General features: G+C 41.5%; 1 protein-coding gene across 1 annotated transcript; it reads right to left on the bottom strand.

The window, feature by feature from the left end:
- Positions 1-8,411: 8,411 nt before the first annotated feature.
- Positions 8,412-57,034, bottom strand: LOC138818344 (guanylate cyclase soluble subunit beta-2-like). Its single transcript, XM_070009344.1, has 14 exons — positions 56,949-57,034; positions 45,953-46,047; positions 35,302-35,462; positions 31,921-32,020; positions 30,688-30,884; positions 30,416-30,527; positions 28,824-28,927; positions 26,267-26,483; positions 23,258-23,578; positions 21,356-21,504; positions 20,075-20,221; positions 16,080-16,234; positions 14,442-14,593; positions 8,412-8,557 (listed from the first exon to the last, which is right to left on the bottom strand). The coding sequence occupies exons 2-14, from the start codon at positions 46,017-46,019 to the stop codon at positions 8,412-8,414; spliced, it is 2,028 nt and encodes a 675-aa protein (XP_069865445.1). The 5' UTR covers positions 46,020-46,047; positions 56,949-57,034.
- Between the last annotated feature and the right edge of the window lie 4,840 nt (positions 57,035-61,874).

Below are 61,874 nucleotides of genomic sequence, written 5' to 3'. Positions count from 1 at the left end.
GTAAGAATAAAACTTTTTTTTCTTGTTGGTTGTGAGGTTTGAACTTAGGACCTGGGCACTGTCCCTGAGCTTTTTAACTCAAGGCTAGTGATCCACCACTTTGAGCCACAGCTCCACTTCCAGTTTTCTAGTGGTTAATTGGAGAGAAAAGACTCACTGACTTTCCTGCTCAGGCTGGCTTTGAAGTTCGATCCTCAGATCTCAGCCTCCTGAGTAGCTAGGATTACAGGCGTGAGCCACCACTGCCACCCAGCTAAAACTTCTTAATGTATCTATTTTTTTTTCAAATTTTGAAATGAAACTACTTGTATTTTAAGAAAGCTAAAAGATGTTCAAACCTCCTTTCTCATTTCCTCAAGGTGATGAACTTATTTGGGAGAAATAATAATAGGTCCTATCTTTATAGTTCCACTGCTTCCCTTGCTACCAAAAGCTACCAACGCAATATAATCAGCCTAGAAAATAGTCCCTTTGGTCATCTAGCTTATAGCTAATTGTTCCACTGGTTATACTGCTGACAAATTAATCATCCTATTTGCGTTCAGCTGAGGGTAAGGAATCTATTTTCCTTCCTTGTCAAACCCAAAGCTTCCATATGCAATTTAAATATTTGAAACTGATGCCTTCCTTTCAACCATGGCAGTGTGGAAGGTCCAATAATAGAAAATGGTTTGCAGAAGCCAATGAGCTACAAAGCCTAAACCTTGTGGCTCAAATTCAGTGTCATACACTTCTTTTTTTTTATTATTTTTTATTTTATTTGTGAACATACTGTACAGAGGAGTTACAATTACATGGGCAAGATAATGCATACATTTCTTACCAAGCATTGCAGCCTCCTCCTTTGTTTACCCTTCACATCCCTTCCCAGCCTCCCCCCTCCCCCCCACCCAATCCTTCTCTCCCCCCCCCCCCGCTCCCCCCCACCAACACTGTAAAGCTCCTTTTTGACAAGTGTCATACACTTCTACCCCATGCCAATACTATCATTTAAAGAAGCATAAAAAGAAAAAGGAAATTACCCATAATCCCACGTTTTAGGTTCTTATCTACATCAGCAGTTTTCCACTATTTCTCCACCCCAATTCATCGAACCCCTGTGACACTTCCATGAATAACCATGATTCATTTGGAGTTGAGTTTCTGGGTACAAAGAATGCAGTCTGAAAAACCCTATGTGTGTGTTTTCTGTGGTCTATTTGCTCATAATCAGGGGTAAACAAAGTTGATATGTCAACTAGCTGATATGGGTTGACCAGTAGACAGTATCTTGATAATCCTATTGATATCTGTGGGCCCGCTCTGCCAGGCATCTGCTTTACTTTTCCTAAGATGCTAGAGTTTTATGTTAGTATGAAGACAACAGTAGTCACCTGTGTGGTCACAATATACATTGAGAGGCTGACTGCTATTCACATACATTTACATACAATTTACATACAATTACATACACACACATATAAATATTGAAATAGCTATATCAAAAACAAATTTTGATGCTGCCAATCATAATCTCTCAGTCACTATAAGATTACTTTTTAAAATACTTTAAAGTAAATGTGATAGCAAAAAGAAAAACAAACTTTATTTTTAATTAGAGGATTTTAAAGACACATCACAAATAGCCAGAAACTTTTGAATTGTTTTCTAAATGATTTTCTATATTCTAGAAGTAAAAGTGACTAATGATAGTGTATGGATAGGTATGTTTATCAACCACAACAAAATAGTTGACACCTCTGGTTTTGTATCTTTCTGCCATAATGTAGAAAATGCTACTTGTTGACTCTGGAAAAGTGTTAGAAGTTGCTCCATTAAATTATTTTTTAAATCAAATGCTTAATCAGAAATGCTTTTTGAGAAGGTGCTAATAGCAAACACCTAATCCTAGCTACTCAGAAGGTAGCAATCGGGAGGATTGAGGCCATTTTGAGGCCAGCTGAGGCAAAAGGTTCATGAGACCTCCCCTACCCCCCAACCACCTCAACCAAAAACTGTATTGTGGTTCATGCCTATCACCCAAGCTACACAAGAGTCTAAGAGAAAGAAAGTCAGGGAACTAGGCCAGACTAGGCAAAAAATTTTCATGACACTCCCTGAAGGACTTGCCTCTCCTCTCTTGGCCCAATCATTTTGTGTATCTAAAGATGGAATATGAAGGACTGACCCCCACCCTATTGTTCCAGGCCCATACAGATGCCAGGCAAAATCCCAGGTATGTGTCAACTTGTTTGAACCCACCTAAGCCCAGCTATAAACATTCCATTGTGTACCCAACTGAAAGGCCCCCACCTTCGTTGACCTAGTGGCTTTTTTTATTAACCTCTGCCTCCTTGCTCAGACCTCCTATAAAAACCCAGCTCCCGTCCCAACTCTTCGGCGCAACCTCCAAACCCAGGGGAATTTCTGTAACCCTCCTGTTCCTCAATAAACAGTCCATGCCTGTTGATGATCTGATCGCGACTGGCCTATTCCTTTTCCCTTTTCCATTCCCCTCCATTTTCCTAACACTCCCCACTCCCCTCCCCACCCCCACACACATCAAGAAAAAAGGCTAGCTGTTATGGCATATGCCTATCATCTCAGCTACAATGGAGAACATAAAAGGGAAATAAACATCCAGGGCAACCTGGGTAAAAAAGTAAGACACACAAAAAAATAACAGAGGAAGAAGAACTAGAGGCATAATTCAAGTTGTAAAATGCCTGTCTAGCAAGTAGGAGGCTCTAAATTCAAACCTCAGTTCTTTTGAGAGAGAGAGACAGACAGACAAACAGAGAGGAAAACTGGTTAAAAAAATTTGTGATGAAGATATGAAATAAGTTATTTGTAAAAAATTGTTCTTTAGTTGATAACATTGTGGACATTAAGCAGTTGAATGACATGAGTTATGACACAATCTGAGGGTGATTAACTGCAATTGTGGTTCTCCCTGATCCTAAATTGTTATGCTGTATTTTTCAAAACTTGGTTTCTTGTGCTCTACGACTTCTTTCTTCTTCATTCTTTAAACCTACTTTAGAACTCATTAACTGACAAAATGTTCTGCATGTTTTTGGCTCCAACTTAATGAGCTATTTAAACAGCTTTGTATTCTAAGGGGAAAATAAGGTTTAACTTAATTATAATTTAATAACATTAAGTCTTATTTAAGACTCTCCTGTTCAGTTGACTCCAATACATGTTATATGTATGTGAGTGAGTAGATGTTTTTTTTCTCTCTCTCTGGCTATTAAAAGTATTAGTGAGGGCTTACACAGTGGCTGAAAGCAAAGGTCCGACAAAGATGGGCAGGACTAGAGCTGTGCCTCAGTTTCCTCTCTGTGAAATTTATTTAGTGCTCTTAGTCTCTATCACTTTGAGAGCACCTTTACTCTGTTAGAGTAGGTCCCCTGTTTGCTTGTCTGTCTCTTTGTTGGCTCATCTGCTTGCCTGCTGGCTTACTTACTCAATAAAGCTCTGCCAAGTTTTCTTACCATTATGACTTGTCCAGAAATTCGTATCCTGATATTGAAGTCAAGGAACCTAAATGAAGACTCCTGCTTTTAGAGGGAAACTTTACAAACCTTCACCTGCATGGGTGACATAACTGCTTCATATTCACAAAATTATAAACCAGGGCCAACACTTAGCTGGGTACTTGGCATGTGATGGGTGTCATTTCTAGCATAACGTGATGATGTTGTCTAGTTTTGTTGATGTCTGAGTGGGTGTTATGGTCTTAGACACCATTAAGAGTCTACAGAGACACTGATTAGACACCACTGAATACAGCTATAAAGCTGGCCCATCAGGTAGACTTCGGATTGCTACCATTCCTTCCTCTTCTCACAGGAAATGGAGCCCCCTGTGAGAGGGGAAACAAAACCCCTTGAAAACCCTCTGCTTACAAAACCCACAGAGCAGTTTCACAGAGCCCATCTCTACCCTCTATTCTAAGGCACATTGTAACCAGTGTTCTAATGCCCCCTTTTGTAAGGATGAGTTAAGCAAGAGGTTGGTTGACATATCATTATCACATTTTTGAAGTTAAACAGCCAGGGAATCTATGAACTCTCATCACAGTTAATTATTCCTGAATATCTCTGCTCTGTTGAAACATATTCTATTTATTTAGCAGCCCCTTGGGAACCCTGGGCGCCTTTGTCCCTGAGACACGGCCAGTGGTGTAAAACCTCTGCATCTGTCAGATTTCTCCATGTGGAGCATAATTGCCTGATTTCCATTTGAAAGTACAACCCTGACATTAACGCCACATAAACCCACCAAGGATAACAATGGCTTCCTGACACCTACAAGGGGACAGGAGGGAGGGGGGAGGCATAATGTGGGAATAAACACGTATGCCAAATGAACAGCTTTCCTGGGACCAGGTCTGAACTTACAGCTGCAGATGAAGTGCTCCTCAGAAACAAAAAAGAATAAAGAAAAAAGAAAACCATAGATTAGCATCAGTGTGAGTCTGTTGGAGCCAGATGGCAAGAGGAGGAAGGAGAGAGAAAGAGAGAGAAAGAGGAGAGAGAGAGAGAGAGAGAGGAGAGAGAGAAAGAGAGAGAGAGAGAGAGAGAGAGAGAGAGAGAGAGAGAGAGAGAGAGAGAGAGAGAGAGAGAGAGAGAGAGAGAGTTCTCTGCTTTCTTCAGGCACCCATCTAGCAGATGGCAATGACAAGAGATAGCAGTGAGCTAACTTCTTAACCAGGCAATGAGCGTACCCTCTTTCTTTTTTCAGAAAAGAGAAAAATAAAGATGAAAAAGAGAGGTACAGAGGCTGGATGATTGCTCGTAAAGATTGAGCAAGTTGTGACGCAGGGAAGGGCAGGGACTCCAGGCAGCTGCCAGCCTTGGGCAACTGCCGTCAGCCGTCCACAAAGGGTGGTTGTGGAGAGAGAAAAGACAGCAGACAAGGTTTCCAGTGTACTGTTATTTCCTCCATTGATGTCCAAAGTGACCTGGAAGGCTGGAGGTAGAGGAAGTTAGGAGGAGGGACAGACACTGGCAGTAGAAGCTGTGGGTCCAGTTCTGTGGAGGAGGGACAGTGGCTAGTGTCTGCAACTTCTTACTAATAAAAGTGCTGCCATCTCCATGGCCTAATGGCCAATGAATCTGCCAATCCATGGCGTGAGGACCAGCCATTGGTATGGATCTGGACCTGCCATGCTTGGGACAGGTACCCTAAGGTAAAAGGAGCTGGGGGAGGCTGAAATCAGGCAACATTCTGGGGTCAAAATGAACATTTCAAACTATAGAGATGGAGGGTTCCTCTTCTCCAACTTTCTGAGACTGAGAAGGCTGGGAGTCACAATGCAAAGCAAAACCTTCACAGCTCCTCAGCTAGTCTCTTACCTTCAGTGACAGCCTGACCCCCACTGGTGGGCATCAGATAGACTAGCCAATGCTGGAGTGAAAGCCTAGCATATGCATATGTGCACAGAGGTGTAGGCTTCCTACAAGCCAGGGTGCCTGGGAGTATGTGTTCACACCACCTCACCCAGGGATCACCACCCCGCCAATTATGAATAGAGGAACATATGGGATGCTGGGAACCCAGAGGGTACTCCTCCAGTCTAGTTGGCCAGGCCAAGCCCCTGAAGGTTGTCTCCAGCAGTGCTGACTGAAAAGAACACACCAAAGACTCCAAGGTGATGCCTAGTGCTGGGAGAGCTAGTCTTTCATTAACAGCTGGATATGATTATTTGAATCACTTTAAACACGGAGCCAGATCCTCTCCATTTTCAGCCAGGGTTAGGGCCCCTGCTTCCCCAATTCTGGTAGTCATAGGTATAACTGAATGGTGCATTGGCATATTCTACTTTAGCCAAGAAGGTGAAGCAAGCTGCCAGCTGGGAGCTGAGACCGTAGGCTCCAGCTCTTCTTCCAAAACTAAAACTGAAAGGCACCAGCCTACCAAATAACTGCTTTGCTCTCGATCTCCAAGGCAATGCTCTCTAACAGTGCTCTTTATTCTAGTCAGGGTTCTCACCCACAGCTAGGGATTTTGAAAGGAAAAGACAAACATGTAGGAAAGACAAAGGCCTTTCACCTCACTGAACAGGGAGAACCATTACTTTATAGGAGACTTTATATATATATATATATATATATATATATATATATATATATATATATATATATATACATATATACATATATATACGATGTTGTCAGCTGCTGAGGGCTCACTCCTATAATTTTAGCTTATTCAGGAGGCTGAGATCTGAGGGTTGCCATTCAAAGCCAGCCTAGGCAGGAAAGTCCATGAGAATCTTATCTTCAATTAAACACCATAAAAGCCAGAAATGGAGCTAGGACTTAAGTGATAGCATACTAGTCCCGAGCATTAAAGCCCAGGAACAGTGCCCAGATCCCTGAGTTCAAACCCTAGGATCAGCACCAAACAATAACAACAACCAAAAGAAAAAAAATGTTGGCATTTCAATTACTTTGTCAATTTTTCATGTAACCCTCAGGACAACCCTTGGAGTCAGATCTTCTGATTATACTCAGGTGGGCTGGCAAGGCACAGAGATGTACTCATGTCACATAGCTGATAAATGGCAGAGTCAGGATTCAAACGTGGCTCTCTGGTTCCTGGCTCGATCTGGTTCCAGACTGTCCTCCACACCAGCCTCTTGATGCTCTGCCTCTGATCACAAGGTGTTCTGCTCTGGTCCTTCCCTAAGCAGTGCCATTTCAGGTGACTGAATCTTCCTGCATCCATCAAGGTAGGACCAGACAAAATAAAATGGAGTGGTTGCCAGGAACAGAAGTAACATATAATACCTGTGCAGACTCCTAGCCAGCATCCAGTTCGGCATGCCAAACCTGCCAACTAAAGAATTAAGAGTAGTGAAGTGTACAACAGCAAGTTTATTCAAAGAGGAAGTATACACTCTTCGGACAGGAATGCCAAGGCTGAGAAGTAGCTGGGGGTCTTTTTGGACCCATATCTCCTCCCCTGGGATTTGCACTTGTTGCTTGAGGGCTTGTGCATGTGCTGTTCTAGCTCTTTTTATTGGTTGAGTGGGACACCAGAGCATTTTGGAAAGACGAAGTTCCATGATGAACCATATGTTGTGCACTAAATGTTTTGTCAGCCATTTTTCTTTATCCTTATCTACCTAACAATTCCCCCTCCCTTTTGTCCCCTAGCAGTTGATGCTCCTTAAATCTGACTAGTCACTACTAGTGTGAGTACTGCCATCATCTTTGTGCTCTTTCCACCGAATTCTCATGAAATGCCTGTGAGGTAGACCCCTTTGACAGCTGGTGAATTGAAACACAAGACAGGAAAAGCAAGAGCTGTGACCAGAACCCCCATCTCTTGACCTTATCTTACCTGGGCTTGCCCCGCCCTGCTGGAGCACACTTCTCTGCTTCTATCCTTGTCAACACATGGTTGCTGTCCATGATTAGGCAAGATTACAATTCTTGTCACCTTGCCTTCCTCTCCCTCTGCTAGGACTGACTGGGACCGACTCAGGACCCACCCATGCCCTCCTGGGAGGTGCCAAGAATGGATAACAAGCTTATTGTGCCCTTAGGATTGTCTTTATCATCTATATCCAAAACTGTGTTTGTTCTCATCATCACTAACTCAGATGTGTGGCCCCAGGACAGCTCTGTCCTCCCACCACACCTCCAATCCCCTCATTGGAGGAGGTTCTGAGGACATTCGCCATGCTTTTCTTTGCAGGAGGAAGCTCTCTATCCACAGCTAGAAGCTGAAGGGGAGCTGCTGCCCAAAGGACTTGGGTGTCTGGCCTTGTTCCACTGCTTTCCTAACTTTACCCTTCCGGTGATTTTCACAGTTTCCTCCCATTTTACTCTCAGAGAATCTCTGGGGAAGGCAGCTTTTGTTCTGTTGCTTCACATAATTCCCAGAGCTAAGAAAGGAAAATGATTTCCTTTCACGGACCTCTGGCTGAGTGTCTTTCACATCTCCGCTGTGTTAGGGAGTGATTTATAAACTGCAGAGTCTGGATCTCTTTCCTTCAACTTCTCCTCCTCTTTCCCCTTCCTCCACCCAACACTTAAAGCAAACTTGAGCCCCAAGATCAGAGTGTCCTGTGTGAAGTCGGCCCCCAGGGGAAATTTTTAGAGGCCGAGGTCAATAATGAGAGCATGAAGCCATCCATTCCTGTCTGAAGCAAACAGAAACTGGCACACTCACCATCTCTAAGAACAAACATGTTCTAGTCCTCAAGGTTGAGGGCTGGATTTGAACCATGAATGTCAAAGCATATTTTCCAAACTTGTCAGGCCTGGGTTTTATTTCTAGACTTTTATTCTCAAAGGGGTGATATGGAAGAGATGAGACTTAAGAAGTTTTGAGCTGGGAAATGAAGTTTCCCTTCCCCACTGCCATGGCACTTAACAGAGGGAAATGAATGCCAGGCACTGGTTTTCTCTCTGCTACAACAAAATGCAGAAAGCAGATGGCCTGGGGTCATTAGGAAAAGGACTTATCTTGATCTGATCTGTGGATGGTTGGTGATCAGCTGATTCCATGGAGTCCCCTCCTGCATTTGGGTTCCTGGAGAGTGGAGCTTCATCAGAAGCTAGAAAAAGACAAACATAAATGAATCAAGCCTGACCAGCATTCATACTGGGGAATGCTGAGTCAGGCCCTTGAGAACATACTATGGATACTGGAGTGCTGTCTTTCTTTCCTAACATGATCCTTGGCGGGACAATGTCTTCATGGCCACGAAGACCCATACACAGCACCCCTTTTGGCTCTATCATTCTTTTCATGCCACCATGGGCCATCTTGTTGTTACCCCCCTTTTAGTACCTTTTGTGTAACTCACATAATAGGATAAGTCGCCATGCTATCGGACTTCTGAGCTGCAATGTCAAAGGGGCTGAGATATGAGCTTGGCACCATGAGTGCTAGTGACAAGCTACTGCTGGCTTTGGGCCGGCCACTTAACCTCTCTGGGCCTCATCTTTCCTGATCTGTAAAATGGGGAAGTGGTTATTACATTGGCGGATTTATATCGAGTGATTCACACAATGTCTCCTCTCCACCACCACCACCACCGCACAGAATACAAGCTCCATGATGCCAGTTAGTCATTCTAATTATGAGAGGGAGCCTTGGTAAAGAGTGATATGAACCAAGGCAGGAGGGAGTGAATAGGAGAAGGCTGGAGAAGGTAGGAGACAAGCAACTGGCTGCAAGATGCTGTCTCTATCTCCTCTGCTCTCCATGTGGTTTCATTTGGAAAGCTCAGAGTCTGAGATTTTTTAAGCCATTTATCATCTCCATTTCCTCCTTTACACTAAGCATTGTTCCAGAGACACTCAAGTTCAGAGGTGCCTGTGTTAAATGAGAGCTCATGTACATGGGGTGTTCCAGAAAGCAAGCAATTAAGAGGGACTTCCATCACCATGCGAAGCTGTTGGCACCACAGTTTCTTCCTGACTTGGATCAATGATCAGTTTTACTTTAAGATCCGAAGAGCAATAGGCAGATTTCAGCTCAATTAGATGGAGACAAGCTCCATATGCTAATGCTCTGGTCCCTAATGAATGTAAGTGATGACATACACATAGAACATTTGGAGCTACTAGACCCATCTCCAGACACAACTCAGTCTCAGGCTCCAAAGAGGCGAAAACTGAGAAGAGATCTTTAGAGCCCAGAAGAAGAAAGGGGAGGACCTGGGTCAAGTAGAGCCATGTCCCTGGGGCAACTCTGGCAGATGAGGGATCTGGAGAGTTCAGCATTGGCACTAAACTATAAGAACCAGCCCTCATTAATCTCTCCATTGTAGCTTTTCTATAGCCTATGACCAAAGTGGAGTTGGCTTAGTGTAGTTACCATATAGGTTCATTTGATGGCTGAGCATATTCTCTCTTTTGTGTCTCTTTGTCTCCATCTCTGTGTCTCTCTGTTTCTGTCTGTCTGTCTGTCTGTCTCTCTATCTCTCTGAAACTGAATCATATTCAGCACTATTTTATGCTCTTAGGAAACTGTTAGGAAGTGTCCCAGTTTTGCTTTTTTTTTTTTTTTTTTGCTAATTCCCTACCAATTTTATTATTATTCCTAATGTTTTTATTCCTTTCATTTCTAACTAAAGAATTTATTGCAGTGTTACTTTTCTTTGACATATTTGGTAAGTGTGAAGATACAAGATCATTGAAATTTCCATTTGATAGCATTTTATTATTTTAAAAGGCATTATATATTTTGAAAATGAAAATATGCAGATTAAACAAAAGGCTTGGGTTCCATTGTGTTTTGGTATCATAGGAAATACAGGACATAGACTTGATTCTAGACAGAAATGTGGTTTATTTTTCCCATGGAAAAAAAGTGACTGTCTCTTTCCCAATCCATCACCACCTATCAGACCAACTGAACTCTCCCAACCCAACAGCCCTCTGTGCCTCAATTTCTCTAGATACAATAGGATACTCAATAGTGCTGTCTTCCATTCATAGGCAGATTGTAAGAACCTGTGACAGAAAAATCTCCACAGAACAGAACTGTCATTGCAGAATTTGTTTGGTGCCTTTGTGACAGTTCTAAAAGTGAGGATTACCCTAATAAAAAGGAAAGTGGAACCAGAAAGGATTTTGACTTGCTAAAATGAAAGGGAATTAAGCAAAGGAAGCTATTTCTTTCATTAATGCAGTCAGGCTCCATTTGAGATGTTCCTTGCTTCCAGAAAACACATGAGTTCTTTGTAACCGAGTCATCAGTTTTCTGGCTTTACCTCTCAAAAAGGATATTAGAAGTACATTCAGTCTAGGAAACAACATTTCATAGAAGATCTCTCTCTCTCTCTCTCTCTCTCTCTCTCTCTCTCTCTCTCTCTCTCTCTCTCTCTCTCTCTCTCTCTCTCTCTCTCTCTCTCTCTCTCCCTCTCTCCCCCTCTCCCTCTCCCTCCCCCCCCTCTTTCTCTCTCTCTCTCTCTCTCTCTTTGAGTCTGAGCCCTATCCCTGATATTCTTTTCCTCAAGGCTAACACTCTACCACTTGAGCCACAGCACCACTTTCAGCTACTTTCGAGTAATTTATTGGAGATAAGAGTCTCATGGACCTTTCCTGCCTGGATGGCTTTGAACTGAGATCCTCAGAACTCAGCCTCCTGAGTAGCTAGGATTATAGGTGTGAGACACCAGCACCTGGCTTAGTCTTCCTTTTATTCAACACCTTTTTGTGGATTTTTTTCTTTATGATTTCTCTTCATCCCTCCTTCCTCTAAGTCTCATCTCTTCTGTCTTCTAACCTGTCAATTTCCATTTTCTTTGTACCTTCACTGTGGTGTTTGACATCTATTCCTATCCCCCTTTCTCTTTACTTTCCTCTTTCTCACTTTTGTCCCTGAAAAAAATTCCTGATCAGCATTGTCCTATCTATGCCTATTTATGCCATCACTCAATGACCTCTAAGAGCTTTTCTAATTCCTTAGTATATACCCAGAATCCCTCATGCTCACTGTCAGTATCGGATGCCTTAAGACAAACTGAGATCCTAAGGCTCAGGTGGTAAAGCACCTGCTTAGCAAGCTCAAAACCTTGAGTTCAAACTTCAGCACTTCCAAAATAAAATAAAATAAAAGTGAAGTGTAAGCTGATGTCAACTAGTGGATCTTTCTGAGCTCTTTATCCAAAGCTTCATGCATACAGCAGGCTCTTTAAGTCTCTGTAAGACCAGGTTGAACAAACCTTTAGTTGGAAAAACCACACAGTTTTGTGCTAAGGCCATATATTTATGACCTTTTCCTTTCTTTTGCTTCCTATTTTTCTGTCCTTCTCTTTCCTTCCTTCCTTCTTTCTTTCTGTACTGGAGTTGGAACTCAGGGTCTAATGCTTACTAGGCCAATGTAGCTGGGAACACAGGCACATGGCACCGCATCCAGCTTACCTGCATGGAGATAGTCTCATGAACTTTTCTCATGGCCTGGCACCTCATCAGATGACACTATATGCACTGAGCTATCAGCTGAGAAGGGTCTCACAAACTTTTTTTTTGCCCCAGCTGGCCTTTAACCATGTTCTACTTGTTCTCAGATTGCCCCCCCCCCAACCCAAATAGTTTTGATCACTGGTACCTGGCTATTTCAGAATGAACTCCTAGCAATAGGGTCCTAAGTGACTACATAGTTACCATGTCTGATTGTCTTCTGCACTTTGTGATTTAAAGAAATACCTTCTACCTCATCTGTTCCTTGGAGCAACACTGTGAAGCAATCCTCCTTTCATGCTTTCCTCTGGGGCAATAAAAATGAACTAGGACTTGCTCTTCTTGGACTCAGCCCTAGATTACTAACTTCAGATTCAAGCTCTTTCTGTCATGATGGTGGTTTCCAAGCCTAGAAGCTCATCAAAATCACCTGTAAAGAGCTTAACAAACAAGTCATAGCCCCAGTATGGACCTTCTATGTCATCTCAGGTGAGATTTGTCATATGTTGTCCCACAGATGTATGTGGCCCCCACACCCACTGCCTTCCATCCCACCAGCTCTGATGGCCATTCTAGTCTATGTCACCCAGAATGACAACTGTGATTTTAGAGGCTAGCTGTACCATTGAAAACCTATTTGCTTACACTGGTTACTCCCTTGATTGGGAAAAGTCCATTTATATATTCAAGCTCTTCCTTCTCTAGAACCTACCTGGATTAAAAGCCTAACTTCTATAAAAACCAAGGTTAAAATTACTGCTATACCCAGGCACTGGGGTCTCACACCTGTAATCCTAGCTACTTAGGAGGCTGAGGATTGTGGTTTGAAGCCAGCCCAGGCAGAAAAGTCCATGAAGCTCTTATCTCCAATTACACACACACACACACACACACACACACACACACACACATCAGAAGTGGAGCTGTGGCTCAAGTGGTAGAGTGCTAACCTTGAGCACAAAAACTCAAGGACAGCTCCTAGGCATTGAGATCAAGCCCAGGACTGGAAAAAGAAAAGAAAGGAAAAGGAAAGAGAAGAAAATATGGCTATAGCTTTCACGAACCTCAGGTAGAAAAGATCAGAAAGTGTGATGGCCATACTTGGGAAGGCCTCAGAAAGGCTATTGAGAGGCTTCTGAACTGAGAATAGGGATCTTCTTGAGCAGCTGCCTCCAAACAACTGGACCCAAGCTAGTTGGACATGTCTGGAAGGATGCTTGTATTGGTGGGACTTTGTAAAGATAGGGGCAAGGACACTGGCAATTAAGTGACTATAAACCCATCCAATGATCATTGCATTGGTTTTGTAGAAGGAGGATTGTAACTGGTAGGAAAGCTCTTTTTGTCTGAAAAAGTCCAGTTTGGACACTCACAGAAACTTCCATCAGGCAAACCACTAAACCCTAAATTAGGTCAGGAGAGTCCCTTACCTCTGAGGTTCTCTGGAGGAACAATTAGGAGTTGGTATAAGAAGTCTCCCAAAATGGCTTAACCTGCCACAAATCCAGCAAGTGGACACCTCTGAATGGATCACCCCCCAAGAGGGGTGTAGGGGCACAGGGGAGTAGGCTCCTAGCCCAAGCTCTGAGTGTAGGTCAGCCTGGTAAACAATTATAATGGTCTGGAGAGCTGGTTAAATAGTTGAAGCAAGTTGAAATTTGCAAAACACATTATTAACAAGGGCCTGATGAAGTGCCAGAAGAGCCTGCCAACAGGGACAGCTGGAAGGCCAATTTTTCAGTCAATACTGAAAGGTACCCACTTAAGTATCTGAGTCCACACACCCACTGATTCTCCCTCCCCCTCCCCACCCCGCCTCAACTCCCCTGGCTCAATACTCCTGTTTAATCAGTTAATTGCATGGAGGAGTTTCTCTGCTGACATATCTTACATTCAAATCTATACTGGAGTGAAAGAAAAGCGGTTTACCGCAGTGCAAATGGGGTTCTGGGTGCTGCTTATGGGCTTGGGTCTTGCCCAGTGCTTCCTACTGCTATGGCAGTAGGTGGCTGGACCTTGCAGAAACTCAATGAAGATCCTTTAAAGAGCACCAGGTCTCATCTGGTCCCCAAAGAGATATCTGCATGGTGAACCAGATGCTGCCAAGCCTCTGAGCATTGGTCTCCAGAGGGACCGGGAGGAGCAGGGGATTGCCTGGGTCCTACACCTAGGAGCCAGGTCAGATAGACAGGCATGCCACCATATGTGAGTGGCAGATGTGATGAATGAGGTAAGCAGTGAATGTTCTGAAGAAGAGTGCATGGAAGAAGATGCTGAGGCTGCACCCAGCAGCCCGGCTCAAGGAATAGCACACTCCCCAGCACACAAGAGAAAAGCATTCAGAATGAGATCCAGCAATCAGCAAACATCCTCTGGAGCTTGTGCCACCTGGAAGGTAGCAACATGGTGATAGGCATGATGCAACCTAAGTCAAACTTGCAAACCAAAACACCAGCTGGACACATGTGAAGTGATTCATGGGGAAACAGTCCGTGTTAATGAGGAGTCTTCTTCTTCTCTGCTTACCTTTGTCATCAAGTGGAGTTTTGTGCCTTCCCATAATCTCATCCTCTGTAGCATTCAAGTTCCGAATCAGAAAGTATGTGGTCATTTTCCCTTTTCCTTTCACCTCAATTTCACCCCTCTCTATGATTTCAAATCCTTGATTTTCCAAGGCTCTGCACAGAGAAAAAAAATATACCAGATATAAGAGATCACAGAGAGGGTGATACAAGAAGCCCAGAAGAGGAGGGAGGACCTGAGATATCAGCCAGAGCCCACAGGGATGACAGGGAAAGCAGTGGAGGAAGGAGAGAGATCAGAAGGTCAGATATTCTGAGCAGGGGGCCAAAGATCTGAGCAGAGGGGACCCACCCAATCCCTGTTGCATTTACCACAATGCTCCTCTCTCTAATCTATCCCTCACACATGCAGCCTCCTTATTTCCCCTCTACTGCTTGTTTGTTGTTGTTGTTTTTTACCCCACCCCACCCCCAGTGCTCCAGTTTTGTCTAAATTCTTCTTTGAAGCTCCTTATTCAATATTAAGCTCAGGCATCTCCACAAATCCTTCCTTTCCAGGGTCAGACCCCTGACTCCACATTCCATGCCATGCTCTAATTTCTTCAGGCAACAAAGTAGAATAGTTAGAGAGAATCTGATGCTCAGCTTTCATCTACGTTCTTTTTCCTGGCCTACTTTGACAAAAGGCAAGTTATTAACCTTTTCACCTTATTTTTTTCACATATATAAGTTAGAATAATGGTAATAGATCTTTGTGAAGTTATTCACCCACAAATGAATTAACATGAGGGCAAAATTTTATAGAATTAAATATAGCCTACTGCAAGTGCTTAAGAAACTGTAAGCTTGCTTCATATACATAATTGTATTTAGCTCACTTCAAAAATAATTTGCTAGGAGAGTGGGCACAGTGGTTCACGCTTGTAATCTCAGCCACTTGGGGAATAAATAGGTATTTGAAGCCAGCCAGGGCCAAAAGTTGGTAAGACTGTTTCAAAGAATAAGGAAGGCATGGTAGCATGTATGTGTAATGCCTACTACATATGAGTCAGAGGTAGGAGGATCACTGTAAAAGGCCAGTTTGGAAAATATCACAAGACCCTATCTGAAAAATAAACTAAAGCAAGAAGAGCATGGCTCAAGTGGTAGAGTGGCAGGTATAAACCCTGAGTTCAAAACCCCAGCACTGCAGGAAAAAAAAAATTACCAGTTTTCTTTCTTACTCCTCTAAAGTAAGAGTAAGCAAACCTTTTCAGTAAAAGACAAGATAGTATATATTTCAGGCCTTATAGGCCATATAATATGTCACAACTACTCAACTCTGCTATAGTATTAAGTCACAAGCTATAGAAAATACATAAAGAGCATGATTATGTATCAATAAAAACAAGCATCCAATTGTATATAGCCCGTGAGTTATAACTTGTTGTTCTTTCACTAAACTATCTGTTTCTTGAGAGTGAAAATTACGTTATGGTAGAAGTTGAACCATATTTATTATCTGGCACAATGCATCTATGTGACGTACAGGAAATAAAGCATGCATTCCCTCCACAATTCCCCCTTCCATGGATGCTAGGCATTTGGTAAATTCTGGAAGAAGAAAGGGACAAAGGAAGGCATGAGTCCATGCACTGGATACCTGTAGGCTGTAGGGCTGAGGTGCACTTTGTTGGGAAGCCCATGACTTTCCATCCTAGAGGCTGTGTTCACAGTGTCACCAAACAAGCAGTACCGTGGCATCTTGTCTCCCACAACACCTGCTAAGACTGGTCCAGTGTGGATCCCCACTCTGATCTGTACAGAGAAAACTGCACTGAAAAAAACATCCTTTTGCTTTTATGGCATCATTTACAAAACATGAAACCCACAGATATTAAAGTGTTTAGCTCCCTGAATACAGAAAAATAGATACATCACTGTAATAGCCGTCACCCTAACAGAAAGAACCAATTTCTTATTTCTTTTACCAAAGATTAATTTGAATGTTCCAGAACACCCCATAAATGAAATCACAGTGTTTCCTAGCTGGCTTCATTGACTTAACCTAGTGTTTTTGAGATTCAGTCCTATTGTTGGGTGTATCAGCAGTTCATTATTTTTATTGGTGAATAGCAAAGCTCCACTGTGATTCATTTATCCATTTTCTTCTTCCTGAGCATTTATTTGCAGTCTGGAATGTTATATCATTAAAGGCTGCTATAAACATTTCTGAACTGGGAGAAAATGAGGGAAGAGGTAGCCTGTTCAAAAAGAAATTCGCTGAATACCTGACATATATAATGGTAACTCCTCTGTATTTCACCTTTACAATAAAAATTAAAATAAAAACATTTCTGTACAAACATTTTAGTGGACATACACTTTCACTCTTATGCAGCTACCTACAAGTGGAACTTCCACTTCTTGGTCACAAGTAGATATATATTTAATTTTCCCATCGAAATGAAACTCTTGAACAATTCTCCAGAGTTTATTCTCAGTTCTCCATTGTCTACTGCCACCAGGAAAAGGACCCTTCCAGATGTCTAAATATTTCCACCATTTTGTCCTTCCAGTGCATAGGAAAAGATATTTCATTGTGATTTTAATTTACACGTTCCTGGTAGCTAATGATGCATATTTTCAACACACATATTGTCTATTGCTATATATCTCTTTTTGTGAAAAGTTTGGCCACGTTTTTTTTCTCAGTTAAGAAATTGGACTGTACATTGTTTATTTTTAATGAATATGCACTGTATATCTATTTGGACACGAGAAATGTGTAAGTAAACATAGTATTTTCCTTAGTCTGTATATTCATTTTCTTTAATAATAAGAAATTTTGAATATTGTTAAATACACTTATTTGCTTAGACATTCATACAAAATCGCAGAGTGGGCAGTTTGAACAATAGCCCTCTATTTTCTCATGTTTCTAGAGGCTAGAATACTGAATCCAAGTGTGGGCAGATTTAGTTTCTCCTGAGGCTCTTCTCCATGACTGTCACCATGTCCTCACATGGCCTTTCCCCTGTGTAGGGGGCCACTCTAGCATCTCTGTCCTATTTCCTCTTCTTATAAGGACATCAGTCAAGGTGAAGTAGCCTCTCCCTCAAGGTCTCATTTTACCTTACTTACTTGGATTGAGTCTCTGTCTCCAAATGCAATCACAGGTCCTGAAGTCTAAGACCTCAACATATAAATTTTGAGGGATCCAAGTTTTCCTATCACACTAGATATACTTTCTTTTCCGTTTACTGCCTTTTAAACTCTTCATTGCCTTTTTGCACTGAGAAATTACTGTTTACACCAGAGTCAGGAACCTCTTTCCTGTGGACTTCCATCAAGAATTCTAACTTTTATGGTTAGAATGCTCCTTGCCCCATACTTTGGAGGACTGTCATCTGTGGCAAAAACTAAGGGTACCTGACAGGAGTTTTTCTTAGTTCTCTTAGTGGGACACTGCCTTGCATTTGACGGGAATTCTACACATCTCAAGGAGTTCTCAACTGTCCTCCCCTGGCCCTCGCCTTTGGCTAAAAGAATCTCATGTGTTTGGTGAAGGCCTTCAGGAAAGAACTGGTAGATAGATGCCAACTATGTGGCTGGGCTTTGGGGGATTCTAACTTCAAGAACTAAGATCAGGGGACACCAAGTTATGATTTTAGCCTCCTATGATCATGAAAAGCTCACTAAACTTTAGCTTGCTCTCTTCTTTTTCTAAATTTAATTTCATTGTTAAGGTGGTGCACAGAGGGGTTACAGTTCCACCGTTCCATCCGTGAGGCAGTGCGTACATTTCGTGTTGAGTGTTGTTACCCTTCCCTCATTTTTCTCCTACTTCCCCTCTTCTAAAGTTCGCCTCTGCAGTCATACTTTTCCTGCTGCTCTATCTTGGATGAGTACAATCCTGTTATCTCCTCCTTGAAAATAAGAGTCACTTTCTGTAATTTATTCCAGGTTGGGGTTTTTGCTCACTGTTGGGACTGAAAAATCTGCTAGGATAGGAACTTTTTTTTCTTTTTTTACATTCTAACTAGACCTTTTTGTCTTTTCGTATTAGATTTCCTTCTCCTTGAAATAAGATTGTAAATTCTAGGAAAAGGGACTCTTAATATATCTCTGAATCCTTTAAAGCAACTCATAATACTACTTCTCTCATGCATGCTATGTCTTCCTCAAATGTGTATTAAAGAATGCAGGAACAAAAGAAGAAAACGTCTCAATGCATGCTAGTTGAGAAATGGTGGCACAATTTTCAAAAGAGGTAAAATGCCTTCCCCCTTCTCCCTACATCCTTGAATAAATCACACAATATATTGTTCCTGATGGCTGGATAATGATGTGCCTATATCTCTAGTCTTAGATCAGAATTGCTAACATCCTTTCCTGGTTGTTTGTTTGGGGTTTTGTTTTTAATACATCCTGAAATTCAGTTTGAATTTCATTCTTCTTGGTACAGCATATTTTCATCTAATACTCTCTTCCATTCCTTTTCCTATTGACAGCATATATTTCAATTATTTTTTCTTCAGTGGCTTACATTACAGTCCTTCGATAGAAAGGCTTGTCTTTTATCTGATCATCTTATCCCTACTTCCTCATCATCTTCTCATTCTGATTTTTACTTATTACGTGGAAGGTTTTATTCAACAGATGTACACTATGAGTTTCCAGTAAGTCAAGGGACTGTGGTTGTTTTGTTCTTGTGATGGCCTAAAGCCAGTTTTACTTAGAAGACTACAGTGAACATTCTAACCAGGACCCACACTATTCTCAGCCTCCAAAGATCTTTCAGAATCTCCTGTAAAAGGTTATAACTTGGAGAAATCATTTTCCACCTTAAAGATGGTTTTATTTTCAGTTGGCTATTAAGTTTAGTTTGAGCTCTGGCATGGGCAGGGCAGGGTTGTAGATGTAAAAAGGCAGAGAGAACAGGCCCTGAGCCATCTCAGGGGGGATCAGGATCTGCTGTTGGTTAAAGATAATTTCTAATTCTCATCTCTCAGACTGGCCAGCTTCTATCATGTGCATAAATGTCCATGCATGGAAGAGTGGCTTCCTGAGAGAAAAGCGAGCAGATGTCGTGCTAACAGTACGTGGTAGAAGGAAAGCCATCCTGAATATCTTAGGGTATTGCCATGCCTGGGTTGTAGACGGAAGACAGCTTTGCACCTCTGCCTGAGCTCTAAACTGTCAGACGACATGTTGGATATGCAATTTTCCCAAGCAGGGGGTTGAGTTGGCTGTGCTATAAACCTGAGCCACCTGTTGAAATGCTTGAACAAAAAAGCAGGAATAGTAAATGAGCTGGCTTTCAAAATAAATGGAGCCCTACAAGGTAAATAGAGAGATGTGCCTACCATCCTGAATTATAGACAAAGGAGGGCTACAGTGAATCACAGGAAAATCCACAGCCTTTTCTGAAATTTGAGAGAAGTTGAGACCTTAGTACCAATAGATAGATAGACAGACAGACAGACAGATAGATAGATATGTTTTTCTTAGACATACATGCAAGGGAAGAAAAGGCTTTGGAGAAATTCTCCATCTTAAATACTGTAATACATCCCATTATCACCTGAGAAGAGGAGAATTCTACTTTTGTGTGAGACGTGTTTGTATTAAGCAAGACGTTGGCTTGCCCGCTACCTGGATGGGTTCTCCAGTAACAGGATTCATCACTTCCTTTGCAGAAATTCTCATCCCCAAGGCAAAATTCGCCACCCTTTGAGCATGGCTTTCAATAGGAACTGGCACACCTCCTACCACCATATAAGCATCACCTATTGTTTCCACCTGCCAGGGGAAAAAAGTACTCAGAGTGATTCTTCCACATCCTAAATATGTCACTAAATATGCTTTTAATTCCTCATATATTGAGACAAGAACAATGTTAGAGCTGTGACTCTCTGCTAAGGGTTTGAGGAGCATGAAGAAGGTGGGGAGAAAGAATATGACTCTAAAAACCATGGAAGAGCCAACGACGACTTGCTTTTTTCTTTTTTTTTTTTTTTTTTAACAGTACTGAGGTTTGAACTCAGGACCTCATACTTGCTGGGCATGTACTCTACCACTAAGCCATACATCCAGCCCAGTCTTTTACTTGTTATTTTTTAGGATAGGTCTTGCATCCTTCCTGGGTATAAGCCTGAGACATGATCCTCCTACTGTGGACTTCCCATAGAAGCTGGAATCACAGACATATGCCACTTTATACAGTTTTCCTTCTGTGAAAACGGAATTTCATAGATTTTTCTCCCATGTAGCTTCAAATGACAGACATACACTACTGAGCTCAGCTATGAGTTAGGAAGGGGTTCTCAAGAAGTTTTCTGCCTAGGCTGTCCCCTATACCACATTCCTCCTATTTTCAGCCTCCCAAGTAGCTAAGATTACAGATACCTTGCTCCTTTTTCTTTTCTTTTCTTCTGAAGATAGAACTGGCATCTCATGAATGCCAGGCAAGTGCCCTATCCCTAAGCTATATCCCATCTCCATGTCTACTTTTAGTGGAAACATATCCCAGAGAAGATGAACCTTCTGGGGTAGTAGTGTGATGCTGTTAGATAATACTTATCTGAATGAGAGTTTTTGTTGAATTCAGGAGCAGAAAACTTCTCAAGGGTACTAAAGTATCATCTTAACGCCAGATATTATGAAAAGGTTCCTAAAAAACAAGTTCATTGTCTGGAAATAAATGGTATAGGTGGTAGAGTGCTTCCTAGCATCTATGAGCCTCTGAGTTCAATCCCCAGTCCTGAGGGGAAAGAAAACTAAAATTCCTAAAATTCTTTCAATAATTTCAATCTACTCTTCTCTTTATCCTACTCACAAGCACACCAAGACTAATGCAGATAAAGATGAAGAAAGACTTAGAATCAAGTGTCTGCCCAGTTATATTACCTACTCCCAGCTCCTTCCCACACTCACTTTGTAGACTTCATGGACACTGGTTAGTCTGTCAAACTTGGAGTACATTGAATTCAGCATGTTCACTATCTGGATAGGTTCACAGGCAGCACAGATGTTAGTAAATGTTACCACATCACTGAAAAGGATTGTGCAGGTTTCAAATTCTCCTGCAACAGAAATGGTTGTCAATGATAGCCAAGGATATAGAATAATAAATCTGTGGATTTTGGATGCAAATATTCTTCTCACCCTCTTGACCTTGTTTTATATCCTTCACTGGCTTCTCATCCTCCTTCAATATTAGATAATCCTGACTTTCATCTCATCTCACATTTTTCAGATGTTTATAACAATCGTTCATAAGATCCATGATTAGCCATCACCCACAGAGCAGAAACTCCTGTATCCTATAACTCCACGCTAGAATTTTTCTCTCGAGCTCTCCCACATCTCCTTCACTACATGGAGGACATCACAGACATCTCAAAATCAACATTCTTCTCTGACCTGGTTTCCTCATCAGGACTCTACTTTTTTCTGTTCCATCTTAGGACAAAGCATCATATGTTTTCTGTTGGCAATCTCAGACTCCTCACTGAGTCCCATTTCTGACATTCCCCACAGATCAGGCTGTGACTCTGCTGTCTTTCCGTGAACTACCTTAGCACTGGCCTTGATCTTCTCTCAAACTACCTTGCTCTGCTGTATTACCTATACCAAACAGCCCAAACTACACTTAACAAAACTAGGTACTTCCGTCATAAGAGAAACAAACTTCAGTGCATCACCATTGCTTACAAAATAAAAGCCAGTTTCATTTACCATAGTCATCCAGATCTATCACTGTATCTCTTGAACCGCATCCTTCCCCTTCTAATCCTTAAATACCACCTGTGAATGTACCCACATTCTAGGAACAAGGACTGCCACTGCCTGAAAATTTATTTTCAAATTGTTTTATCTTTGCTCTTGCTAAGCCATCCTTCCAATGCTCTTCCTTTCTTTGCCTGCTGGAGTTCACACTCAAAGCCTACCTCCATTGCCACACACTTTCACAAAGTGTGTTCACAGCCTTATTCTACCCCATCTCCTTTCATTATTAATCTCTCTGTGATCTGTGATTCCACATTTCTTGGAAAGAGTATGGGGGGAGATAGCATGAATTGGGGAGTTAGAGGACTTAGCATGATTTGTTTCCACCTCACAAGTAGGAACAAATGTCAATATGAATGTATAGAATGGGAAGCACCCTCTTATAGAAAAGTTAAAACAATAAGTAAAACAGCATATGTAAACTATATAATGCAGTTCCCAGCATACTATTTGCTCTTTAATGCACATTAGTCTCCTTCCTTTGGTCAGTCCCATTGCTAGGATTCTCTCTCTGCCAAAACCAAAAAGCTGTGTGTTCCTTTGCATCCTTTGATATAGCTTCTGACACTATTCATAGGGCATGTCTATGGATGAATGGGTCTGAAGTAATTAGGAAGTGAGCTCAGCATAAACACAACATCCTCCCTTCAGAAAATAGCACTTCCAGAATGTTCCTCAGAGGCTCCTCATGATTTAGTTAAGATGTATATTAATTCCAATGATAAAGACCTGGCTCTTAGTCACTGAATCATAATGCTAGTCCTAGAACATAGCCCATATTCTTAGAGAATCTAATATATTCATGTGTCATCGATAAGCATTTTAATCTAATGTACATTTCACTCCTATATTACCATTGTTATTCTTCATGTAAAGAAGAGGAACTATGGAGATGCAGGTTTGGCAATTAGCCCGAGATGGTACCACTTACAAGTGATGGAGTCAAAATTCAACTTCAGATCTTCCTGGTTCAAAGTTCATTTCCCTACCCATGAGGATACAGTGCCCCTTACTCAGAAGTCCCCCCAGAAAGAAGGGACATCTCACCTGCGGCGACCTTTTTGCCCTCCTTTAGCTGATTGGCTACATGTTCCGGCAGCATAGCGTACAGCAAGGTCTCTGTCTTCTTCTTTTCGATGGCCAAGTGCTTGGAGAGAATGCGAAGCTCCTCCTTTTTCATCTCCAACTGGTTGGACAGCTCCATCTCTGCCAGACGCTGCTGGTTGAGGAGGATGAGGTCCCTGGTGGTGTCGTGGGGGGCAATATCTGAGAGGTGCATCTTGTGCTCCTCCAGCTCTTGCAGGCTGCGGAGCTTTGGTGAGCACATGAATATCATGCATCGCAGTGACTCCATCCAGATCATCTGGCCTTCACATCACCAAGAGAAATGCAAAAGAGAGTCTGTCATTAAGATGGGAGCTCATGAGCCCACCACGGAGTCAGGCGTCCTCTGTGTGTGTGTGTGTGAGTGTGTGTGTGTGTGTGTGTGTGTTCTAGTCACTGCATAGTCTGCTCTCTCCTTTCAGTCAAGTGTCTTGTGAATTACCTTTGCTTTCTATCTCCCCCTGTTGCCCCTCCCTCATTAGATGTCCTCCTGGCTGCTATTCTCACTTTAAGGTGGCTCCCACATGTGTCCAGACTGTCAACCCCAACACTGGTTTCTCAGTTTTATCTTTTGTTGTTGGTAGTGGTGGTCATGGGGCTTGAACTCAAGGCTTGGGCACTGTCCCTGAGCTTTTGTGCTCAAGGCTAATGCTCTACTACTTGGACCCATGACTCTACTTCTGGGTTTTTTTTTGCCAGGAGGGTGGGGTAATTAACTGGGGATAAGAGTCTCATGGACTTTTCTGCCCAGGCTGGCTTTGAATTGCCATCCTTAGATCTCAGCCTCCTGAGTAGCTAGGATTACAAGTGTGAGCTACCAGTGCCCCACTTAAGTTTTATCTTTATTTGGCCTTTCTGCTTTTGATAATATTAACCCAAACATCCTTCCTGAATACTCACTCCCTGGGGCTTTCTCTCTGAAAAAAATACACATACACACACATACACACACACACACACACACACACATTGGGGAGTAGGTAATCCTAGCTACTCAGGAGTCTGAGATCTGAGGATTATAGTTCAAAACCAGCCCAGGCAGAAAACTTCACAAGACTCTTATCTACAATAACCACCAAAAAGCCAGAAGTAGGGACATGGCTCAAGTGGTAAAGGGGTAGCCTTGAGCAAAAAAGCTCAGGGGCAGTGCCTGGGCCCTGAGTTCAAGCCCCAGTACCAACACATGCGCACAAACGTGCACGTACACACACACACACACACACACACACACACACACACACACATCATTCTTTAAATTTTTGCATTTCACTTAGCATCATCTTATATGGTCATATGACATAGCTTTAATAGGGACACCGAGGGTTTATCTTTGTCACTGTTGTTTTTAAGGTACTATGTGATTTTTTTTGTTTCTTTTGTACGTTCTTCCCCTCATGGTATAACCCCTGTTTTCACTGTATTTGATTCCGGTGCCCTGCATCTTGTATATACATTTTTCTAATTTGGAGAAGGAAAGGGAAATAACAAAATTCTGAAATAAGGATACAAGTTGACCCATTGTAACAATGAGATACATCTTTGTTGAAAATGAGCTGTGTTGAAAATGGACTTTACAAATTCAGGGGGAGGGGAGAGAAGTTGGGGAGGTGGGGAGGGAAGAGATGGTAAGGAAAAATCAAAGGAGGGGTAACAATGCTCTAAAGGAAATGTTCTCATTACCTTCCTCATGTAACTGTAACCCCTATGTACAGTATCATTACAATAAAAAATATATACTAAAAAAATTGTGCCGGGTGCTGGTGATTCATGCCTGTAATCCTAGCTACTCAGGAGGCTGAGATCTGAGGATCACTGTTCAAAGCCACTCCAGGCAGGAAACTCCATGAGACTCTTATCTCCAATAAACCACTAGAAAACTGGAAATGATGCTGTGGCTCAAGCAGTAGAGCGCTCGACTTAAGCTGAAGAGCGCAGGGACAGCGCCCAAGCCCAGAGTTCAAGCCCCATGACTGACAAAAAAATTACAAAAAAATTACATTTGCTCCAAATTTGTCTTGATTGTTCTGTTTAAATATTACAAGATTACTATCTGACAGTGTGCTAACAGTGAGTCTGAATATCCAGAGAAACCATGCTTCCCAGCATGTATTTTCTTATTTACTTCCGAAAAGATAAAAATGACTAGAAAATAGAGAAAATTGCCTGAAATTACATCAAACATACATATTTGTATTACCAGAAAAAGACAACCAGGTATCTTTTTGCAATCTGAAAATTTTGTTTTAAAATATGGCTAGGCTCTGGTGGCTCACGCCTATAAGCCTAACTACTCAGGACACTGAGATCTTAGAATTGCTATTCAAAGCCAACCTGGGAAGAAAAATCTGTGAGATTCTTACCTACATTCAGTCATGTGCAAAAGCCAGAAGAAGAGCTATGGCTCAAGTGGTAGAGTGATAGCTGTGAACAAAAAGCTAGGACTGGCACACATACACATACACTAGATAGGTAGAAAAAGAGAGAGAGCAGAAAGAGAGCTTCTTCTTAAAGTCAAGGTAGATATATAATGTATATATTTAAATTTTGCCAGATGAATAGTTATAGTGCATTTTATTTCAATAATAAGTTGCTATAAAATGGCACTTTTGTTAAAGGTACTTAGACAAAAATACTCATATATATGTATGTGTGAATATATATATATATATATATGTGTGTGTGTGTCATATATGTATGCATATCCAAATTACCCTCTAAGATAATCATGATCATTTATGCTTCCATTAAAATTATTTTTTCATTACTACCTTTCAGGTACTTTCTATTTCCTCATAGCATTTTCTCTTCCTTTATTAATTTTTAGCACATGGGTACTTTGCCACTACTGCTACCCACACACATCATTTTACAGAGAAGGGATTAGGCAATGACTAACGGTGACAAAAATCTTTCCCTCCCAGGTGCAGGAAGGGAAGAGAAAGGAGGTATTACCTCGAAGTTTGAGTGTGGGCTGATGTTGCCATGTTTCTGGCATCATTTCTCTCCGTGTCTTCAGGACAAATTGGCTGTTGATAAACTTGCAAATGCTGAAAATGTTGAAGGTAACTTGAGGATGAACGATGGAGAAATACTCATCTAGTCGGATCTTTTGGGTCTGGAGTCCTGGGACATACTTCTGAATATTCACACCAGCTTGTTTGATCCTCAGCTACCACAGAGCATATGTCAGACTGAAGAATAGCAAGCACTCTCCCCCACGATCCTCCCCTTAGAAATATGATGGGTCAGGCTTTGTGACTTACTAAGGAGAAAGGAGGCTGGGTTATGGAATAAATATCATGATTTTTATATGGAAATAAATCTGAAGTTAACATCTGAAAAGGAATACGATAGTGTAAGAGTTCTCAGAAGCATACTCTTGACTAGGAAGAAAGATCTGTCAAAGCTATTTTACTAGCTTTGGAAAACATTTCTCTGTCTCTGTCTCTGTCTCTCTCTGGGGGAATGCCTTTCTGTCTGTCTCTGTCTCTGTCTCATGAAGAAATCAGCATATCCCATAGCTTTGGATCTGACACCTAGACTGGATAAAGGAGTCTATTAAGGACATAGGAAGAGGTTCCACTGCTATCTTCTGGGAAGAAAAAGTAGATGTCTTTTGCATTAAAATGTCTAATAGTGCTGGGTGTCAGTGGCTCAAGCCTGTAATCCTAGCTACTCAGAAAGCTGAGAACTGAGAATCACAGTTCAAAGCAGCCCAGCAGAAAAGTCCATGAGACTATTATCTCCAATTAACTACTAAAAAGCTGGAAATGGTGCCATGTCTCAAAGTAGTAGTGCACTAGCCTCCAATACAAGGACAGTGCCCAGGCCCTGAGTTCAAGCCCCAGAACAGTGCCCAGGCCAATCAAGCCCCAGAACCCGCACACAATTTTTTTTAAAAAAGTTCAATTCACACAGTAAGACCAAAAGAGGATATTTTTAGGAGAGGATCACAAGGGTTCAATGGCTATGTACTTATGATCATATAAAATGATACTTACCAAAGTAAGCTCCAAGAAGTGGAAACAAGAGGTTTTTTATTTTACTTATTGCAGGTCCTTTACTTTTGTTTTTTGTTTTTCTGTTTTGTTTTCTCTTTTGCTGCTGTTTTTTATTTCTGTACCTTTTGTCTTGTGTGTAAATTTATCTGATTTGGGGAGGGGAAGACTGTAAAAATTCAACTTTCTTTTTGGGCATATATGTTATTAAATTTTCTGTTATTCTATGTCCAAAACTTAAAAAAGAAAGACAAATTTTAAAAGTAGAATTTAAGGCTGGGAAGGTGGCTCAGTGGTAGAGTGTTTGGCTTGCATGCATGAGGCCCTGGGTTGGATTCCTCAGCACCACATAAGCAGGAAAAGTAGGAAGTGGCGCTGTGGCTCAAGTGGTAGTGTGCTAGCCTTGAGCTGAAAAGCTAAGGGACAGTACCCAGGCCCAGAGTTCAGTCCCTGTGACCAACAACAAAAAAAAAAAAGAAAGAAAGAAAAGAAAAAGAAAAAGAAAAGAAAGTAGAATTGAAATGACTAGAAGTGGCAGGAATAATAATGATGATAATGATGCTTGTGGCATTGGGCAACGTTGCCATACACTCATTTAAGATCCTCTCATTATTTTACATGGGGGATTTTTTTTTTTAGCATAGTGGGAGTTTCTCTGTGAGCAGAAACAACCTAAGATGTATAAATTTCATAGAATCTGTATCTAGCAGTCAACTGGGTGATTTAATATGCCTATAGATTACAATAAATACAAGAGAAAATTATAATGGCTTAAATCATTTTAACTGAATTGTTAACCAAATCCATTTTGTTTATTTGCCCTTGAAATGATTTCATAATCAACTCAGCTGATGGGTAGTTTATCCTGGTAAATGAATAACAATGAAACTTAAATGATCATGCTCATGTGAAGTGAAGTGTGGTGATATTGAAAGTAGTGGTAAGAATGGTAGGTGGTAATATTTAGAAATCCACCCAACCATTGCTAGTATGTTCTGATATTTGTTTCTTTTTTTTGTTGGGACTTGCACTCAGGGCCTGGGCACTGTCACTGCTCTGCTCAAGGCTAGTGCTCTCCCACTTTGAGCCACAGCTCCACTTCTGGTTTTCTTGTGGTTACTTGGAGATAACAATCTCACTGACTTTCCTGCCTGGGCTAACTTTGAACCAGGATCCTCAGATCTCAATCTCCTGACTTGCTAGGATTACAGGCGCAAGCCACCAGCATGCAGCATTCTGATGTGCTTTTATAGAGTGAAATTTAGTGCCATATTAATTTCTTTTTTTTTTCTGATGGCAAAATTTCCCATTGATTCATTCAAACCTCCCTCCCATATCTATGAGGAAGATCCTGCATATGGTTTCTGGAGGATTCCACAAATTTAATGAAACAAAGTTAGTGGTACTGTAAAGGGAAAAGCTAGTGAAGTAAAAGTCCCCACCAACTCTAAGAATCTAAAAGTCTTGGCCCTTCTCGGGATGATTCCCAGGTACAAACTCCAGATCCTTACTGTTTCATCAAAGACAATGTGGAAAGGAAAAGCATTGCAGAACGTCCTCTCTTCAATCCAGAGCTTCTCAGGATACATGGGCTCGAAGGAGTCCCTGAGGCGCCCTGTATTATAGAAAGGGGATGTGGTACTGAAAGCCAGGTCTTGCCGAAGCCCTCGCCCAGAGCTGTGCTGGGGACAGGCTTAGAATCTTAAGCGTCTCACAGTGAAGTGCAGTCCCGACCCTTTCACACAAGCTCTCTCAGCATCTCCAGATGGCCCCAGCAATTCTTCCAAATTAAAACAAACAGAAAACTTGCTACCAGGTTGAGAAGCCCTCCTGCCCCCTGCCAAGTTTCTGCCTGCCGCTAAAGAGTTTCTGTGCCAATTGAGTATGTCTTGCCATGAAAACAGAGTCGGCATTGAAATGGTGACAGGCAGACAATGAGCTAGCAGAGCAGAGCGTGTGCGCCGGGCCCAGCATCAGGGACATTTGCCATGGAGCTTTTTAGACTGACAGTTTTGGGTGGCACATGAAAATTTAACCAACAGTCCTATTTGGCAGGGGGTAGAGATTCGAGGCAGCAGCCTTTTTGATATGAAAATCTCTTAGACAAAGGATGTCAATTGCATGTTTGACTCATTTGCCACAGCTTGAAGGACTCAGAATGCAGTGCTTTGAGTCCTGCAGACCTTCTCCCAGATGCATATCATCTGACTCCCAGGGCCATGGTGAAGAACACCAGTTCCCTTCTCCCAGTAGATCAGAGCCTTATTTCTAACTTGAGCATTAGGTCTTGGCTGTTAGATCTGCTTAAGTGTCCATAAGGGTATGCCATAGAGAGATTATGAGCTTCATTTTGCAAATGAAAAGATGGAGGACCTTATCTAAAGTTACCTAACCCCTAAGAGATGGAGCCAGAAATCTGCTTTCTTGGCTCTTGATCTACTACTGTCCTTTGCATTACTGATGCCCATGGTTATTATCCACTGATTTCCCATCCCAAAATGCACCCTAATTAAGGAGGCGTGAATCCAGAAGAAGAGCTATTGAAAATTTACTGCTCTCAATAGTCATCAGTGTCTTCAACACTCATCAACCGGGACTCCACCCCTCTCTGCAGTGGTTATAAAGGAAAATGCATCTCTACATTGCTCAGCACACACAGAAGGTCCATTAGAAGGCAAGATAGAGTCTGGAGTTGTTTTTATACTGGTCCTGGGGCTTGAACTCAGGACCTGGATGTGATTCCTGAGCTTTTATTTTACTCTAGGCTAGCATTCTACTACTTGAGCCACTGCTCCACTTCCAGCTTTTTTGGAAGTTAATTTGAGATAAAAGTTGTACAGGCTTTCCTGACCAGACTAGTTTTGAACCATGATCCTAAGATCTCAGTCTCCTGAGGAGCTATGATTATAGGTATTAGTCGCCAGCACCTACCTGGTCTGAAGTTTTAAAATTTAAAAACCATAACTAGCAAATCCAAGCTCTGATGAAATCAGGGACAATGCAATCTCACAGGCTTTGTGTTATTTCTGCACAGAAACTGGTTCCACTGCAAACCAGGCAATCTTTCTGAACAGAGTCCAGGCTGGGAGAATATGCCACTTACCTTTTCCAAACATGACTATCCCCCTCACAACATCCCAGGGGGATTTCTTCCCAGGATAAACAGACACACTCAAATATTTTTCCTTCATCCTGAGGAAAGCTGTCTCAAGAGCCTGCAGATGGCAGGGAGAGAAGCAAAGGGAGATGGTCGCATGAGTTGAGGTACACAAACCCTGCCTACTTCCATGGGGTCCGTCTCTGTATGTGGAACAGGATCCATGGACAGATCCTTGGAGGATCTGTGCTTTTTTAAAGCATAGTAAACCTATGTACCTGTTGGTCTCTCGGGATGTCCTCTGGGTCTTGTAACTTGTTTGGCCTTGCCCTTCTTATCTGCCTGCAAGCCTTCTGCATAACCAGAAATACAACATGTTCTTTCTTCCCTGTTCTCCCCACCTCCTCATTCATGTCAAGTATATCCAAGGTCACATCAATGTCGAAGAAGTCCTTAGCCACAGCCTCAATGATACCTGCAGAGGAGGACATCCATTTGTGAGGAATGACAGAAGACAATGCATGAGGGGGGGAAAATCAAGGTGTGCAATTTCTGACAGATGTTTTAGGGTTCAAGTACAAGCTCTATCTTAAGATAGGGACCATATGACAGATTAATGAAGTAAAAATATGCAGAGATGGAATGTAACCCCACTGTCCTAATATCTGGTTCAACTCTTTTGTTTTGTTTTTAGAAAGGTGTTTGCCTCATTAAACACACTCTGGAAAAAATACAGGCAAAACTCAGTTTTATGAGAATTTATGATCATATTTTCAAAAGTGTTGCCCTGGTATTCATTCATGACAGTACTTTTTTTGGGGGGGGACTTCATTTTATTTTATTTATTTTATTGTGAGAATACCGTACAGAGGAGTTTCAATTACATGGGCAAGATAACAAGTACATTTCTTATCAAGCATTGTTGCCTTGTACTTTTTATAATAGCGAATGATTAGTATCAGTTAAAAATACAACTATAGGAGAATCATTAAGATAATTATGATACGAAAATCATTAACTCAGTCATATGATGTGGGTTTAGGGACTGGAGGTGTGGGTCAGTGGTAGAGTGCATACTCACTATGCATGAAGCTCTGGATTTACTTCAGCACACTCAAAAAAAAAAACCCCATAGTATAACACAACAACAACAAAAACCCACAACTCAACCCAAATGTGTTTTGGAAGACTGTGTGCAGGCATAAAAGCATGTTCTTTCTAGAATGGTAAAAATAAAAAGGAGTGATGCCAAAACACTTATAGAGTTATATCATGCTACCACCACCTGCATACTTGAAAGTGTTAAAATCAACATGATTCTTTTTTCCTTTTTTCAAATTTTGGCAACTTCTTTTCAAAGCTCAAGGACTTTGGGAATAACGGAACAGGAGTCAGCCCCAGTGGAGCTCTCTCCCCACTGCAGGCTGTGGGCTTGCTGGAGAACTCATGGGAACCCTTCCTTCCTCACTACGAGACCTGAGATCTCCAGGACTGATGGAGTTATTTTATACCTGGTACTATATGGCACAGACCACTTCTGTCAGAGTAGTAATGGAGGAGCATTTCCCCATCTGCTCCTCTCTCCACACGAAATGATGGTGCATTCATCTCCTAATTGAAAGACACAGGGAAGGTAAATTGTTTAAGTTATGACTTTAAGAGTTCATGAAATAATCTATAATAATATTCCATTATAATGCATGGGACTATATTCCCCCATATTGTTCCAGTCACATCACACCTCCCATGAGCTCTCTCAACTGTTGCTAATCCCCAAACAGCTCCACATGGCAAGTATTATTCCCAGTGTAGAGCAGAGCAAACTGAGATGCCATGAAGTTAAAGCTAGATTAGTGGCAGAACAATGCTTACCTACCCCTGCCTCCAAATGAGCCCTTGGTACCCTATCATTCCGCATCATCTACCCATACTACTGCAAGGAATGCTTCACTAGAAGTTTCCAAAAAAGGCTTAATGGATCTCTGCTGTCATGGTCACTGACCAAGTGACTATGGGCATCTCCAAACACAGAAAGACCAAAGGCTCAGAGGAATTTCCTAATGGAATGAATTGATCTGTTTCTTGTTCTAGAAGGATCATATCATCTGTGGTACCAAGTTCCAAATCCTTCAAGAACATATCCAAAAAATTTTCCTTCTCCAGGAATAAATTTTGGCACTCAAGAAAGCCCCATCTCATGGTTGGTGAGATGTTTCTTGGGAGAGAAGGATTGAAACATCTCCCTGGGGAATTCTTTGGAAGAAGCAACCATTTCCTCCTGCTTAATCAGCAGGCAGTACAATGTCATGAACACACAGCTTTTGGTCTGAGGGGATGAAGAGGTTGGAGTGGGTTGCAGTCTTCTCCCATGGCATGCAAGGCTGCGGGTGAAAACGGGCTCCTTATTTTTCAACATTCTCTATTTCCAAAAGCATATACATAGTTACATATATGTTGTTATACATTTGTGTTCATATCTTGATGAAATCTATTCTTAGGAGAATTAAGAGCATGCATCAATGTTTATAAATGACTCCGCATAACATCTGCCTCAAAATTAGCAATCGCTGAAACTTAGCTAAAAAAGTAACAGCTTAAGGCACAATTGTAGCCAGGATACATGCTTTAAGGGAAATCATCACTATCTTACTTTATATAACTTTGCCTAAAAAGACAATCTGTAGTACTTTGTCTAATATAAAGCATTATATAGCTATTTGGTATGGTGACCTGTATTTTATTTCATTTTGTACATTTTCACATTTAAACATCTTATTTAGTTTATAATATGCAAAACGTCCTCACATATTCCCAGAGAGATTCTATTCTATTTTTGCTTGTATAACAATTAGATTTTGGCAAGTGACTGTGTGTGTGTGTGTGTGTGTGTGTGTGTGTGTGTGTGTGTGTGGTTTTTTTTGCAAGTGACTATGTTTTGAGACTTGATGATCAGTGGAGGGATTGGGTATAAAAATAGTTGCCTTAGGACTTGTGAACCTTAATTTCTATTACTTTTATTCAGGAGGTGAAGAAATGCCATGAGCATAGTAATTCTTTCTCTAAAATAGTGACACACTAGATTAGCCAAATTTCAAATGAGAGATGAGATATTAAAATACTATGGAAGTTCATAGAAGAGGCCTAAATTGTGTTTTTAAATATTTAAGCTAAAAGTTTGACACAAAATTTGTCATGTAAATTCTTATACATTTTAAACTATACTAAACAGAGAGGAAGGAAAGGAGAAATGTCTTTTCTGAGTCTATTACAATGCTATGAACTTTATCTGTTATCTCTTTTTTTTAACTTTTTTTTTTTTGGTCGGTTGTGGGGCTTGAACTCTGGGCCTGGGCACTGTCCCTCAGCTCTTCAGCTCAAGGCTAGCGCTCTACCACTTGTGCCACAGTACCACTTGTTATCTCTTTTTTTTTTATCCACAATCATATGAGGTAGATTCTTTTATTGCTACTTTTCTTTGTCTCTGTGCCCATGACCTTAAAAAGTAGGCACTACATAGTAGCATTTAATTTTTTTCTCTTTTTCCTTCTCTTTCTTTTAAGATTTTATTCTTTTCAATACTGGGGTCTCAACTCAGGACTCGGTGCTTGTTAGGCAAGATCTACCACTTTAACCGGGTCCCCTAGCCCTATGTTTTTGTTGCTGTGGTACCGTTTTTTTTCAAGTACCATCTGCTTTTAACCTGGTGCTGGCCTTGAACCACAAACCTCCTAACATCACTCCCTATGTAGTTGAGATTTTACAGGAATAAACCAATATGTCTGGCAAAATCTTAATAACTATTAAATAAATAATAGAACAATAACTTGTCCAGAATTACATAGCTGGCAAGTTGAAGATCTGGTAAGAAAGAAGTATGTGCCCATCTGACTCCATAGCCAGAGCTCTATTCACACACTTTGTCCTTAAAAAGTTCACATGATAACAACAGAACTGGCCCAAGAACTCCTTCACCTTGAAGCAATTAAGGTTTCTAGGCCTCAGATCCCTTATCTGAAAACTGGAGAAAAGAATTCTTTTTGCTTTTTAAATATATGAGAGTGCAAATTGGTGAGTGGCTCTCACATACCTAATCCCATTTTACCCAGACAAACTGAGAGTGCTTATGAACACTAAAAACAGAAATAGCAAAGGGAGATCTTGGTAGATATAAGGGCCTTAAAAATAAACACAAACTGTTTTACATAAAATAAACTAATATTATGATGTGCATAAAGGCCATTTTGTTTTTTTTAATCAAGCATTTTCTTGTCTTGAAAAAGAAAAGGCAGTCTCGAAGCTTTTGAATTTCCACTGCCTCTACAAAGAAGAAAAGGAAGGCATGAACTCCAGAAGGACAAGTCCCAGTAGGGAAATTCATTTCTTAACACCTCAGTCACCCCATGGTTAATCAGAATTGGATGGTTTCCGATGCTAGCTCTTGGCTCTGTCAACTCTTTCCTTCTGATACTTGAATAACATGAATCTGGCCGCACAAGCTATTTATCAGCTCAATCCAGGCCAGGAGAGATTTTGCAAAGCCACTGAAACCTGACTATTTTCCAGCTTTTGTTCCAATTGCGATCAACCTCCTAGGTTTAGTTCCAAATCCACGCCATCCCTGTGGAAGAGGCCCTCCCCCACCACAAAGTTGGATTTCTCTTTGTTGTTTTATTTTGCTTTACTTTGCCATTTAATTCATAAAGGTAGCCAACTGGTATTTCGTTTCCTTTCCTTTTTTAAGAGCTCCCTTGGGCCAACTGACACCAGAGACAAAGCAGATGGGAAGAAATCCCTCTGCTCCTACTCCACCATTGAGGGGAGATGAAAGATGGTACACAGTGCCCCCAAGCAATGCTACTAGGACCACCAAGACCAGACTCACACGGTCTCACCTGATATGAGAGTGCCAGATAACTATGGAGGGCATCTAGGTTTTCAATAAATTCTGTGAGGTTTCCTCCTAATGTCCGCAGCATCCTGTCATAGCCAGACATCTTACAGAATTTAAAGAAGTATTCTCCAAAGAGCTTCAGAATGGCTTCCATGGACACACCTGTGGAATCCAGAGCACATCCTCCAGTAAGATCCCCTGTGAAGTAGTAGTTCTCCCTTTGATGGTCTTCATGTATTTCCAGTGTTAAAACCCTGCTTGTGCCATTCTTCCTGAGATTGCTGTCTAAAAGCTTCACTTTCCATCCATGTAAAGCCAAGAATGTCACAGTCCTATGAGATGCCAAAGCAGCCCTGGTACCAGTACCTGCTCATTAACCATGAGTCTTTCCCAATCCCACCCTACTCAGCCTTCCCATGTCATCCATGGGAAACATTTCCCAATAGACTAGCAAGGGCTGTGGAGCTATTGTATCCCTTCACCACTGATCCTGCCTCCATATAAAGGGTCACTCTGGGCTGAGTAAAGTGCAGCTCCCTGTAATCACTCCTACCACCTCAAATCTTTAAATCCAACAACTTAATGAGGAATCAAAGACCCCCTCTCTGAGAAATCACTAATATCACAATGTAAAAAAAAATTCCACCTGATTTACCAAAAAAAATTAGAGCCAGGCAATGGTGGTTCACACATGTAATCCTAGCTACTTAGGATGCTGAGATATGAGGATTGTGGTTTGAAACCAGTCCAGGCAAGAAAATCCATGAGATTCTTATCTCCAATTAGCCACCACCAGAAAATCGGAACTGGAGCTGTGGCTCAAAGTGGTGTGATGCTAGGCCTTGAGCAAACATTAGCTCAGGGACAGTGCCCAGGCCATGAGTTCAAGCCCCAAGACCAGCAACACACACACACACACACACACACACACACACACACACACACACACACACACACACACACACACACACACACACACACACACACACACACACACACATTAGAGCAAATGCCTGAAGTGATTCTTTCTTTCTTAGCCTCAGCATTCCTTTTTCTCCCTTTTAACTTCATTTTCCATAAAGATTTCTCTGAATATCCTAGGGCACATCAAATTTCCTCTTAAGTTTTACACTGTTTTTCTTCCTAAATAAAGAACAATTTGGGTAGGCGACAACTTTCCTTACATGCTTTCAGAGCTAGGTACCAAGTATGTGCTTAAGAAATTCCCGGAAATACAATTGCAGCCTTAGATGGGGGCTAGTACCTTCACTTCCCCATTCTCTATGTGTGCTGTTAGGACAGGGATGTGTTTTGAAAATATTTTACAATCCCTCCAAAATTCACTAATCAATGTTATCTTTAGTGAATTGACCCCAATTAACAGAATATCAGAAGACAGATTTGCTTGAACAAAAATGAATCCTAAATTTAGTGCCCTTCCTATCATATCCTCAAGCCTCTGGAGCAGTAGTTAGACAAAGAAACTTCCCAAGGTGACAGCTGTTTCTAGCCTGTCACCCTTGACACAGGAGGCAAGATGTCCATAAACTATTGCCTCCTTGGGGCTCCTGTGAGAACCCCATTGGGACTTTTGTAAGTCCTGAGAGCTAGGTAGAAGGTCCCCTATATATGGCTTTATTATGGGAGGCCTGGGATTTACAATTCCTTTCATTTATCCTTGAAGGATTTTAGGAGACTCCCGCTGGATCTGGAATATACACTGAGGTGCATCCCAGGTATAGACTGAATCATACAGAATCAGGGATGTGAGGAGGTCTGACCACTCCCAGCCTCTACTTGCTTCCTAAGATAGTCTGAACAACTCCCCACAGCCAAACCTGTGGGCAGATAATTGCTGTACAATCTGAGCAGAAAACAATCCCCATAGAGTTGTTCCGGTATTGTCAGAGATAAGTTATACATATTTCTTAAAAAAAAAAAAAAGCACTTCAGCCAAGTCTTCTGAATCTAGACAAGCTTGGAATGGCATGTGGCCATGACTTGAATTATTTGCCTCCTTTGGGTTCCTTGCATGAGAGCCTGTCCTAGTGGGATGCAGGCAGGCTTGTCTGTACCCGTAACCAGGAACCACCTGCTCAATCGTAAGTGAACTGAAGCATGTTCGACTCAGGTCCTTTCCAATGTTTCTGAATGCCTCAGAGGACTCCTGGAAAATAAATGGACAGGTGTGGAATCACTCCTTCCTCTCCCCTTCCGCCCCTCCTTTCTCTCTAAATCTAACTAATTCACTCTAAGGAAAACCAGCTGTGCTGTGCAGCCTGCAGGCTGGAGCTCTGTGCAGGTGCTTCCTGTTACCTGCCAGAAAAAGCACAGGTCCCCAAAGGCTTCCCTCTCCCAGGGGCGTCTCCCAGGAGGACTAAGGCTGACGATAAGCCAAACAAAGTTAGATGTTAGCAATACTGGCAACCAGGTGTGGAAAGATTGCCTGTTGCACTTTTTTTTTTTTAATCTGAAGACTTACAAAAATCCATTCCAATTGCCCATTCCAAACCTGTTTGTTTGGTTTCTGGGCACCTAGCTCAGTTAACAGAAGACATCTGGCTAAGAGACTAACTGTACCTTAAACAATAATCTAGGGCTTGCATGTAGTGTTTTCCATCTGTGCTAGGATTCTTAGTTCAGAGTGCTTGTCTAGCAGAGGACAAAGGCCTCTTTTTAAAATTAATGCCGACCTTCTTTTTATAAATTCAGATTCACCCCTGTGGATTTAGAATTCCAAGAGTTGTCTAAGTCACAAGGTTCAGGGATGTATAGAAAACGGTAAGAAAACATATGAGCAAACAAAACACAAAGCTTTGTTGCTTTGAACTGTTATTTGATACTCAAAAAAGGCCAACTATAATACGTGTAGTATTCTATCTTTTTTTTGTTTGTGAGTTTTTTTAATTTTAATTTTTTGTGAACATACTGTACAGAGGGGTTACAATTACATGGGCAAGATAATGAGTACATTTCTTATCAAGCATTGCAGCCTCCTCCGTATTCTATCTTTTGTCTAAGAAAAAAGGAGAAATAAGTATGTATCTATCTGCTTTATTGTAGAAAATTAAATGCCATCAGGATAAACCAGGGACATTCAATTGACTATTTACAGGGCATTGGCAGAATGGGGTGAAAGATTAGAAAGATTGTGAAAATCAGGGGACTAGTATCCTCTGAGCACAGTTCTAGTTAGTCATGTTAATATTTTAAACAAATAAGATCAATAAGAATCTATTAAAACCTTAAGATGGAACAAAGTAACAGAACAATATTTCAACAAAAGAGTTTTGAATAGTTATCCAGGGGGGGAAAAACAACCTAAACCATTTGAGCATAGTATTTCAACTTCGTGATCCTCTGACTAAAGACAAAAAGAATGTTGGACACAATTTAATGATAATTATAAAGGTAAGCTTCCTTTTCATACTTGAAGAACATTCAAGCATACAGATGAGCATATTGAGTTGGTAGGAGCTAGGTTTCTTGCTGAGAATGAGGTAACAAATATTGAAAGAAGAAAAAAAGAATGCATTTTGTCTCAGTGGATTAGAAAAACCTAACCACAGGCCCAGCTGAGGTGATAGATAGATAGATAGATAGATAGATAGATAGATAGATAGATAGATAGATAGATAGATAGAGATGGATAGATAAATTGATAGTAGATAGATAGAGGGATTGATAGAATCGCGTGTGATATGTATGTATCATTTATTTTCCTGTTGAGAAAGCTTAAAAGTAGGCACCTCTAGTAGCAAGGAGCTGACCTAGTAACCTGATCTTGGTTATTACATGCCACCCACATCTAAAAAGAACCAGAGCTTTGCTGAAATGGGGCAGGGAGAAGCATGGATATGAACCTATACAACTTTGTCATGCCAGAAAGCAAAGAAGTGATCAAAGAATGAATATGTACAGGTCAAAAGGATGCTGTAGCCAGTGTGGAGAGGGAATGGAAAATTCAAGCATCAAAATGAACAATGAAAATAAAGGATCCTAACTTATTTCAAAATATAAAAATCAAGATTCTATATTGATACAAATTTTAAAAAATACTTTTTCTTTTCTTTTCTTTTCTTTTTGGTGCTATTCCTGGGGCTTAAACTCAGGACCTAGACACTGTCCATGAGCTTTATTGCTCAAGGCACGTGACATTTTTGTACCATTTGAGCCATAACTCCACTTCTGCCTTTTTATAGTTAATTAGAGATAAGGGTCTCATGGACTTTCCTGCCTTAGCTAGTTTTGAATGGCAATCTTCAGATGTCCACCTTCTGAGCAGCTAGGATTGCAGGTATGAGCCATGGGCACCTGGTTTGCAAATACTTTCTTATAGGAATCCAAGTAACAAATATAAAAGAAATACTATGCTCAGAAAATCAACATTGTATATAATTATCTATTCAGACAAGAATCACCAATAAATACTAAACTCAGAGAAGAGAAAGTTTGAAAAGCAACCATTATTTACACTATCTAATAGTATGTCTTCATAGATACTAATCACACCCAGAGATTGGAGAAATCTGGCAGATTCTACTTCACCAAATGACCAAAGTGCTCCTCAATCAATAATGGAGCACTTTGACATCTTACAGCTCCTGACAGAATAAACTGGGAAGAGCAAAAAAAAAAAAAAAAATCACTGTTGTGGCCTGCCTGCCAAGAAAGTATAAGTATATCAAGAAGAACTAGCAAATGACCCTAAACTAAGGCACACTCTACCAAGTAGCTGAACATAACTTTCCACAGATATCAGGGAGACTCAGGATCTCTTCCAGACAAAAAGAGACTGCAGAAACCTGACAACTGACATGAGCCAGGATTTTCTTTTTGTTATAAAGACCTAATAGGCCAATTGGAAAAAAAAAACAAACCTCCCAAGTCTGTAGGTTAAGATAATTGCACTGTGTCAATTTTGATTTCCTGAGTTAAATAAGAGAATCTTTAGGAACAAAGAAGTGTCGTATCTGCAATATGCTAACAATTCATGGACAAAATATAGATGCAGATACGGAGAGAACAGAGCCAATATGGTTAAAATGTTAACATGTGGGTCACATGGGTGAAGAATATATGGGACCTCTTTGCACTATTCATATAAACCCTTTGTGGGTTTGAATTTGTGTCAAAGTAAAAAGTTTGTGCTGATTGCCCTGAAAAGACCTCATGAAATTTTAGATAATAATACCACAAAGACCACTTATTCGTGGCTTGCTGAGACATAGCTGGAAAGTCGACCTCTGTACTATTATGAGTTTTGTTAGGTATAATCAGGGCATTATCATTGTATCTTAAAGTGTCTTTATCTTGTTAGAGACTCATACTGAAATATTTATGAGTGAAATTATAGGAAATCTGAGATTTGCTTTAAGACATTCCAGCGAAAACAAAACCAGAAAAGGGATGGAGGAACCAGATAGATGAAATAAGACTGGCAAAACACAGAAGACGAGTGAAACTGAACTTCAGTAAACAAGTCTCTCTACTTTGGTGTATATAGACAAAACTCCATTAAATTCTTTTGTTTAAGTGAATAATTTCTTTGTTAGAAAAAGCATCTATGCTTGGCTTCCCAGGAGAGAGGTGGAGCTGTCTACTGGACTTTTAAATTGAAATGATATATGAACTTGAATTTTCTCCTTAACATGGCTGGCTCTTGTGTGTTGCCAGAAAGTGTTTACTTCTTGCTGAGTTACAGATCTAGGGACTGGAAGAGCAGAGGTGAGCTATTCTGTGCAAGGTGTGAGAAGCCACCTTCTGGTATCCCAGTAAGGGATGGAGGGAGAAAAGCTACTACTGCCTACCCTCCACATCCTGGGCAGGACTTGGGAAAGGACCACCCAGGCAAGCCTGCACTTCTCAGGACCCCTGCCCACCTCCCATCACCCAAGACATATGCAGCAAAACCTATTCTTCATATAGATACCCCTGAGCCACTAGACAAGGAAATACAAGTCCTACATCTTTTAAAGTGTCTCATTCAAAATGAGTAATTTGATTTTGTACATAGCTCCAGTTACCTGGAAAAAGCCATTTATTGAATATGTGCTCCTTCTCAATGATGTCACTTAGGTTAGCACAGGCTAAAGTGTGGGGAGTGCTTTGTGAGTGGGAGAAAAAAGGAATTTAAGAGAAAGACAACCACACATATTGAGATGGTGCTTTTAAGAGAGAAAGCAGGTTAAGTTGGGAGGGTTGTGTTGCAGATATGGTAGGAAGTATGGACACTGAGACCAGCACAGCTGGGGAATAGTTAATGACAGCTCAGGTGGCAGTCTTCTACAGGGGCTAGTAGATAAGCAGCTGCCTGCATCCTAACAGACCTGGGAACAGTGCTATCAGTCCAACCAAACACCAAAAGAGATGCAGAAACTGAGTGTCATGTGAAGGGAACAGTGTGAGTTAGTTTGCTGAGCATCACTCTGTGATAGGCACAGGTATCCTGACCTGGTGAGGTACTGGCACGAGGTTACATTATTAGGAGGTGATCTATGTAGGATATTGCCACTCCCATGTGTCTGATGACAAAGCACTTCATATAGACATTGTCAATGTCTCTTCCAGTCTTCCAGAGTCTGCACAGACCCTGGAATTGGGAAACCCAAGCTCAAATCTCCATTTTCAGTTGGTTAGACAGCCTGGGCTACTACTTGTTCCAATCTCAGATGAGTAGAGGGAAAAGTATTATACATTTTTAAACTGTAAATTTGCAATTGCTGCTTTCTTTCTTTCTCTCTCTCTCTTTCTTTCTCTCTCTGTTTCTGAAAGAAGTCAGGAGAAGAGCTGTTGGCATTTGCTGAGGGCTAACTGTTGAAACGCATTTTTACTCTGGTTTTCTTAGCAGAGGACGTCTAGACAGACACAGCTGTGCTAAATGGCTGTTGGGTGTTGTTTTGAATTTTGTCACTTCAGATCACTAATAACCCACTTACACACTAAGTAGGCACTTATTCATGTACAGAACAATTCCTTATGCAATAGTCAACCTGCCATCTGGTCCCATCCTGAATTATGATAATGAGCAAGCACAGAGCTATGCAGTGGCAGAGGGATCTGGAAAAAATCCCAACAATTGCTTCAAGGTAAGGAAAAATGCATCCTGGAGCCCACAACTCAGATGACAGAGTCCTGGCTGGTGGTGACTAGCAAATCCTTTTCTCTTTCACAGAAAGGGAGAAGCTGATCTCAACTGATCAGTATATTTTATTGAAGAGTAAAATGCCCTTCCTATAGTTTTCCCTTGGCTGGGCCTCCCTGTCTTGGATTGGTGAAATTGCATATATCAAAAAATAAAATGGTCCAGGGTCATCCTGAGAGCAAATCTCTTGTGTGTGTTTACTAGATTCTGAATTCTGATTTTTCCTTTTTAAAAAAATTTATTTTTATCTTTAAGTAGTTGTACAAAAGAGTTATCATTGAACAAAGTATGTGAATACAGTGAATCTTGATCAGTGTCACCCCTTTCTGATTTTTTTTAATTTGAAAAATATACTTGCCCTGCTTTCTTGCCCTCTTAGATATAGGCCAACAGATGTCACTGAGGTACATAACTAGGAGATAGAACATTTGTGATATGTAACGCAAAGCAGAGTGAAGCCACAGTGATCTGCTTTGGCTCTGGGTAAGAAGGTGATGCACACATCTACCTATTGAACTTGTTGCTGTCTCTAAAAGTATTGACTGGGTTAGAAACCTGACCAGTTTGGGCAGGTGTGGGATAGCACCTCTCTGCTAAATGTGCTGCCACACCAAGTGGCATTTACAAGCCCAGAAATATAAAAGCAGGCTGGATGATATCAGATGTACAGAGTATTTATTTCTGAAGGGCTGGAAACTTACTAAGGTTCTTATTGTTGTCTACTAACGCTCCCAAAACAGACAATTATAAACCAGCGACTTCAACAAAGGAAACATTTTCTCACCATTCTGAAGTCTGAAAGTCCAGGATCAAGCTGCTGACCTGGTTAGTTTCTGGTGGGGGCTTTCTTCCTGGATTATAAGGAAATGCTTTCATGCTATGTCCTAACATGAAAGGAAAAACAAAAAAACACACAGGGCAAGCTCTCCAGTGACTTTTCTCCAGGGATATTAATCATGTCCTGGGCACTGCACCTTTGTGACCTCACTTGCCTATGCATCTTCCAAAGGCTTCTCTTTAAATACTATCACTTTGGAAATTAAGGCCTGAACATCTGAACGTTGCAGGGATATAATTCAATCTGTAACAGTCCTTAAGTAAAAACAAATTTCAAACAAAGGGATTTTTTTTTTCAAATCTTGAAAAGAACTCTGTTTGTTCATTATCCATTCTCTATAAGATCATAACCTTTACATATAAAAGCTAGCTAATGACTATTTTTAGCTTTGTACCTCATATGGTCTTGATTGTGATAACCCAAAGCAACCATTATACTACAAACAGGTAAACAAATGGGCATGGCTGTTTTCTAATAAAACTTTATGTATAAAAAAAAAAAACAGGGGCCTAGGTTTGGCTCGTAGGCTGTCAGTAGTTCCTTGACCACTGATCAAAGAGGCCAGATCATGGTTTTTAATAGTAATCATTTGAAAAGAACAGCAAAGTCCATCTCTATTTTTAAGGGGCAGCATTCAGAGCTACAAAATGTAGAAACATGTCCTGCCTTAGTTCAGGTTCAGCATTCAGCTCACTTTTGCTGATCATGTCTGCACAGTACTAGATGCCTTGCATTTGTTATCTAATTTAATTTATTCCCTCCCACAAATCTGTGAGGTATTCCTTTTCAAGGAGAGCAATGTTCAATGACATTCTAGTCAAAGTCATGGCTGGCAGGACAGAGCAGAATGAGCCCTTCTGTTTATTCTAGAATAACAAGAAGATGCATTTCTTTGGAAAGAGCTATGAACCAAGTCATGATGCAGCCTCCACACCCTCCGGCCACTGGGACTTCCTGAAATAAAACCAGATGGACTTCATTTAACCATTGATTCTCAACTTTTTATTTCTCTTTTATCTTCTAAGCTCTGTCAAAACTCCAGCTTTCGGATTGGAGGTGTAACTCAGTTGGTAGAGCATCAGCCAATGAGCAAAAAGTCAAGTACTGAGATTGAGTCTCAGTCTCAGACCTAAATAAATAAACAAATGAAAAACTCCAGCTTTTAATATAGGAAATCTCATATGGAAATCTCACCTAACACCTTGTAGTCTTTCTGTGGAGAGAAAATATCTAGCGGCTCCTCCTACTTAACCAGAATAAAGAGTGTTATTGAAAACAATCAAATAGCTTGTAGGCCACCAGCCCCTACTTAGAATCACTTGCACAGTTGTCCTTAGAGGAATGGCACCTGGGCCTTGTCTAATTGGGGTGGTGGTACATATTAGGATCAAGAAGGGGACTGTCTTGGGGATTTGGTGAGGCATATTTAACACAATTATGTATTTTAAATTTTTAAGGAAAACAGATGTTAAGAAAATGAAAACAGACACGCTCTCTAGCAAATGCATTAAACAAGGGAGCTGAGAGGCACAACTCAGCTGCTGCGTGCAAAAGCCAGAATCCAGGTCCCCAGGCTCTCCGAGCCCAGCAGGAGCAGCACAGTGCTGTGAAGCTAACACCCAACCTGGACTTATGACTCCACCTTGGAAGCCTGCTGCCATCTGTGGCTCAATAACGGACACCCACCACCCTTCTGTTGGCTGTTGGGGAGGCCGAAGAGTCTGGAAACACCTTCTTCCAATAGCCCCTCAAAAAACAGGCTAGATAGGGAAAGAATAAGGTGCCATAGAAATCCTGTGGTTTCCAGACTCATTTTCGCCTAGAATGTCTCTAGGGAAGCTACTCTGAAAGAGGGGATAGAGGTAGAAAAAGAAATGCCCAGCTGTGATGGTTGGGAGCCTACTTGAATCCAGCATGGTGTGTGGGCCTTGTTTGGGGAGGCCCAGGAAGTGTTACTGCTCTTGGAGTCTGAGGTCCAGGAAATAAGCAATGACAAATTTCAATCCTAAGCCATATTCCAGCCTCAAGCCCAAGTTTATCTGGTGCTAACAGGAAGTACAGGTGGCAGGTGAACAAGGTCTGATGGGAAGTTCTTTTCACAAGCATCAATTCCTAGATTCCTCTCAACTACCATGCCAACATCCTGTCAGGACTCATTGGCATCTCTAAGTTGCTGTGTGGCTCTGTGGTCCAGGACAGACAAGAGCAGCCTGATGAGACAGCACAGCAGGTGGCAAACAGGGAGCAGGTAAACTCCTCTTTACTGGAGAGGACTCCAAGTGTCTCACACACACTCAGTTTCCCAAACTTCCTCCTTTGGACTTGGCAGCATCTTTTGACCTTTCCCTGGAAAGTCTTCTGCAGGACACCGAGAGCATGAGCAGAGACACAAATGTCAGGCAAATCATCATGTGAAAAACAAGGGGAAAGTTTGTTCTCCATTCTGTTAGTTCCAGATTTATGGGTTAAAGCCAACAGAAACAAGATTATACCTTGATCAATTGACAAGAACACTGTGGCCAGGCACTCCCAGGAACCTAGATCCTTTCTCTAGGAGCAATAATTCAGTATTCCCAGAAACGGCATAGGATGCTTGCTGTAAATAATCAGAGTCTATTGTATTTTGCCATAGAAGCCTTAAGTAGCCAAAAGTAACCCTTTGAGCCTTACCCAGAACCTTGCAAGCCTCTTGAATGAGTTTCATGGTGATGATGTCATCATACACTGTATAGGTCATGAAGGTATCTTGTACTTCTGCAGAAGCTCTGGAAAATGAAGCAAGGTGAAATGAACACCCAGAAATTGGAGCTTAGTCCTGGTGATATATCCACAGACCCAGCAAAGTATAGTGTAATAATTGACTCATAATCTTAATGAATGTGTTTAGGTGTCACTTCCTACAAAGATCTTTCCCTGGACCCAGTTTGGGCCAAGAACTTTGAAAAGGCTGTACCTTCCCCAACTTACATCGAGATTATTAAACTTACCTCCTTGAAGCTGGGCTCTTGAAGTTCATTATGACTTATCTTCAGTTTCGAATCCTTAGGCAAAAGCACTGTGCTTCGCATACCCATTTGGGGCTTCTCAAATGGCCTGGGGGATCTTGTGCCTGCAGCTGAGGCTTAAGGGGCTAGCTCAATGAATTTCCCACCATTTGTAAAATTCTCCATTTGGTGCAATGGCTTCTAAGCATTATCAGATACAACTACTGTGAGGTGACTTATCTGAAGCCTAGAGCAAACTGGATGTGTTGCAATCTATTACCATTATTTTCTTAAGTGAATTGCTCTTCCCCATGGTCAGGTTACCTCTGTACTCACTCCCCATGGAACTTATGATCAAACTAGGGACATAACGGGCAGGAATCCCATTTAAACTTGACTTGATCTGTCCTGTATAAGGAAGGATGCTGTGACATCCAGATCCCTTGGGGAGTGTAAGATGCCCTATGGCTCTTTCCAACCCTCTGATAGGATTCCCCATTCATCCCTGCTTCTTTCCTGCAGGCTGAACTTTAGTATCAAAAACTGATTTAGGTTTGTATATGTGTTACATGTTGCTAGAATGCCAAGCATAGCCAGATGGTTGGGATTTCATAAGGGTTTTCCACCATGCTTATTGATCTTATTGATCTATATGATGGTGCATATAACATTTCCTCAGAGTCAGTGTACATTTGCACAGATAATCAAACTGGTTTAGTGAAGCAATGTATAAACTATGATTTTCTTAATGCTGGTTGATATTGTCTAGTAAAATGAAAAACATCTGCTAAGAGAAGAAAAGGAGAGTAATATGACTACTGGAAAACATTCTCAAGAGATCAGGGGCTGGAAAAGGAAGATGAGGAAATTGTCATTCTAATTCATTAAAGATGAAGAAATTGTCATTTTAGTTCATATCCCTAACACTTAGCATTGTTGCTGGAATACAATAGGAGTCTAATCAATACTTAAAAAGAAAACTTAAGAGATTTTGATGAGAGACTTCTAGGACAGTGGCTCGCACAATCACTGTGTATGAATCCAGAAGAGACCTGAGTATCACCCTGGGCCTGCTACCATCTATCTGGGTGATTTGGAACAAATTTCACTCTGCCTCCATTACTCCGTTGTTATAAGCATCATGGAGATTGTGACCTACTCTCTCAGCCACCAATGATGTGTCTCTCCTCATCTCTGATTCACTGAATGAAAAAGAAAATTAAAGTATCTGGCACCAAAAGCAGAAGTTCTCAAAGTATGATCCATGGAACCCTTAGGGATTCTTAATATGTTTTCAGGAATGTATGCATTTTTCCATCAGGTAAAAATGACTTAGATAATAAAAAAAGACAACCAAATAACATTTTGTAGGTTGTCATTTGAACTAATGGTGTAAAAGCATTGGTTGGTGGAGCCTACCATTGATCAAGGCAATGGCACCAAGTTATTATGTTCTTCGTTACATTCTTTACATTCTTGGCCAACACATATTGCAGTCAAAAAATGCCAGTTTCACTACAGATTGTTCTTTTGGAGGCAGTGAACATGATCAAGTCTATTACATGTGGACCTTAAGCACCCGTCTTTTGAGCAATCTGTGTGATGAAATAGGAAGTACATGGGCGCAGAAAGCACGTGTGCTACACACTGAAGCATGGGTGGCCACTTCCAGAAAGAGCACTTACACCACTGACTTAAGAGCTGAATTAGCCACTTTTTCTTTTTTTTTCCTGGAACATCATTTTTACTTGAACAAGCCACTGACAGATGAGCTCTGATTACTCAGACTAGAATATTGGCAGAGATTGCCTTCAAAAAAACTAAAAGAACAAAGTTAGCCTGTCATTGTAATGAAAACAAGTAGCAGAATGTGTTACCAATGATCAAACTCAAGCTTTCAAATAAAAATGAGAGATTTGGAAAAACTTGCACCTGCTGCTGTGAGCTGAGAAGCATCCCATTCTTGAAGGCCTCTCTGGTGAGACTGTTGGAGATGGATGTTGACAAATGTGGTTCTCACATTAGAGCATTAAACACATCAGCAATATGAAGAACTTTACCAGTTAGGGAGCTATTGGTTTCCCGATGACTGATGAGGGTAATGATACAGAATGATGGCAAAAGATTTCACTCAAGTGTAATGCAGATGAAGCCATTTCATTATAATAGTTACTTCACTATAACTTCATAACAGTATGAAGAAGGTCACTGGAATGGTTTCAGGTTCAACACTATTATTGACCTCAGAGAAACTACGCTTGCCAAGTTTTGGAGAGCCTTAAAGAAAACAGCCACAGTTTGGAGAGTATTAAAGTTCTTCCTTCTACATTTTCTTGATATATTTCAACCAAAAACCACATGTCACAACAGAATGCAAAAGAGAAGATGGAGTTATTTTTCTCTTAAGTCAGACATTAAAGAAATTTGTTCTAAAACAATGCCCCTCTTCTTGATATTTTTGGGGTATTATAGTGATGTAGTAGTAAAAGATGTTATATGTGCTAACCCATAATAAGTTTATTATGACTACTTTACATGAATTGACAACTATTTTTATTTTTTCAGTCTTAATTTCCATAACTCTATACAGAAATAGATAAACAAAAGCTCCTTGCGGTCTCTCAGAATTTTGAAAGACACAAAAGCTCTCTAAGAATATAACACACTTGAAAAGTTTTTGGTGTAAACCAAGAATTTGTATTTGAAGCTTTCTTCAGGATAGGGAGAAAGAGGCCCCTGCCAGCCCTATCTAGCTTGGGCTATCTCAAATTGGGGGTTCACACTAAATGTCTACAGATGGGGCTTTAAGCTACCTAGCCCCAGTACCACCTGCCTTCTGGTAGAGTTTACTGCATTCAAACCTTAATATAACCTTCCAGAAAGTCTCCAAAGACAGTTTATATACATTCCTTGTGGGCACCATTTGGCCCTAAAGGTGGACAGGTAGAGGAACATTAGGCTGAAGTTCTTTCCCGGAAAAAGGACACCTCCACAAGAATGTTTTGGATTGGTACAAAAAAAATTTGTCTAAGCATCCAATGAAAAGAGCACATGATAAAATCCATCTCTAACTGGTTATATTATATGAATATTTATCCTTTTCTCCTTATAGAAGATGATGTGAAATCATTGTATCATGAACAGGAAACCAACTGCAGTCAAAGAGGGAAGAAAACAAAGCAAGTCAGTTAATGAATGCTAAGAATAAAACCTTTGTCTTTGAGGCTCTAGTGTTTATGTTAGCCATCAGCTGTAATTTATTTCCTCCATTCTAAAAAAAAATAAGGACTTACTTTTGCAGCTAAATTTCTATTCATAGGGCTGGGAAGGTGGCTCAGTGGTAGAGTGCTTACCTTGCATGCCTAAGGCCCTGGGTTCGATTCCTCAGCACCACATAAGCAAAAAGAAAAAAGCTGGAAGTGGCACTGTGGCTCAAGTGGTAGAGTGCTAGCCTTGAGCTGAAGAGCTGAGGGACAGCGCCCAGGCCCAGAGTTCAGGCCCCACGACCGGACCCCCCAAAAAAATTCTATTCATAATTTTTACATTCTTTTTAAAGGGAGGTCTTTAAATTATATAGATTCAGATTTCATAATATCTGTGTTGGGAAAAAAATATATCTGCCTCTATTTATCCTAGATTTATCTCCCATCTAATCCCACTAAACAAAACAGAAGCTTTCTTTTTTTTTTTTTTTTTTGGGGGGGGGTCCGGTTGTGGGGCCTGAACTCTGGGTCTGGGCGCTGTCCCTCAGCTCTTCAGCTCAAGTCTAGCGCTCTACTACTTGAGCCACAGCACCACTTCCGGCTTTTTTCTTTTTGCTTATGTGGTGCTGAGGAATCGAACCCAGGGCCTCAGGCATGCAAGGCAAGCGCTCTACCACTGAGCCAACTTCCCAGCCCCACAAAACAGAAGCTTTCAATTCTTGCCTGTAATGATTTTTTTCTAGAAAAGAAACAGTTCTACTTAAAGCAAATAATATTATAAAATAAGCTATGTTTTTAAAAAATGTTTCCTACATCACTGGGTGCTTTAATATGATCTTTTGGAGACTGTGTCTCCCAAGTGAAATAGTCTGGCTACATGGATTTCTAAGGGATCAATTAATGGCCTGTGGGTTAAGGCAGAAAAAAGTCAATCAACAGGTTCCTATCCAGAAATAGAGCAGAGGGAAAGAAAGGCAACACTTTCAGATAACCTCAAGGAATAATAGCTCTCTGCTTTTGGCTAGCTTTTGGTACAGGGGTTGGTACAGGGATTAGACTTCAACAACTTGAGTTGCTGATGCTCTACCACTTAAGCTATGTCCCTAGCCCATTATTGCTTCTGTTCTTTTTTAGATAGGATCGTGTGCTTTTTGCCTGGGGCCAGCTTCTAACTATGATCCTCCTGCCTCCACCTCTGAGTAGCTGGGATTACTGGTTCGAACTAGTAATGGCCGTAATGCCCTGCCCTCCACCATTTTGTAACTAGCCTTTATTTAGGACAACACTAAAGCACGTGGAGAAAAGGGGCTTTTAAGCCTGTAGGAAGGGATAAGAGGTCTGATAAGTTGATAAGATGAAGAAGGCATAGAATAAAGGAGGAAGAATGGGAACCATTTTGCTTTTTATTGACTTGAATCATGTTTTGAAATAGAGGAGCTCTTCGACTTAAAGATTGGGTGACATCCCAATGAACCCATCATACATTGGAAATATCACCAAATCTAAAATGCATTCAATACACTAATCTACAGGCCTATCAGGCATCTGGAACAGAGACCCTGAAAACAGAGCCAGTCAGATGATGGCAAGCTCTTGAGTTAAAGGGCATGAAGAATAGTTTGGAAGAAGCAGAAATTAAGAGACTTTCAGAAGGAGCCAGGAAAACAGAACAAGTATGAGGAAAGACACAAATGTGGCCAGCTGCTGCCTCCTATTTCCTCTGAGCCTTCTCTATGTGTTCTGCAGCTGAGCTCCTTGAAGGTCCATTGAGCCCTGACCCTAACATTTTTCCACTGTCACTCACATAGTAGGTCAGAGATCCTTGCAAGCAAAACACAGGGCTAAAGTCCTCATCAATGTACCACATCTGTTAGCTGCATCCATCCTTTTGAGTGGATGAAGTGTTACCTCTATTTGTACAATGCAACCAAGGCCAGAGGCTTCAGTAACCCAAGCAATTAGAATGGAATTTCTAATCTCTGTCAGACAATTCAAGCCATCATATTCTAATTACATTGAATTGTTTTCTGGGCCTCTGATTCACCAAGCTCAACTCCACCTTAGAACCTATGCCCTTGCTATTCTCTGTGCCTGGAACCCAAATACTCCCATGACCCAAGGTAGGCTCTGTCCTTCCTTTCAGTGGAGACCTTACTTTTGCAGAGACTTCTAATCACCTTAGAAAAACTAACATGCCTCTTCGCTACCACTATCAAATGCTCTATAATTTGATAGTGTGCTGCAAAATTGGAAGGACTTTTGCTCACTGGCTTATTTATTTATTTTCTGTCCCCTCTGCCCCCCCTCCACTTTTGGAATATTTCCCAGAGACATCATATCCCCTTGCTGTGCACATGATGACTGTCCCCAGTGCCCGGAACACTGCTCAGCACATGCTTATTTAGGAGCTACATAAGCACTTGTTGAATGGACAGACTTGCCCAAGTCAAATAACTAGTGAGTGATCCAGGCAAGATATAAAGGCTTATCTGGCTCCCCAAACCTTGCTATTCTTAATCTATTAATCACCTCTTATTGTTAAATTTTGGGAGAGGTTTTAGCCCAAGGAGTTATAAAAAGAGTGGTTCATAATTAGAAATCCATAAATCTAGACTAAATGAGAGGGAAATCAACAATGTAGGCAGAGGAGAAGAAACATCTGTTTCTGATTATTTCATATAAAATAAAATCTATGTCATAAGGGCTGGAGACATAGTTGTTTTTATCTCATCATTTCTTCTTAAAATTTGTGTGGGAATTGATAGGTTTTCTCTTTTTCAGCAAAAAAAAAAAATCAATTTTAAAAGCATTAGGGAATTTGTTATTAAATGTAGCCTGAAGCAAATCCTTTTTCACAGAAAATAATCTTGCCTTAATTTGTGTTTTATAAGCTGCCTTTTCTGTACTACAGTTTTTTTCCTCTAATACAATGCAATTTTCATAGTTGATTGGGCTTGTTAGATAGGCTTGACTTTGGCTTAAAAAATACATTTCCGATGCAATCACCTAAGCACCTCATGCTCAGTATATGAACTCAACTAAGCAGAAACTCTGAAAATGAAGAGAGAAAACCTAGAGACACAGACTCAGAACATTGCCCAGAAATGTTTCCCCATTTCTATGGTTCCCCTGTAAACTTTACCCTCTTATTCTAAGTTGGAGTCCAGGTTTGTTCAAGACAACTTTCCTGGAAGGATGGGAAAATGACATTTATTCTGCCAATGAAATTACACCAGGATCCAACAAGAGAAAGGTCTCTTCCCCATGTTTACATATGGAAACCTATTTTTCTCTTAGGTTTATATTTATAATGATGTTCTGAGTACTTCCACCGTTTGGGATTCCAGTATCTGATTGTGTTATACCTTCTCTGTGATGCAGGAAAAAGCAAAAGGCCTCCCTTAAATAACCAGCATATCCCAGCTGCTGGCTATGGACAGAGGTGAATGCAATGCTCTTATGACTCTATTTCTAAATGCTTCAGCTATCTCTGGTTATTTCTGGATATTTCCTGATTCCTGGTCTTTCCCTAGGAAAGGACACTGATCTGGAGGCAAAGTTCCTAACCAGGAAATCAGATAACAAAGATTAATTTTTGAACCAAAAATCAGTCCTGCCCATCATGGGCTGGTCATTAGTCCCTCAAGAAAGGGCTAGATGTTAACTGGCACTAAGTGTCAGGAAGACCAGTCTGAAAAAAGGAGCAAGACAGAGCTACCTATCAAGTCATGCTCACTCAAGAAGCATGGTCTCCTTTGGGTAAAGAAGGGAGCTGTGAAGAGCATCTGCTCCCTCAGAGGGATAACACAGTTATGTGACTAGTAACCAAATGATTTCTAATGTCAAATGCAACCTGTCTCTGGTCTTGCATCTGTGTAATGGAAGTGAGGGACAATGAGGCCCACCGAGTTCCTACTAGTTCCTATGGGATAGATTGGTCCCCTTGATCCTGTCCTCAATCCTAGAAGACAGGTGCATCATTCCCCTTTCATCTATGAGCAGTGGGAGATTCAGAGGTGAAGCAACCTGCCCAAGTTCTAAAGGACCTTGGCTTAAAGCTGGTCCGGCAAGACACACATGTTGTTGTCCTTCTGCATCTCCCCATCTTTTCTGAAGATCCACATCCCAGACATAAGTGAACAGAGAGCGACTTCTATTACAACCGCTGACGGTTATCTACCACTCACCACAGGTTAGGCATTTTTTTCTGACTGTTATGTATTATCTTATTTAACACCTGCAACAAGTCCTCCCAGAGAGATTACTCTTCTGTAATGAAATATCTAGGGCATCGAGTGGTTAAATATTTTTGTTCCAGGTCATATAGAGTAAGCAATGCTTCTGGGCTGTTGTATCTTTAGTGAATCTAATGACAGCTTGCTATGGACTTGCAACTATGTCGACTTCTGAGAATGGAAATCTTGTGTTTTGTAAGGCAGTTCCTCACCCCACTTTGAGATATCCATATCACAGTCTGTTATTCCCACCGCACCCCCTCCTAAGTCTGATCACCCCTGGGTAGAGGCAGGAATCCTCAGCAGGCAGGAGAGCACAGGGCTTTGGTTGACTTCTCCCTGTCCAATTTGTGGCAGAGTCAGTGATCCCAATGTCCCATGGTACATGGCCTTTCATACCCCAGTTCCTGCCTTCCAGGGGTAAATGTAACTTAGGGCAGATTATAAAAACACCCAGGCAAAGGGTTTTGTTCTTTGATCTGCCAGTGTTTTCCACAGTACCAGGAACACTACAGGAGCTCAGTAGATGCATGTATAAATGGATACTCTCTCCTTCCATCCAGAGACTTGGTGGAAGTCACAAACTGGGATTCCTTCCTGCAGAGTGGCCAAGTAGAAAGAGGTGTCTTTGAGGCCTGCCAATCTGCTTACTGTGCTATGTCCAACAAGGGCCTTTCTGGGACTCAGTTTCTTTCTGTGAAACAAACTATTTGCTTTACAGTATTTTTGTTTGGGTTTTAATAAGATAATTGTGTATGGTGCCTTTTCCAAGGGATGTGTTCAGTCCTTTCCTTCCTCTGTTCTTCCTGAGTTTACTCCTTTTTCTACTCCAACTTGTGGAGCTTCAAACAGAATACCCCTTAGTTGTTGAAAACATGGTCCTGGGTGCCAAGTCACCATGTGTGCAGGAGTAGGCTGCACCAATACTGGGCTCTATGGGCCCAGGATGTGAAGCTGTACCCAGTCTACTTCAATTTAACCACATGGTTGGAGGGAAGTCATTGTAGGCTTAGTTCTAGCTATTTTATTTGAAATTTTGAGGTGGCAATAAGAGTGAGAAACTTTAATTCTTTCTTGTATGAGGGAGGGTTTGAAATCAGAGCCTCACACTTGCTTAGCTGGTACTCTACCACTTAAGCCACTTCTGTAGCCCTAGATTTTGCTGATAAATTACAGATGGAGACTCATGGGATCTGAAAAAGATCAGCCTCCTGGTTAGCTAAAGATTATAGGCATGTGCCCCCTGTGCCTTGTTTTAAATCATTATTTATAGATCTAAAGTATACAACATACCAGCACAAGGACATGAACTCAGAGCCTCTTGCTTACTTGATCAGCTTGTTTGCTCATGTTGGTGCTCTATTACTTGAACCACACCTCCAATCCAACTTTTTGCTTGTTAATTGAAAATGGAGTCCTTTTTCTTCCCAGGATTGCTTCAAAACATGATCCTACAGATCCCAGCCTTCTGAATAGGTAGGATCACAGGAATGAGCCACCAGTGCCTGGCTCAAGTTATTTTATATAAAAAGAAATTTAAACACATAGAAAAAATTGAGAAAAAAAATTGAGAGAAGAGAAAAAAGAAACTTGAGTAATAGGTACTAGGAAAAGCCTGACTCTTAATGCTTCATTTGTGTGATTGACCAAATAAATCTATGTAAATGTTTGCTCGTTTGTTGTTTCTTAAAATGGTTATGAAATTTGACAGATCATCTACTGATCTTTGCAATCATCATACAATTGATGACATTTCTTTTGTCATTCCATCTGTTTGTTGTTTTGTTTTTGAACCATGGACAACTTCATTTTTCTCATATTTTTAATAGATGCAAGCCACATCTCATCTTCTTGCATATGTGTGTCTACATATGTATTTGTAAAAGTGTAGGCTTCCAAGAGAAGTGATTCTCAGGAATAGGCTTGTGTCTTCAAAAAATCTGATCCTTTACAGCTCTTAGTACAAGTTATCAAAACTGTTTTCCAAAAGGTCTGCACTGAGTGACAATGCCATGAACCATTACCCATTTTGCTGCAACTTTACTAGAAGTGGTTATTATCACCTAAATTTTTGGAGATTTAACAGGCAAACCAACACCTACTTGCTTCAGTTTGTAGGTCATTGGTTAACAAAGGCAGCCAACCCATCCTTTCATATTTTTGTAGTCTCTTCTCCTTATAGGATCAACTGATGGCTGAGATTCTTTCAGCACTGACCTGTAACATGAAGGCTGAGAGCCTCCAAGAAAGCAGCTAGACAACATGTGATTACTGGGAACACATAGGAAAGTATTTGCAGATATAAATGACAGGGATTGCTAGCTAGGGCATGGAAATCTAAGAATTAACTAGAGAATGTCTAAGGAGTTATTCTGGTCAAATTTAGAAGAGTTGTCTTTTCTTCTGACCAGAAACTCCATTGGTATGTGATGAAAATAATAATCATTATTTTCTCTTCTGTGATTAAAAACAGAGCAAATGAGAGCCAAGCAGAATAGCTCATACTTGCAATCCTAGACACTTAGAAGGTAGAGATAAGAGGATCCGCCAGGGCAAAAAGTTATCAAGACCTTGTACAAGTTGTTATATCGAAAAGGAACTTTACAACTTTGGGGGAGGGAGAGGATTGAGTGGGGGGCAGGGGAAGGATGGGAAGGGGAAACAAAGGAGGAGGCTACAATGCTTGATAAGAAATGTACTCATTATCTTGCTCATGTAATTGTAACCCCTCTGTACAGTATTTTCACAATAAAAAAAAAAAAGAAAAAGCCAGGTGTTAAGGAAAATGCCTATAATCCAAGCTACAAGGGAGATAAAGGTAGGAGGTCAGTCTGAGGCTAATCCTAAGCAAAAGTGTAAGATCTTATGAGAAAAGCATCCAGAGTAAGAAGGGCTAGGGGTATGGCTCAAGTAAGCAAGTGCTTGACTAGCAAGTGCCAGACCTTGAGTTCAAATCCCAGCATCACCAAAAACAAAAACAGCAAATGAAAATTCAAGAGATGAAAATTCAAGAGATTGATACTTTCCTTAACATCAGATTGCTTTATCCATTTCTTTTCTGGCTCTAGGTAAGAACTAATATTTTTAGCAACTGAATCTTTTTGAGAATGGTCATCGTAACATTATAGTAAGACTAGTCACCTAATTGGCTTACTCAATAAGTCAGCAAACCCCACGACAAGCTAAGGACCTGAAAACCTCACTAGTGGCTCCCAGGGCTCCATTGTCTCTTTAACACACTTACTTCAATTTTTCCCACGTCTCTTCACCAAACTTCTCTATGACCAGCGACTGTAGACAGGTGTTAATAAATCCATACTAGAACACAGAATGAGAGGGAAGATGTGTCTAATGAAGCATGAAATCCTCACTGACCTTTTCATTATGTCCCCTTAGGAAATGCATACCAAAACTCAAAACTTGGAGGAACCAAGTTACAACATTTCCTGGATCCTCTTGACTTTGATTAAGAGCTGTGTTTACTCCCCACACAGGAAACCCCTTGAAGCACAGCTCCACTTCTGGCTTTTCAGTGGTTAATTGGAGATAAGAGTCTCATAGACTTTTCTGTCTGGGCTAGCCTAGAACAACAATCTTAATCAGTAGTGAAGATTACAGGTGCAAGCCTGGCTTACATTTCTTATCTCTAACTAACCATCAAAAACTGGTGTGGGCCAGGCGCCAGTGGCTCACACCTGTAATCCTAGCTACTCAGGAGGCTGAGATTTAAGGATTCCAGTTCAAAGCCAACGCAGGCAGGAAAATCCATGAGACTCTTATCTCCAATAAACCACCAGAAAACCAGAAGTCATGCTGTGGCTCAAGTGGTAGAGTGCTAGCCTTGAGCTGAAGAGCTGAGGGATAGTGTTCAAGCCCAGAGTTCAAGCCCTAGGACCACCACCACCACCACCACCACCACCACCACCAACAACAACAACAAAAACTGCTGTGGCTTAGGTAGTAGAACACAAGCCTTGAGTGAAAAAGTCTGAGACAGAGACCAGGCCCTGAATTCAAGCTCCAGTCCTGGGGGGAGAGAGAGAGAAAAAGAGGGGGGGAAGGGAGAGAGAAGGAGAGAGAGAGAGGAAGAAGGAGAGATGGACGGGGGGGAGGGAAGGAGGGAGGGAAAGGAAGGAAAGATGGAAGAAAGGGAGGAAGGAAAGGAGAGAGGGAGTGAATACAAAAAAAATCTGAAAATGTTACAAGTTAGCCCAGTCCTGGTCCTGCAACCATGACTCTCCTCATTCCAGCTCTATCCTGCTTACTATGCTGGCTGGCTTCTGGATGGGGAACGAGGGACTCCCTACCATAATAATCACTCTTTTGAACCCAGAGACAGGTGCAGCTCCTGAGAGGAAAGGGTTTGGGCTCTGGAGACAAATAGATTGCTGTTTCTGTGTCTTGAAGCTATGTGTCTGGGTAAGCTGTCAAACCTCTCTGAACCTAGTTTTCTCATGAGCTAAGCGGGAAATGATTGTGCTTTCTCAGCTGGAGGGCTATTGCAGGGTCATGGAGGAATGATTCTGAAGACAGAACCAACCAGCTGATTGCTGACCCTCAGTCTTATCTGTTGTCTGACCCTGATCTTGACCCCTTCAGTCTCCCCCACTTTCTGTTACTTCATCTGGAAAGTGGTGCTGGGATGCTCCATTCTTCATGATGCTAGCTAAATGATATAATATGTTAAGCACACAGCGAGCATAAATTCTTGGAAGGCCACAGCCACGCTTCTTACAGAACATACAACCTGAACAATGATGTATTGCTCAACAGGTGGGGTCCAGGAGTCAGAATACGGGTAAGAGGGGCTGGGAAGGTGGCTCAGTGGTAGAGCGCTTGCCTTGCATGCATGAGGGGCCCTGGGTTCAATTCCACAGCACCACATAAGCAAAAAAAAAAAAAAAAGCCAGAAGTGGTGCTGTGGCTCAAGTGGTAGAGCGCTAGCCTTGAGCTGAAGAGCTGAGGGATAGGGTCAGAGTTCAGGCCCCACGACTGGCTACAAAAAAAAAAAAAGAATACGGGTAAGAAGGCTGCTTACCATGGTGCTGCCCCGTGGCTTGTCTTCAGGCCCTGTGACCACGGTGGAACCCCAGTATCCCTGACCTAAGGATTTGTTTAGGTCTGCAGTACCACCCAATACTGATCTTGACCAAGGCTGATCTTGAAGCAGTCTGGGAGCTCCCTGGAGAAATTAGGAACTCGTCATTCTCACTCACCTTCTAGCCAAGAGCAAACTGGTAAACACTCAGTCACCCAGGGAGTGAAAAGTACAACTCTTCCTGCCTGTGAGTGAGTGGGGCCTGCTGCCTGGCACCCCAAGGGGCACCCATTGTGGGGGGCTAAACTCTTGGGAAAGCTACAGCATCTCCCTGAGCTGCCAACACACAGTAGTGCTGTCATGCCAGCACCAAGCCAGGGCCTGGCTCTCTGCCATAGAGAAACAGAACATGAGGAGGCAAAGCCCTGCAGGTTTGCCACCTTCATAGGGCTTGAAGAATGAGCTCTTCCTGGTCCTGCTAAACCCTCATGCTCATCTTCCATTCCTATGGAATCCAGCTGCAAATTCAGAAACTCGCTGTGTAACACACACACACACACACACACACACACACACACACACACACACACACACACACACACACACGCCCCTCTATTCCTCCACAGAGTGTGGGCTGGGGTTGGATTCTTTCTGAGAGTTTGATATGGGAAGCCAAGATCCATGGCAGCTGATGAGAGTTTTCAGTCACTCATCTTTTCATTTGATAGACCAGCAATGGTCACTGATCTGCATGACATCACCGTGGTGAACACCTGAGGATGGAAGTGACTGCTTTGCAACCAGAACATTCCAAGAATCCTGAAGTTGGCTATCGAAGTACCACTAGGTCCTTCACAAGGCTGCCTCATTGTCTGTGGAGGGGTCTGTGAGCAAAGCACTCTGGGTACCACCCAAGAAAGGCCTCCATGTCACTGTTCCATGTTAATCGAGATAGACTGTTTATGGTCAGGAGAAACCCAGCCACTAACCTGATCCCATGATTATTGCCATGGTAGCTTCCAATAGACTGTCAGCTCCAGTGTAAAATTTAAAAAAAAGAGTACATATAAACAAAGTGCCAGGTCTAGTGGCTCATACCTATAACCCCAGCTATGCAGGAATTAGTCATGAGGAGGATCAGAGTTCAGCAAAAACTTTAGGTAGCCAATCATGTTGGCTCATACCTGTAAAACTAGCTACTCAGAAGGCTGAAATCTGAGGATCAAGGTTCAAGGACATCTGGGGCAGCAAAGTCTGTGAGCCTCTTATCTCCAATTAACCAACAAAAAAGCCAGAAGTGGAGCTGTGGGTCAAGAGGTAGAGTGCTAGCCTTGAACAAAAGTGCATAGGGACAGTGCCCAGGCCCTGAGTCCAAGCCCCAGGACCAGCACACATATATACAAAAAGTTCTTGCGAACCCATCTGGACCAGTAAGCTGAACATGTTTATGCACCTGTCATTCTAGCTACTGGGAGACTTAAGTAGGAAGACCTCAGTCCAGGTATACATAGGCAGAAATACAAGAGGCTAATAAAGACTAGGACATGGTTCATGTGGTAGAACATCTGCCAAACAAGCTTGAGGACCTGAGTTCAAACCCCAGTACTGATGATAGACAGACATACAGACAGACAGATAGATAGATAGATAGATAGATAGATAGATAGATAGATAGATAGATAGATAGATGATAAATACAGATAGATGATAGAAATGGATCAATAGAAGATATAGATACATGCACATGCATGCATACATGCAAACACACCTACATATATACGTGAAAATAGATAGGTGATAGAGTCAAATGATACATATAGATAGATGATTGAGTGAGATCTAGATGATAGAGGATTGATGATAGAGATAGATGATAGAGATAGACAGATAAAAACAATACTATGTAGTCAAGAGAGGGTGTGGTAGTCCCTCTGGTGTGAATTCTATAGGAACCGGGTGGCTATTTGCTTGTGACACATGGTTAAGACAGCATCTCTGATGTGCTAGAGGCTGAGGCAGACACCAGGCACCCAGAAGCATGTCATCATGCATCTCTCTGCCAGCATCTCCAGCCTCACCACCCTCCCCTGCTCAGATCCTCTCCCATGCAGCTTAGCCTTCTGTCTGAAGCTCCCCTGAGAAAGAATACTGGACACCTCAGTCCCTGAGGCTTTCTGATTCCCTTGTTGACTACTCTCCCTCAGGCTTTGGTTCACACCACCTCCTCAGTGCAGAGACCTAACACTCACACAGACGAGCCCCACTGCGTTCTGAATCAGGGGCACAGCGTATTTGTGAAAGCTGAGCTCTATGCGCTGATCCTATGTAGAAGAGACATGTGGTCAGGAGGAGAAAAAGAAAGTCTCAGGAATAGATCATTTCCATAATTATGCTTCCCAAGCTTTTGCCACCATTCAGCTGACAATTCTTCTTTCTGGCCTGCCAAGTGGGCTTGCTCTGGCTCTGTCTTACAACCCTCTACCCCACCCTGCTCTTTCAAGCCCGCACGCCCGCACACTCACATTTCACATTAAGTAAATGGTTAAAAAAAACAAAACTCTCTTTTTCATGCAGCAGATGGCAGGTCTCAGGAACTTGGTAGAAATTAGGCTTTCTGATTTTCTAATAAATTTCAGCACCACACACACACACACACACACACACACACACACACACACACACACACACACACACACACACACACACACACACACACACCAGCTCATTTTGATTCTGTGTTAAGTACCATATGGTATACTATTCCAGGAGCATGGCGGCTTCATACTTAGAGTAATGAGGAAGGGAGTTATTTCTTATAACAACGAGGGCTGGAGTGCAGAACCAACTGGATTCTTGAGTGAATACCATTTGATAATAATATTGTATATGACAGTGGAGTCATTATCCCTCTTTTATGGTATGTGTTAATTTTTGCTGCCAGTTTCGCTAATTACAACTGCCAGCCAAAGGATACTTTTTGTAAATACTCTGTGAACATTTGAGAAGACATAGACTGGGTATGCAGGAAGAGAGACATCCTTGGATTTTGAAACTGTCTGGAAACCTGGCTTATGCATTCCCATCTTTTGCCATAGCAGACACTGCCAGGGAGGGGCTGTCACCATATGATAA

The sequence above is a fragment of the Dipodomys merriami genome, unplaced genomic scaffold, assembly GCF_024711535.1.
Source record: "Dipodomys merriami isolate MVZ:Mamm:240054 unplaced genomic scaffold, mDipMer1.0.p SCAF_738, whole genome shotgun sequence".
Lineage (NCBI taxonomy): Eukaryota > Metazoa > Chordata > Mammalia > Rodentia > Heteromyidae > Dipodomys > Dipodomys merriami.
Note: the sequence above shows the minus strand (reverse complement) of the source record. Positions and strands in the feature narration are given on the sequence as shown.

Bases quoted from the DNA above. Each gene is read 5' to 3' on its own strand.
- LOC138818344 (XM_070009344.1), bottom strand. From the start codon at position 46,019: ATGACCTATACAGTGTATGATGACATCATCACCATGAAACTCATTCAA. The intron at 30,528-30,687 runs GTACATAGGTTT...TGCCATCTGCAG, and splicing joins ACATCCCGAGAGACCAACAG to GCTCTTGAGACAGCTTTCCT. The intron at 28,928-30,415 runs GTAAGTGGCATA...TCTATAATACAG, and splicing joins GATAGTCATGTTTGGAAAAG to GGCGCCTCAGGGACTCCTTC.